This window comes from Physcomitrium patens, chromosome 9 (genome assembly GCF_059467195.1).
Source record: "Physcomitrium patens ecotype Gransden chromosome 9, ASM5946719v1, whole genome shotgun sequence".
NCBI classification, from domain to species: Eukaryota; Viridiplantae; Streptophyta; class Bryopsida; order Funariales; family Funariaceae; genus Physcomitrium; species Physcomitrium patens.
In genome coordinates, this window is record NC_143418.1 from 4,299,462 (window position 1) to 4,371,550 (window position 72,089).

Consider the following 72,089-nt stretch of genomic DNA (forward strand, 5'->3'; position numbering starts at 1 on the left):
GTGAGGCTGATTGGAGTCTAAATACTTGTTAAAAGCTTTGAAAGTTGAGTTAGGAGTGTTTAGAGTGAAGAAACACTGATTTATTTACAACAGGGCATTCTAAGATTTTATTAGTGTAAAATTTTTTTGGAGATTTTAAGCACATAGAGACTCCTTTTTTTAATATTTTTTGATAGACCTATACTTAGACATGGCTTCTACTCAAGGTGAAGGTTTGAAAGTGATTGAAAAGTTTAAAGGTAATAATTTCTACCATTGGAAGGTAAAAATAGAACTTTTGTTGGCATCTTTGGATCTTTAAGATATTGTACATGAAAGTGAAGCCTCCAAGTATGTATACTGATGCTAGGAAGAAGAAGGACTTTACAAGACATGAAAAGAAGGCTTTTGGCATGATTGCTACCAAAGTGGATGAAGCCAAATTTTCTCTCATCATCTCTTGCAAAGAACCAACAAAAGTATGAAAGACCCTTTGCAACATATATGAGAGCAAGAACTTATCCAATATCATCTTTACAATGAATAAATTCTTCACTTGTAAGAGGGAAGAAGGTGATGACTTCATGGCTCATGTCAATAAGGTAAAGGCCCTTCCTAATCAACTTGTAATTGTTGACAAGCCTTTAGAAGAGAGTGATATTATCAGGACCTTGCTTATGAGTCTTCTTGAGTCCTATAACTACCTCATTATAGCATTAGAATCCATCAAACTAAAAGAGCTCACAATGAATTGTATGACAATAAGACTTATTCATGAAGTAACCAAGAGGAAAGAAAAAGGAGATGATGTTGCAAAGGGCTTTAGACATGGCAACCTCTACTTCATCAAGTGTAAAAAGGTGAATGGAATTACAATGGTGGTATTTACTAAATTTCTTCAAGATTAAGATAAATTTGGTATTTGGCATCGATGCCTTGGTCATTTGAATGTGAAGAGTATGAAGGAGCTCCAATCTATAGTAAGTGGCTTAGATCTTGGTCATATAAGCCACAATGCTATGATACTTGCTTGTGAAGGTTGTATTCAAGGTAAACAATAAAGCACTACATTTTCAAGTGGAGTTGCAACACGTACAACGAAGTTGTTGGATATAGTCCATTCTAATATTTGTGGACCTATGAAGATGCCATTAATAGAAGATATAAGATACTTTATTATATTTATTAATGATTTTTCAAGGAAGGTGTGGATTTTCATCCTCAAAGCAAAGAGTGAGTATTTTATAAGGTTTAAGGAGTTTAAGGCACTTGTGGAGAAGCAATGTGAGTACAAAATGAAGATATTGCATATGGACAATGGATGTGAGTATATGTCAAAGCAATTCAATGATTTCTTAAAGATGCATGGTATTACAAGACAAACCTCCACTCTTTATACTCTACAATAAAATGGAGTTGCCAAAAGAGCAAATCGCACCATTATAGAGATGGCAACGAATTTGCTATATACACAAAATCGTGGGTTTGAGTATTGGGCAGAAGCCATAATAACAACAGTGTATACAAAGAATAGATGCCTTATAAATATGCTTACATCAAAAACTCTCGAAGAAGCTTGCAGTGGGAAGAAACCTTGTATTTCACACATGAGGACTTTTGGATGCATAGCATATGCAAAGATACAAGATTGTTTGAAATCAAAATTTGATGCAAAAGGTACAAAATGTATATTTGTTGGATATTATAAAGGTACAAAAGCTTATAAGCTCATGTGTTTGGAGACCAAAAAGATCATCAAAAGTCTTGATGTTGAATTTTTGGAGCCCAAGAGTACTTGTGAGTACTTAGAGATGTGTCCAAGTGGGAGTAATAGTGTATTTGTAGACACATCTTCAAATTCAGCAAAGAAGAAAGAAGATGAAGATAATGATGGTTGAAAAGGTGGAAATGAAGATAAAGAGGCAAAGAAGGTAGAAAATAAGGTCTTTAAAAATGCTAAGACCAGCAATGAAGAGCATGAAGATATTGATGATGATGGTCATGAGGATTATAAATCTTTGAATGAAAAAAGACTATCTACAAAAGAAAAGAAGGATGAAAGAGACCATAGAATATAACAAGTTTAGTCTTCTTCAAATGAAAGGAGATATCTTTTGAGAGATAGAAAATAATGTGGGGAATGGTAGAAGAATCACATCTTTCTTCAAGTAAGTGAAGAACATGCCAATGTTGCATTTCTTGTTGATTCATTGAATTTGTGTGATGCAATGAAGTCCACACATGCTTTGAAATGAGAGAAAGCCATAGAAGAAGAGTATCAATCATTGATGAACAATGGAACATGGGAATTGATTCAACTCCCACCAAATTGAGCTTCAATTGGTTGTAAGTGGGTGTTTAGAACAAAGAAGGATGCAATAGGCAATGTTTTGAGGTGTAAGGTAAGTTTAATTATCAAAGGCTACTCACAAGTTACTGGTGTTGATTTTAATGAGACATTTGATCCCGTGGCCAAATTCACTACCATTAAAATTATTATGGCAATTGGGGTAGTAATGGATTTGGAGATACATCAAATGAATGTGAAGATGACGTTCTTGAATGGACAGTTAGAAGAAGACATCTACATAGATCAACCTCAAAGATTTAATGAAGAAGGCAAGCAACACCTTATTTATAAGTTGAAAAAATCCTTGTATGGATTCAAACAATGACCAAGACATGATACCAATGCATCGACACATTCTTTGTAAATAAGAGATTTGTAAAAAGCGATGTTGATCATTCTATGTATGTGATGCAATCAAAAGTCTTCTTGCTGATTGTTATTGTGTATATTCATGATTTAATCATCTTGACCAACACCTTGAAAAAGATGGATTCGTTGAAAGTGAAACTAACAAAAGAATTTGAGATGAGTGATTTGGAAGAGCTCCACTATTACTTAGGAGTGGAGTTTGTGAGAGATCGAGCTAAGAAGTTCATTACATTGAGTCAAAAGAAGTATATTAAAGAAGTGTTGAAATAATTCAACATGGAGGAATGTAAGCCTATTCAAATACCATTGGAGGCTAATATAAAGTTGATGAACCTCACAGATGAGGAGTTTATTAAAGTTGAAGATGAAATAAAAGATGTTCCTTATAAGATAGCAATAGGTTCAATTATATATTTAATGGTTGGCACAAGGATGGAACTTACATATACAGTGAGTGTTGTAAGTCAACACATATCAAAGGCTATGCCAATCCATTGGACAACCATTAAGAGGATCATGAGGTACTTAAAAGGTAGTTTGAACTTTAAATTATACATTGGAGGTAGTAATATTGCATTGCATGGTTATTGGGAAGCGGATTGGACTGGAGATGTAAATGATAGAGGGTCAACAACGAGCTATGTGTTCTTTGTTGGAATAGGAGCAATTTCATGAAATTACAAGACAGAACCAACAATTGTAAGGTCAACAATGGAGGTAGAATACATGGCAATAAGTCATGGTACAATGGAGGCAATATGGCTAAGACAAGTTTTAAAAGACATTAGACTTGTGCAATTAGAAGCAACTCCAATGAAGTGTGACAATCAAAGATGCCTTGCCTTTGCAAAGAACCTAAAGCATCACTCAAGAACCAAACACATTGACATTCAACATCACTTCATAAGAGAGAAGATTGAAATGGGAGTTATTGACATGAAGTATTATACAACAAAAGATATGCTTGTAGATTTGCTCACTAAAGCACCAGTGAAGGATAGGCATCAAAGGTTAACAAAGGTACTAGGATTAATAGCCTTTGACCAATAACAAAGTTGAAGTATTAAAATAAGTAAGTATTACCTTACATAAGTTACTAATGGTTAAAACGTACTAAAAGAATGAAGGGAAGTAACTAAGGTAGCGGCTAGGATTTAGGTGGCAGCTAGGTTAAGAAAGAACCTAGGATTTAGTTAGATGAAGTAGAAATGGATGTAATATCAAAAAGATGGAAGTTGTCTCGTTGGTTAGCAACCACCACCTATAAGTAAAGAATGTTGGAAGTGAGAGGTATCTCATTTCACACTTCTCTTGTGTCTAACCTTGCTGATTTTTACTTACTTATGTCTTGCTTATTATGTTTATTCAATAGGCTTTTCATCAACGACATTTATCAAAACCAAAATGAAAGATAGCAAACCTTTATTATAAATAAAAATATAATTTAATAAAGATTACATTCTACCTTCTATCTTTATTTATAGTTTTTATATAATTGTAGTATCAACAAGATAGAAAACCAACAACAAGTGGACTCAATTCAAGAGCCATCATTTTTTGACCTATGAGACGAGACATTGTGATTATCATAGCCTTTAAGACAATATAATAAGAATAAAGACCTTCAAAAATAACATATTCTTCTTTGAATAGATGGCGAGATACAACATGTTTGATATCACGACCTAGAAAAAAACTCTCAATATTTGGTGATTTTGTTAGATATAGACATGACTCCTAATGGTGTTGTGAATGTTTTGTTTGAATGAAGTTACAAAGGTTTCAACACTAATCAAATCATAGAATAGTCTTTTTGCTTTGAAATGAGACATTATCAATGGCTGAGAGGACCTAACAACTATCTTCAAAGAGAACTAACATCAGGATATGTGGCAAATATAATTTGTTACAACTTAGACTTCTTCAACATATAATTACTACTTCTTGTAGAATTCATGTCCAAAAAGGGAAATAATATCACAAATATATATATCTACTATAATTATTACCTATGTAGATAGAAATATGTAAAAATAAATTAATTTCATAATATCTTTTAAAAAAACTTTTTAAAAGCTTTATAGATGCTATTTTGACTTTACATATGTTTGTTGTTGATTGGTAGGTTAGAAACTTGGTTAACAAGTTATCTATGTATCACATATATTGGTACCTTTTGGAACAAGGTAACTATGTAGGAGCCATATAGAAAACTTACCTTGCAAGTTAAGATACATGACATATAAAGTCAACACATTTTTGAAGGTCCTATAGAACGTCTGTACATAGATCTTAGGTAGATAGTATATATAGAGGCAAGAATGAAGCCTTCTTCACTCTTATTAATTCCTTTCTTGCTTCTAGTCTAGATTCAAGAATCTCTAGTTTTTTTTACTTTTGACAATAGTTATTCCAGTTTCTTTTAAATATACATATTATTTTAATTCTATTTTGTGACTTTTCTTTTGACACAGATTTTTCAAGTTTATGCATCTTCTTCCAATTCATGTTCTTGATACTACCGCAAAGTAGAATGAAAATGACATAAAATAGATATATAGAAATGATTAAAGTTGCTTCAATATTTGTATCAAATTATATCTCTTTTCTTATAATGGAACACCATTTAAGTGCTACGAAACCAAAAATTACCTTATTTAAGAAGTTTGATGGTACAAGAATAAAATTTTACGGATTCATCAATCAAGTATAATTAGCACTTGAACTTCAACTCCAAAGCTATTTAATTCTAAGATCATAAGTTAGATTTATTAGAACTATACTTTTTGATTTTGCATTATCATGGTTTTGATCTTTTTTTGAATGACAAGATCAAATATTAAATAATTTAAAAGTTTTTTTGGTAGAATTTTGATCTATTTATAGAAAATATGATACAATTTATATTGTAAAAAAAAATCATAATTTGTAACAAAAAAAAATTAAACTATAATATTGTATACTTTACAACTTAGACAACTTACAATTGATATTAAGTCAAATGATGCTGCACTCATTAATCAATTTTTTTATGGATTATAATATGAGGTAAAGAAATTGATGCTCAATTTATTTGATCTTTAAACATTGAGTCAACCAATTAATTTTTTTGTAAACTAAAATAATCAAATTTTTGAATTTTGATTTAAAAATCATATAAGTAGGCCTCAACGTTATTATAATTTAATGGCAATACCAACATCTTTATAATACATATCTTCAAAAGTAGAGGATATGTATATTGATGCAATATATTTCAAACTTCTTACTAAACAAGAAAAGACTTATTATTATCAAGAAATATTATATTTATATTATGGAAAATCAAAGCATATTGCTCAAAATTATCCAAAGAAGTAATACAATCATAAAATAAGAAGTACAACTATCAAAGAAGATAATATGTGAGAAAACAAGTGTGTCCAGCTACAATAGGGACCATGTCATTGAAAACTTACACAACACCTAATATAGATCATATTCTCTCTTCAAAATCCTCTTTTTATTTTACAATAGATGTTAATTTAGGACCTAAACATTACAAAGCCTCTGTCTTATTAGATTCAAGAATCTTAGCTTATTTTTTAGATGAAGAGTTTCTTAAAAGCCATAACATACTTTTAGTAAAGAAAACAAAATCCGTTTATATAGAAGTCATTGATGGTCATCCATTATCTTCCAAAGATATTATTCATAAAAAATTTCTTTTAGAAGTAGTAGTTAATAGTCATAGTAGCTTATTGGTATTTAATATCATTAAATTTCTTTTTAATCTAGTCATTTTAGATTTATTATCATTAAAAAAGTATGATTCTTGAATAAATTGGATTTCTCATTGTCTTGAATTTTTTAAAATTATAATTAAGAGTATACTGAATCAAATAAAAAGTCACAAGTCTAATATAATCAAACCTATATTTATAAATGTAAGAGCTTTCTTATATGCTGAAAAAATAGAATCATCTTATGTCATTTATATTATATTTATTTGTAATGGTAAAAAGTTATTAAATATTATTTTTAGCCAATATCAAGATTTTTAAGATATATTTGAAAAGAAGAATACAAATACTCGTTTAGAACATTGTTCTTATGATTGTTCAATTGACCTTCAAGAAAGAGCTCAACGGCCATTTGGGCTAATCTATAGTTTATCATGAAATAAGTTAGTTAAATTCAAAGAATATATTGAAGAAAATCTAACCAAGAATTTCATATGCCATTCCAAATCTCCAGTAAGAGCTTGTAAGCTCTCAATTATAAATTAAAATTAAAATTTAGTTTTTTTCTTATTTTATGGTAATTGAATAAATTAAATTATGATTTATATAAATAAAATATAATTTTGTAGAATTTTGAAGGTTGTCACCTTTAATAGTACAAATCTTAACCTAATTCTTTGAATTAGATTAATTAGGACCAAAGAAATAAGATCTAAAAAATTAAAATAGTAATTTAATTAATTTTAATAATTTATAGATTTTTAGTCATTGCTATAGGAGTTGATTAAGAGCCTATGAGTTCACCTACAATTATATCATATGATTTAGGAAGAATTTAAATTATAATTTTTTGAAAGTTTTAATTAAAGATTAGCAATGACACTTTTAAAGTTTTTCTCGAAATTCAATAAATTCAAGTGACAAAAGAGCTTTTCTAATTAATAGAAGCTTTTCAAATACAATAGTGGCATAGGATTCATTCTATGGAGTGGAAAAAATAAGATCACTATCCTTCCTACCAAAATACAAGTAGAGCCATGAAGATGTCATTTTTGAAGGAATTTTTAATAATTGCTAAAATCTTTGAAGATAAATATCTTTATAAAAATTACATATGACCATAGATAGGAGTATGTGAGTAGTTAATTTTAGCATAAAAAATTGTTTTGAACACAATAGTGAAGTTAGATTAATCAATAAGTGTTTTTTTGACCACTTATAATAATCATCAATCTTCATAACGAAATTAGCTCTTAAATGAATAAAGGCCATAGATCTAGATTAGAGATCTTGGAGATCAAAGGTGGAGATGTAGGCACATTTCATGAGCCTCCACTTACTTACATAAGAAGGCTTGGTTGTCCATGCTCTCTCTCTCTTTTTTTTGGTGAAGAGCAAATCTATTCCAAATTTTGGCCTCAAATCTTAATTTTAATCTCATTTGGATTTCAAATTTTATCATGCATCTTATAAATGTGTAGAGGTATTTATTTTGTGTATAGATGGTGTTTTTTTTGGTTTAGAAAGTAATCAATTGAATTAGTGGTTTCCAAATACGTCAATAGTTAAAAGGGTTTAAAGAGTGTCAGATTTTCCTCAATCAACCTATGGTTTTTATGATTTTGAAAGTAAATCTTCTTTGAGTGCATAATTCTTATTATCAAATTTCCAACAAGCTAAGGTTTGCTTTATTTGGAGTTAGAACAAATTTTTGGTGAATTATTAAATGCAAGGAGGTCAGCTACCATGGTACTTTGGATTATTCAATTTTGAAAAGGCAATTTTTAATGCCTTGTAATTGAATTATTCTAAAACTTTGAGAAGTTTTTTTTATAAGCTAAAATTTTAAAAGCACTAAGTTCATAGAAATTTAAGTCGATTTGAATTTTTGGTGAATTTATAAGTGAAGGTGGTAGGCTACAACAGTAGTTCTAATTACTCAATTTTGAAGGGGCATTTCTCATGGCTCAAGTATTGGATTACTATGAAGGTTTTTGAAGCATAAGCACCTTTAAGTTAGATTCCTAATCAAGTAAGAATCATCAGATTTAAATCTGATCCAAATTTTTAGAAAATTTTGGAATAGAAGGAGCTCTGTTGCCTTCAAGTGGAGCACAGTTGAGATTAGTTCTTTCCATCTTTACTTTGTTTTTTTTTCTTTTTACTCTTCACCTTCCAAATTTTGACTTTAAATTTATTTTAATTTGATCCTATTTTTACTTTTATCTTTATTTTTTATTTTTACTTCACTTTTACTTCTATTTTTATTTTATTTTTATTTTACTTCTACACTACTTATAATTTTATTTTTTAAATTTTTATATACATAATAAATTTTATATACTAAAATAAACAAATAAATTATTAATATCATAATTTTTATATATATATATTAAAACTAATTAATAAATAAATATTTTAATTTTAATTTAAAAAAAATATTTTTTTTATTTTTTAAAAAATAAATAAATAAGTATAATAAATAATAATAATAATAATCATAAAATATTAATTAATATTGGTAACCATTTCTTGAAACGAAATAAATTAAATTGAATTATAAATACTTATAATTCAATTAATTTAGTAATTGTACAATTGGAAGTTCTTCATTCTACATCTTGAGATTGTTGTATAGTACTAATTTCACAAAGTAGTGGAATTTGGGCTCAAAAAGCTCCAATTTTATTTATAAAGAAAAAAGATGGATCATTGCACATGTATATTAATTACTAAGGACTCAACAAGATCTCCATTAAGAACATGTGCATACTATCTTTTGTGTTTGGACTTCTTGATTAATTGAATCAAGTTAAGATCTATACAAAAATAGATCTATAAAGGACATATAATGTGATATGTATCAAAGGAGATAAATAAAAGACTATATTTTGAACCTTGTACAAAAATTATAAATATAATGTTATGCCTTTTTGACTTACAAATGTACCAACAGCTTTTCAATATTTAATGAATGATTCTTTTTGAAAAAATTTAAATGATTTTATTTTTTATTATCTAAAAAATATCTTAATCTATTCTAAGAATATAAAAACACATGAATTTCATGTTCATATTGTGTTACAAAAACTAAGAGATGCAAGATTCTATACCAAAATAAAAAAAAGTGTGTATTTTATAATATTTAAGTCAAACTTTTAGAATACATTATTTCAAATCATAGACTTATAATAGATCCTAAGAAAGTTCAAACTATTATGAATTGAAAGATTTTAAAAATCATAAGAAATGTCTAATATATTTTGGAATTTATTGATTACTATTAGATCTTCATTAAGAAATTTTCTTAAGTTGCACTCCACTTATACATTTGATTTATAAAGAAAAACTTCAATAAAATCAAGAAACAAAAGTAATATTTGAAGCTTTGAAAATGGCCTTTGTTTTTGTGCCAATTTTATATTGCATCAACTTTTTTAAGCCATTTTTTATGGAAACAAGCGTATCAAAATTTTCTTTAGATATTGTATTATTAAAAATAAAAATAAATAATAAACTTCACCTATTGGCTTTTCATTTCAAAAATATTTGAGCAATCAAAATCAACTACAAGATCTATAATAAAGAACTCCTTGAAATTATGGATTTTTTTTAAAAATATTACCATTATCTAGAAGGCACTTCTAATTGAACCATTGTATATATAAATCATAAGAACCTTGAATATTTTATGCCAGCATACATTTTGAATTATTGCCAAGGCTCTCAAAACACGTCCTTGTCTAGATTCAAATTCAAGATTATTCATTAACCAAAAAAAATAATAAGGTCTGTTAGAAAAACTTTCTAGATGATCTTTTCTTGTATCAAAGGAAGGAAATGCCACTTTTGATTAATAATAGATAATTCTTTTGAAGCCAAAGTATCTTTATTTTTAAGCAATAAAATCAATATTAATTGTTGATTCAACTTTCATTAAGCAAGTTCAATTAAGTATGTCTTTTGATTTTCTTATTTATAATATTAAGAAAAATCCTTCAAAGTTTCATGTTACTTTTAAGTTTAAATTTAAAAACAATTTTTTATATTTTAAGAAACGTTTGTATGTTTTAAAAGATAAAGCTCAATTATGTATTCTTTGAACTTATCACAACTTTTCAATAGCATGATATTTTTGATACAATAAGACTTTGAAATTAATATCTAAGAATTTTTGGTGGCTCCAAATATAGAAAAAAATTAAAGATTTTGTACAATCTAGTGATATTTGCTCAAAATCAAAAATTCCTTGTTATTGACCTTATAGACTTTTTCAACCATTACATATTCTAAAACAACCATAGTCTTCTGTTTCTATGGATTTTATCATGAATCTTCCAATCTCAAATTCTTATGACTCTATATTTGTGATAGTATATTGTTTCTTCAAGATGGTACATTTTATACCATGTAAAAAATCTATCAAACATGAAGAAAGAATTAAGCTTTTTTTTAACAACATTTATTGCTATCATAAATTACCTAAGGATATTATATTAGATATGAGAATTCAATTTGCATCAAGATGTTGGAGAGCACTTTTCAAGATTTTAATGGTAGACATAAAAATATCTTTGGCTTTCTATCTTCAAAGTAATAGACAAACAAAGTATGTAAATTAAGTTTTAAAGCAGTATTTGAAGTGTACCATCAACTACTAATAATATGATTGGACAATTCTTTTGCCATTGATAGAATTTACTTATAATAACATAATACATTCTTTTTTATAATAAATATCTTTTTTTACTAATTATAGTTATCATCTATGACTTGATACTTTTTAATTTTTAAAAATTGATAATCGTATGGCAAAAGATTTAACAAATTATTTATCTAAGCTATATACAACAATGAAGGTGCAATTAAAAGAGGCTCAAGAATAACAAAAGAACAACATGGATGCTTATTATAAGCAACAATTTCATTTTCACATTGATAATAAGATGTGCTTATTTTATCATAATATTAAAATTATTTGTCCTTATGATAAGTTGAATTAATATAGACTTAGATCATTTCTTATTTTTAAATAAGTCAATTTAGTCACTTATTCATTACATCTATCAGAGTCTATGAAAATCCATCTTGTATTTTATGTTGTCGTAATATAATACTACTACACAGTGAAATTATAATCAAAGTTAAATTTCTAATTAATATATAATTATCTTAGTTAAATTATAGTTTGAGGTATCTAAACATGGCTTTTCTAAAAGCCTCTTAGGTTATTTTCTTATCTTAATAGTTAGTAGGTTGAAGGTTAGTTAGTAATTTTATCTTTTAGATTGTAGAGACTCTTCTACTACCTTAAAAAGACCATAAATTGATAAAATTAGATTAAAAGAGGTAAATAATTAGTATATTTGGTACTAAGATTAAGTTGAGAGTAGGATTGGGCTAAAAAATCCTTAGGATAGGTTAGATTGATACTCGGGGGTTGACCATTTGTGAGACAGGGTCAAAATTAGACCTCTAGCCACTAAAACGATGGCTTAGAGCAAAATAGGGATTCATTCAAAGATCAAAGGATAGGATTTGAGAGCTAGCTTGAAGTCCTTTCTAGAGGCATAATTATTATTTTTTGAGGATTTTTGAGGACTTAGTAATTGTTGTTCAAAATCAAGATTTGTATTGGTGATTTGGATTTTATATAATATACTTAGGACTAGTAATTTTGGCTAGTTTGTACAATTGGTGTAGCATCTACAGTTCAAAATTTAATACTATTTGGATTATTAGGTGCGCTAAGTATATACAAAAAATTTTCATAATCTAATAGTATGGTTTAGCAATATGTGGTCTTTAGCAGAAGAGGGTTTTGGAAGTTGGCACTTTGGGGTTGGATAGGATTTCTATGATATCTAGAGTTCTACTAGTTGGATTAAGGTTAAATTTGGCATGGTATTGAAGGACTTAAAGATCAAGCTGCATACTAATTTTGAATTAAAGTTAATAATTGGAGAAGGAGAAATCACTACTTGGATTTTTGCTTTACTTTTCAAGTTGGTGGCCGAGTGACATCAATGTAATTTTTGGAGGTTTTATCACAATTTGTAAGTTGGATTCGGCTGAAAATTCTTGAGCATATAGAAGACTTACATTGAAAATTGCATGCAAAATTTTACATCAAGTGGATGGTCAGATTAAATGTTACAGCTTGTTAAAACTCAGTGATTAGGATTGGGGCTTATAAGAAAAATCTAAATTACTTAAATATGAAAGTAACAAGGTAATTGGGATTTATGTATGGTTAAGGCTACTAAGAAGAGTGTTTTTTAGCACTTTTGAATTGAAATTCAGATTATATTCTTCTCGTATGGATGAAACCTATTAGGATTCTTGGATACTTGTTAAATACTACTTCACCTTCCACAGCTAAGTGCTCGATGTATGCCTAAATAAGACAACACGTAATATGACAACATTTCTTTTTTAGAGCCATATAAGATAGTGAATATCTCATGAAGAAGACAAATACCACTACCTTCTTTTGAAATAGATAATAATTAAGAATTTGAAGTCAAAGAAGTCTTAGATTTAAAGACGTGTTGACTTAGGTTGAAATATTTTATTTATTGAAGCAGATATAATATTAACAAATGTACATGTGGACCAAAAAAAATCTTACAAATACAATAGAAAAGATCAAAACTTTTTATTATTAACATCTATCAAAATCAAAATAAAGGATAGTAAATCTTTGCTACAAAAATAATAATAATAATAATAATAATAATAATAATAATAATTTAGATAAGATTAAATTCTATCTTCTATCTTTATTTGTAATTTTTTTTATAATTTAGGTATTAAAAAAATGAATAATCAATAGTTCGTAGATTCAACTTAAGAGCCATCATTTGTTGATTTATTGGTTGAGACATTATGATTATCATAGCCTTCAAGACAATGTAATAGAGATGGAGACCGTCAAGAGTAACATATTCTTCTTTAAATAGATGGCAAGATACAACATATTTAATAATACAACTTGAAAAAAGAGTTTCAATATTTGGTGATTTTATTAAAATTAGGAACAATTCTTGATGGTATTAAAAATAATTTTGTTTGAAAGAAGTTTTAAAGGTCTCAATAATAATCAAATTAAAGGGTGGTATTCCTACCCTAAAATGGGACATTATCAATGTCTAAAAAGACCTATCAACTACCTTCAAAGGAAACAAAGATTAGAGTACATAGTAAATATAATTTGTCACATCTTAGATTTCTTCAACATGTAATCATTGCTCCTCATAGACCTTGTTTCTAAAACAAAAGATAATAGCATAAATATATATATATATATATATATATTTTAATTATTACCTAGATGATATGAATAAGTAGAAATAAATAAAAATAAATTAATTTCATGATAGCTTTTAGAAAATCTTTTTAAAAGCTTTATAGATGCTACTTTGATTTTACATGTATTTATAATTGATTGATAGGTTAGAAATTTGATCACCAAGTTAACCATGTGCCTTATATATTGGTAGCTTGTAAAACAAACTAATGATGTGGCATCTATATAGTAAACTTGTCTTGCAAGTTAAGATATATACTATGCAAAGTCAACAAGTTTTGGAGGTCTTATAAAATATTATTATATAGCTTCAAAGTAAATAGTATATATAGAAGCAACAGTAAAGCCTTTTTTATTCTTATTAATTTCTTTTTTGCTTTTTATTTAGTTTTAAGAAGTCTTTAATTTTCTTATCTTTTGGCAATAGCTATTTTAATTTCTTTTTAATATATATACTTTTTATTTCTATTTTGTCATATTTTTTTGAAAAAATCTCACTTCTTTATTTGCTTTCATTGAATTTTTGTCCATAACACACTTCTTCCATCTTCAATTCTTGATTATTATCTACTTCTATAAGAAAAGGTGGCATTTATCTTCTTCTCAAAATATTCAGTATCTTATATGGCTTAAGAAGAGATATGTAAAATATAAGATGGATCTTCATAGACTCTTGTGGATGTAATTGATAAGCAATAAGATTGATTTATTCACAAATAAAAAAAAATCAAAGCTAATAATAGTCCAACTTGTCACAAAGATTAGTAATCTTGACATTGTAATAAATAACTATATCTTATTGCTTACATTGAATTATGATTGTTCTTTGTAATAAGCAGCTGCATTGATTTTTTATTATTCTTGAGCTTCCTTTAATTATGTCTTTATTATTGCATGAAGCTTTGATAAATAATTTGTCAAATCTTTTACTACATGATTACTAATTTTTGAAAAGTCAAAAGTATGAAGTCATGGATGATAACTATAATTAATAAAGTAAGATATTTATTGAGTGAAAAAATATATCAAATTATTATACATAAATTTTGCCAAAAAAAAAGAATTGTTCAATCATCTTTATGATAGTTGATAGTACATCTCAAATATTACTTCAAAACTTAATTCATCTATTCTATTTGTCTATTAATTTGAAGTTGAAAGGCCAAAGATACTTCTATATCTATCTTTAATATCTTTAAAAGTATTTTTTTAAATCTTAATATAAATTATATCCTTCTATATAATATAATATCCTTTGTCAATCCATAATAGCAATAGATGTTGCTAAGAAAAAGCTTAACTATTTTTTATTTAAAATAAATTTTATATATAATATAAAATATATTATTTTGATAAAGCAATCTACAATTATAAATATAAATTTTCATAAACTTGAATTTAAAAGATCTATAATAAAATCTATAGAAATAAAATATTATATTTATTCCAATATGAGCAATAGTTGAAGAAGTCTATAAGATCAATGATGAGGAGTTTTTGATATTAAAAAAATATTATATGATTATATGAAGTCTTTCATAGTCTTTCATATTTATAGCCATCAAAAAAAATTAAATATAAGCTTTAAAGTCTTGTTGTATCCAAAATATTATGCTATTGAAAAGTCATGACATGCTTGAAAAGTAAATAGATATACTTTTTTTATTAAAATATATAAACAACCTTTAAAATAGAGTAGATTGTTCTTGAATTCAAACTTAGAAGTATCATAAGTTTTAGAAGAAATATTCTTGATATTATGAATAAGAAGATCAAAGAACATACTTGATTGAATTTATTTGACAAAGGTTGAATCAATACTCAATATTGATTTTATTTCTCAAAGATAAAATTGCTTAGGCTTTAAGACAACCATTCTTTATTAATCAAAAGTTGCATTTCTTTCTTTTGGTGCAAGATAAGAATATCTAGAAATTCTGTCTGATAAACCTTGTTATTTTTGAGGTTGATATGTGATCTTAAAATCAAATCTTAATAATAATATGTTCCAATAAGCCTAGCAATAATTCAACATGTGTATTGATATAAAATACTTAAGATTCTTTTGATCTATATATGCAATTATTGGATTAAATGTGCTATCTAAATAATAATACCATTCTTGAAAAAAAATCCATAATTATAAGAAATACTTAAGGTTCTTTTGATTTATATATATGATGACTAAATTAAAAGTATCTTTTAGATAATGATACCATTCTTGAAAAAAGTCCACAATTACAAAAAGAACTTTATTGTAGATTTTATAGTTGATCTTTACTCCTAAAAAATTCTTGAAATAAAAGACTATTGGATGGAATTTCTCATTTGCTCCCATAAGTGACAATATAATATTTAAGCCAAAGTTTGATGTATCTATTTCCATAAAAAATACCTTTGAGAAGTAGATGTAATATAAGATTGATACAAAATAAATTTTTTCTTCAAAGCATCAAACAATGTTTTGGCTTCTTTATTCTACTCAAGTTTGTCTTTACAAGTCAAATATATAAGTGAGACTGCAATTTTAAAAAATCTCTTAATGAAGATTTGATAATAATTGACAAAGTCCAAAATCATTGCATATCTTTTACTATTCTTAAAATCTTCCAATTTATAATAGTCTAGACCTTCTTTAAATCCATTATTAGTCCTTTATTAGAAATGATGTATCTTAAGAAGTCAACTTGAGTAGTATGGAATATACACTTTTCTATCTTAGGATATAATCTTGTTTCTCCAAGTTTTTGTAGAACATGACAAATATAAAATTCAAGTTTTTATATGCTCTTAAAGTAGATTAGAATTTTGTCTAAATAACAAACAATAAAATCATCAAAAATTAACAAAAAAATACTATTCATGATATATTTAAAAGCGGTTGGTGCATTTATGAGTCCAAAAGGCATAATATTATATTTGAAATGTCCATACTTAATTTGAATAGTAGTCTTCTATTCATTTTCTTCTTTCATATAGAACAAATTATATGCTCTTTATAGATCTATTTTTGTATAATATTTTTCTTGATTGAATTGGTTAAGAAATCTTTAAATCAAAGGCAAAAAATATGTATTCTTGACAGTGATCTTATTAAGTTCTCAATAGTCAATGCTTATTTGTAGAGATCCATCATTTTTCTTCATAAATAAGATAGGAGATCCTACTAGAGATTTTGAATGGCATATGAAGTTTTTAACTAAATTCTTATCAATATATTCCTTTAATGCAACCAATTCACTTTGCAATAAGCTATAGATAAGTCTAAATGGTAGTTGAGTTTCTTCTTGCATATCAATTAAACAATCATAGGATCGATGTTTTAGAAGAATATCTATATTTTTCTTTTAAAAAATATCTTAGAAATCTTAATATTAGTTAGAAATATCATTTGACAACTTTCTACTATTAAAATTAAATGTGGTATATATAGCAAAAGATGGTCATTTTTTTGTCACATCTATCAAAGCTCTTATACCTACAAGGATTTGGATATACTAGACTTATGTATTTCTACTTGATTTATAAAATTTTGGATTAAATTATAAAAAAAATTAAATTTATAAGAAATTCAATTTATATAAGAATTATATTTTTTAATTATGATAATCCTAAAATAATGGATTAAAGGATGATTTTATTATATTATATATTATTACGCTATTATAATCTTTAATTGCTACATTTAAAAGAACAATTTCATAGATAACATCTTCAAAAAATAATAAATTACCATCTATAACTTCTACATGTATAGATTTAGTTTTCTTGACTATTAATATCTCTTATTTTTTGACACAGACTTCATCTGTAAAACAAGTTGAAGCTCTTGAAACTAATAAAGTAAAGACTTTATAATTTTTGGATCCTAAACACACATCTATTGTAAAACAAGGTGAAGAATCTGAAAAAAGAATAGAACCTTTACTAGGTATTATACATGATTCCAATTGCACAGTCCTTACTATAATTGAAAAAAATTATTTTTTAAAAAATTATCTTTTTTGGCAATCATGCTTTCCATTTTATAATTGTGTTACTTCTTTGAATAATGTTGGACAGTGTACTTAACTTCTCCATTATATAAGCACAAACCTTCTTCATAATATTGAGACTTTTTTTGCTCAATCAGAAGTTTTAAATATATATTGTATCAATTTACATTAGCTTTAACTTTTAAGAATAGGTTTCTAAAAGCTTAGAAGCAACAATCATTACTTGACTTATTCTTCTTCAATCAAATCTTTATTCTTGATGCCTTTCAAACAGTTCATTATCACATACAATGGCTTGAGCAATAAATTATATCAAAGAATTTATTTTTGATATTGTTAATGACAAATCTTAGACATTATTCTTCAATCCATATCAAAATTAATTGATAAGGGCTTTGTCATTCCAATCCATGTTGCAAATAAGGTTTTGAAATTCAGCAACATATATGGTAGTTAACCATGATCTTTATTATAAAAATAAGAGTTTGGTCTCTACTATTTTTTTTTAATCATTTTTTCTAAATGTAGTTATAAATACTTCTAAAAATTAATTTATATCATAAAGGAGTTGAAAATCTTTTTCCATAAAAGATACAAATCAAGATAGCACACTTTTAGAAAAAAAGTATGCCTATGAACTTAACTTGAGTAAATCCATTGGAATATTGGAAAGAATACAACCTTATTTAAAGCTTAACTTATTGCAAAAATCCTCAATATTTTGATCTTGTTCCATCAAACTTCTTAGGCATATTAATCTTTATCTCTTTTGAGCTTATAAGAACAAGATTTCTTGAATTTGGTTGTAAAGCTAATCTTCTTGCTTCCCTTAACTGTACAACTTCTTAATATAGATTCTAGATTTATTTTATAAGTATAAAAATAGTACTTTTGTGGGTAGAATTAATAATACATGAAATTTTCACCTTAAGAATATTGACAACTTCATGAAGATTTACAATTGTTACAAAAAAATTCTCACTTTTACCAAGTATAGTATTAATTATTTTTTCTTCTATTTCAAAAAATTTAATTAATATACAAATAAAATTAGAGGAGGATAATTCTAAACATCTAATATCAAATAAAAATTTCTACAAAGAAGCATGTTGTGCGCTCTTTAAAAAAAATGAGTATTAAAAAATTAAACTATTTGTTTAAAGATGGATAGTTTGTAACCTTCAAAATATAATAATAGAAGTAAAATAATCTATTTATTTCTAAAATAAGATAAAAATAATGAGTTAGCATTCTTATTAAAGTATCAAGAACATAAATTTTAAAAAAAGATAATCTCAATACATTCTTATGTCACTCAAAAAGACTAAAATATTATTCAAAAATAGTAATATATTAAATTAGAATGGAAATTTCCAAAGACAAAAAGACTAGAAAGTCTTGAAAGAAGACTAAGGATTGAATAAGCATTGAAAAGAGTGAAGAAGGCTTCATTTTTGTCTCCATATATATTCTCTAACTCAGAGCTATGTAGAAATGTTCTATAAGACCTCTAATACATCTTGAATTTATTAAACAGATGTTTTATCTTGTAAAGCTAGTTATTTATATGTACATCATATAATTAGCTTGTTCCACAAACTACCAACACATGTGACATGTGGCTAATTTTTTAACCAAGTTTCTAATCTATCCATTAACCATAAATATGTGTAAAATCAAAGAAACATCTATAGAACTTCAAGAAAGCTTTTCTAAAAGATATTATGAAATTAATTTATTTTTATCTACTTTTACTTAATTATATAGATAATTATTAGAATAAATATTTATGTTTGTGATACAAAGTTTAAAAGTTTTTTCTAAGAAATACTAAAAAATTCTAAATATAATTTAAATAAAATTTAAAAAATCTTATAATTTTTATATCTTGGTAATTTTTTATAGTAATAAAATAAATTTAAATCATTTAAAAATATATGAATTTTTTATATTTTTTAAATACTAATTAATATTTATAGGTATATTTATAATTAATATATATGGATCAAAAATTAATATAAAAATTAATTTCAATTACTAACCATTAATACTTGAAAATAAATAAAAATATTAAACCAACTAAGATAATTGCCTCCAAGACTTACTAAGATTTTATTTATATAATTTTTATTTTTTCTTCAATAAATATTTTTAAATTCTAATGAATACTTAAAAGATCAAAATACTTTATAATCTTGATATTCTATATTTAAATAATTTAAAATTTTATTTTTAACAATTCTACCAATTAAGATTTATTGGTGGAACTTATGTATAGCAACCATCTGAGATTATTTGTAAAAATAGAGAGAACATTATTCTTATATTTGATCTAATCTATAAAAAAATAATAGAAAAAGTTACAAAAATTGATACTACAATCTATTCAAAAAAATAGATTATAAAAAAATAAAACTTAGACCTTGATCTAAAATAAAAAAAATAAAAAAAAATGTATTTAATCTAATATGTCTCATGTAAAAAAAAATTATATATTTATTAATTTAATATTAGATAGCATCTATAATTCTATTAAGATTTAAATTCGAGACTACGTGATTGTAAATCTATGACAACTTAATTTAATTCTATTAGCCACATAAGAGATAACCATAACTTAATGAAAAAAAGTACTTAATAATATGTGCCGCCTTTGCTTTGAAGTTAGTTTCACAATATATTATAAGTAATCTATAGATTTTATTTAGAATCAATATAAAAATGATAAAGTATATTGATGTTGGAGCCAATATTTATGTCTTATATTCATTACAATGGCTTCTACTAATTCATTTAGGAAAGTCTTTTTAATCTAATGTTTTGAATTAGACTAAATTATTATCAAAGATTTCTTTAATAATATATGGTCATGTCCAAAGTGTATCAAATTTGGCTAAAAATTCTAGTTTTTAAGTATCTTGAACCATCATTTATATTCCTAGAGTAAAAAGATGTTTCTTTATTTTTTTATCAAAGATCTCATTTCTTTTCTTTTGAGTAGTTTTTATATATTGAGCTACAAAACTTTGTGTCTCACTTAGTCTTTTTAAATATTCTAATTTTTTTTTCAAAGATTAAGAAGTATATAATCTTTTATCAATAGCAATGCATAAAGATGGAACTTCAAATTCTGTAGACAAAATGGCTTCTATTCTATATACTAAAGAAAAAGATATAGTTTTTGTAAAAGATTTGTAAATGAATATCTATGTAAATGAATAAGTCCAAAAAATTGAAGTAAGCTTAAGATCTCAATTATACTTAGAATTAATCATAATTTTTTTTAATATATAAATTAAATTTTGGTTGATTGTTTCTATAAGACCATTTGTTTAAAGATGATAGGCAATAGTTTTTTTTATGGTTGATGGTAAATAATGTGGTAATTCTTTTAATTATTAAATTTTAAAAAATAAATAGTATTTTTACTTATAAGAATTTTGGAACAACCAAAATAAGCTATGATGTTTTGATACAAAAAAAATAGCAATTAATTTGATATTCACCTTTTTACAAGTTTTTTTGTCTATTTACTCAAATATTCAATAGATACAATGATGTATTGCATTTGATATAAAGATATAAGATTAATAAGTCTAATATAGTCTATATCCTATTTTTCAAATAAAACAAGTAGGAATAAAGGATTTAAAGGCATTGCAAAAACTAAATGATTTTGTGCATATCTTTAGAAATTATTAAAAAAATTTGTAAACGACTTTGAATTAAAAAAATATTATAGGCCAAAACTAGCCTCTTTCGAGGGCTTTTTGAATTATTATCCAAGTAAAGAAATTTCCATCACAAGTACTTGACTAATAATCTTTTAATATAAGTGATACTTCTTCATAAATAAGACGTCTTAAAATCCCATAAATTCTCCAAAAATAATGCTTCTTAACTATAAGAACAAAATAGATACTATTTATTTTAATTTTTTATTATTTATTTTTTTATAAAGAATTAGATAGTTGTTGAGTACTTAAAAATTTAGAAATATTTTTATATTATGTATGTGCGATTATAAAATAGAATAAATGGCCATCAAAGAATTCATCATCTTTATTTTGAATACCTATTTTTTTTTATAATTATAAAAAGTGACTATCTTGTTTGTATTATTTTTTTAATTTTATTATATTATATAATAAAATTAGGCTAAAAATAACATCTATCTTCCTAATCTATCAATTAAATTTGGTTTATTCATAATATATCTAAAAGCCATGTAATTCACAAAGAAGATGACCTTGTTCATTAAAAAATAATGGCAGAATTTTTTGACGATAAAAACCATAGCTAAACATTATCATTTTGTAGTTGTATAATTGTGTTAAAAAATTGTCAATTATTTACTAAAAAAGGCAATAGGATGGATCACATCCTTATTATTTGGTTGACATGAGATACTACCTACTACCAATTTAAAGGCATTACAATAGATATAGAAAGATTAATTCCAATTTGGTGGTAGTAGACAAGGATATGATAGTAATTTGATTTTAATTCCATCAAAATAAACTTGATATTTAAGAATCCATTCAAATTTGGTGGTCTTCTTCAACAAATTAATCAATGGTGAGGAATGAATAGAATATATCTTAATCAAGTTGTAATACCAACTTATATATCCCAAAATATTTTGAATATCTTTTATTCCATTTGAGAATGGTAGGTTTGCAATAACCTCTATTTTTTTTAGGATCAGGTTCTTTTTTCTTTTTAGAAATGATATAATTCAAAAAAATTGTGACTATTAAATAAATCTTTTTTGGATTAAAAGAAATTTTTAATTTTTTTATAACATTGGAAGCATAATTGAAGGCTTTCAAAGTGATCATTATTTAATAGTTAATAATTAAAGTCATTAATAAAAATTGACATAGCTTTTCAAAGTATGTTTAAAAATGCATGATTTATATTTTTTTAAAAAGCTAATGGAGCATTGCATAAGCCAAAAGATATTACCACATAAACAAAAGTTCTCCAAGGTGATGTAAATGTAGTCTTATGCCAATCTTTAGGATCTATTGATACTTATTTGTAATTAGAGTAGTCATCCATAAAACTATATAGGTCATGACCTACTACATCATCTCTTATAGAAGTAATAAAAGGTAATAGAAAATAGTCTTTTTGAATATATCTATTCAAATCTCAATACACACACATCTTAAGCTTATTTCTTCCCTGTTTTTTTTTTTACCAAGACAATATTAGACAAGCAATCTATAATTTCTATAGGCTTTAGAAATCTTACTTGAAGTAATATTTTTAATCTTACTTTTATAGTGAATTGCATCTTAGGATTGAATCTTCTATGTTTTTATTTAAGAAGTATTATGTTTGAAAGAAGTAAGATAATGTATTGACAAATGCTAGAAAAAAAACCTTTTAAGTTTTTATAAGACCATGCAATTGTATTGTTGTCATGTTGTAATATAGCTATTAGATGAAAGATTAGAAGAAAAATTATATTATAGAAAAATTTAAATAAAAATAATATAGAAAATTATATTTTAAAATTAAATAATAGATAAAGAGGTAGTAAAAATTAATAATTATTAATATTGACTTTTATTAAAAAAAAAAAAAAAAAAAAAAAAAAAAAAAACTTCTACTTACTTTGTAAGGTCATAAATGAAGCAAAACAAAATGCATGAAAAAAATAATTGTTATAGACATCTTTAGAAAAGAATTAAAGAAAATTCTTTAATAAAAAATATTTTAAGGAATTAAAAATTGATATTCAAAGAGGATTAGTTATGAACTTGAAGCAAAATCTAACTCCAAGGATCAAAACCATGCACATATAGTAATTTTAGAATTTTTTGGTTGATTGAAGAATGGGATTTGAAATCAAACTTGTGAAAGATTCTTTAAGCATTGATTTTAAGTGATTTGAGTTTCCATTGACTTTATAAAGACTTTTCAAAGTTAAGGTTGTTTTAAAGGTGGCTTTGGATTTTAAAAAATAAAAATAATTTATATTTTAAAAAAATATGTGAAATTATTAGATGAACTAAATATAAATTTTTGTAATTATATGATTAATATTGTGCTAGAACTATATTATAAGTTTGAGCTTGATATAATGGTTTTTTTGAAAAGTTATTAGAATTTAAATATACTAAGATTTCAATTATATTTCAATTTTTTTGTATTTTTTGTTAACTTAGAAATTGAGAGATGTGCAAATTTTGAATTAAAATCAATGATTAGATCATTTTTTATAGATATTTCAATTTATTGTAGGATTAATTAAGAATTTTTTTAAGTTTTAAAATTTAATTAAGATTTATTTAGGTTTGATTTAGAATTTAGGATTTAATTAGAATTAATTTAGGATTTTATTAAAACTTAATAAGGATTTATTTTAATATTTTATTAGGATTTAGTATAAGATTTAGAATTTGGTATTTATTTAGGATTTAGTTTTAAATTTGGAATTTAAAACTAAATTTGGATTTTTTTAGAATTTGATTTAGGATTTAGAATTTAGGATTTGGTTAGAATTTGATTAGAATTTAATTTAGAATTTGATTAGGATTTAAATAAGATTTGTTTTAGAATTTGATTTAGAATGTAGAATTTATTTAGGATTTATTTAATGTTTTATTAGGTTTTATTTAAGATTACATTAAAATTTGATTAGAGCTCATTTTAAAAAATTATTTTGATATTTTTAAAAAAATATTTTGTATATTTTTAGAATTTATGTTTTTTATTTTTTTAGGATTCTTTCATTATATATATATATATATATATATATATATATATATATACGTATATATATTATTTTTTTGAAGATTAATTTATAACTTCTTTGTAATTCTTTTGTAATTTTTTTAAGACTTCTTTTGGATTTAATTAAAGTTTGATTAATATTATGAAGGTTTAACTGGAATTTATTTAAAATTCTATTAGAGTTGTTAGGATCTTATTTTTGCAATTTTTATTTTATCTTCCAGAGGCAAGTGCTTAGTACAATCTCAAGCAAAATTTAGAGAATATAACATTGCAATATTTATGAGGTGCATTTATCATAAACCTTAGAATTAAATGGTTGTATTTGTATTGAAGTTGAAAAGCTTATTTATGTTTCTTTAAATATCTACATCTTCTATATTATCATTACAAATGTAATAGCATGATTGAGACAATGATGCAATTTTTGCTTATGATTCATATAATATTTTTTGAGCTAAAAGAATAGTAGAAATAATAATGTTCCTTATACCATTATGATTTATTTTAAAATACTTTGCATTTCCTTATTAGTGTCAATTCTTTTTGTAAGCCCTACAATTATTTTTAGACTTATTGATCTTTGGTTTTTGCTTTTGCTACTTGATTACTTTTTTAAAGGTTATTTTTTACTTGGATATAATATTAAAGCAAAAACTTGAAAACTACTCTTTTCTTTCATACAAATCTTATTATCAAAGAATATCAATTACATGATGCTTTTGTAATATTTTTTTGTTTCTTCAATGTTGTTGACTAAATAAGTAGATGTCACAACTCTAATATTACAATAAGCAAAAAAAAAAACTTTACTTTGTTTGTCTATTTTACCACTAGACTTAATATACTAATCTCTAAGATTAAAGATTTTATCAACTAAACTCTCCATAAGTTTTTCATCAATGTAACAAAGGTTGTTATTAAAAAGATCATAGTAATAATGTTTGATGGCTTGTGGATCTTAACTAAAACATTCCAAATCTTCTTTACTAACTTATATTTGTATGTATGTGTCATTTGCAAAGGCTTATCTTCCATTTCAATTTCTTGTCCGTACTCATAGGACATTGCAATATACCATCTAGATACATGTAGAGTTTATGTATATTCATCAAGTGATTTATGATGGATGCTTGCATACTATAGTTTCTTTTATCCAACAAATCAATACAATGATGAATAGAGAATAATACCATCACTAAGACAACAAACCATAAGCAATAAGAACAACAAGGCATTGCAAGTGACAAGAAGATAACTCAACCAAAGTTAAATTAGAAATCTAATCATGAAAAATGCAACAACGCTCTAATATCACTTTGATGGATAGACTTAACCAAAAATGTATTTAAAAGAATTAAGCACTTAATTGTATATAAAGACAAGTTTCAACTTACAATGCTATAATTACATTTTTATTCAACAAAAAATTATATAAATAATATATACTATCTAGAAATTTCTCAAATCTAAGAAAAATATCAAAAAATTATAAAAAAAATAAATTTTTATTATGATATGCTTTCTTTAAAAAAAATACAAAGAACCACACCTACAAAAGATAAAAATAATCACCAATTTACAACTATAATAACATATTGAATGGATAGAAATTATGTAGTGTCAAAATTCTTAAGATGAGATTATTATAAAAGATTATATCACTTAAAATATTTGAATTATGATATTAATATGTAAAGTAATAAAATTTAAATAAATAATAAAATATTAAGAAGATTTTAATTATCAAGAGGAAATTTAGATTTTATTTAATAATAAGTCATTCAAGTTGGATGGGACATTTTTATATCTATTGTGATATTTTAATAGTCGTTGTTGCTTGTACTTTATGTAGTTTTTTACAAGATTTAATAAAAATTATTATTTAATTTAAGACAAGTATGACCATATCTTATATTAGAAAAGCCTCTTAATAACTATTATTTTTAATATATAACTTTTATATATTTATTCTAACTATTTTTTTTCTCTTAGTATTGATTCTTTTTCCAATTCAAATCAATAATTGGAAAAAACTAATTATTTAATTCAAATATCTTAACAAAATTATCCAAATTTCTAAACTTCTTAAATTTTTCATTCATTTATTCTTAAAGATACCAAATCTAATAATTATTATGAATTAGAAATAATAACTTTGGAAAAATGTAAAAAAAATAATAGTATTAATAATAAATAAATTAAGAATATTTTTAGTAATTATTGTAAAATATCTTTGTCTTGTAATCATACATTCTAACTATTGTATTAAAAATAAAAGAAGAAAAAAAATACTATTAATAAATCTTTTTAGAAAGTTTTATCTTTTGATGGAAATATAAAATATCAAATCTAATTCTATATCTCTTTTAAATAATATTAATAAAAATATAGTAAAATTTACTAAAAATAATTTCAAAACCTAAATAATAATAATAATAATAATATACATGGTTCTACTGTAAAACCTTATTTTTAATATTTTGGTTCACAAAGAAATCATTCTAAGAGACCAACATTACAAAACATGAAATTAAACTTAATCAAAAGCAAAGAACTCTCACAAAATGAAATCTTGTAGTGGGTGGATAGACAAGCTTCTGGGTTATGATGATAGCGGAGCTGTGGCGCTGTGGGTTTTGCATGGAGGAGCTCCAGAGCTGGGGATGGCGACGACGCGTGAGTTGTGTGAGAGGATCTATGACAGCGACGTCATCGGTCGCATGCTCTGAAGGGTCTTTCTAAGAGTGAGGAAGGGAACTTGTAGGTAAGCCAACCAGTGATCCGTGAGAGAAGATGGCGCCCTACGCAAGACCCAAATTTGTGCTCTTCGGAGCCTCTATGACGGAGTACTCCTTCTGCCATGGCGGCTGGGGTGCAGCTCTCGCTAATCTTTATTGCCGAAAGGTGTTACTATCTCACTTCTAGTTCTCCTCATTTGGGTTTGCGGGTGGGTTTTGCATTGCTCTGGAGTTTCTGCGTCTATAGCTAGGTGCTGCGTGTCCCAATAGCCGATTGGGTTGACTTGGGAGCTTCTCAAAGTGTTGAAGTAGTATTTACTAATAGTGGCATGGTTAAGTTGGATTTTTGTTTGGGTTTGAGGCATGTGTGCAGGTGTTTACTGTCTAGAAGTTGTTAGAAGCGTGTTAAATACAATTGCTCTTGATGTGGCATGTAGAGGTGGTTATGAGTATGTCGTCTTTGCAAATTTTCTAAGTTGCATCGAGAAAGAACTTGCTCATTCGCAAGGTAGCCCTCTATGTCACACAGAGCAATAGGTAGTTGGAGTGAGGACTTCTTGTGTTGGACGAACCCTCCACATCGTTTTATACTTAGCAGCAAGTTCGATCGTTCTTGTTGAATGACTGATTACTTGTATGCTCGGTGGACGAGTTGTTTGAGACCAAAAAATGGCTCTCTTTACAGGCAGATATTGTGCTTAGAGGTTATCGAGGCTGGAATACACGACGTGCTCTCGAAGTGTTGGACAATTTTTTCCCCAAGGTATGTAAGTCAGAGTACTCATAGACAGTGGACTGCAACATTTTCTAGTGTTCCCATCTCAGTGGCAACTTTATGAAAAGGTTTGAATAATACATGGATATTTCTACTCTCAATAGCTTGGTGTAAGAGTATGTCTACGAACAGGATGCAGAAAACCAACCAGAGCTTGTGGTGGTATTTTTTGGAGCTAATGATGGTGCTTTCCCTATGCCAAGCGGTCGAGGTCAACATGTTCCCCTTCCAGAGTTCGAAGACAATTTGTGTCGCATTTCAGCACATCTTCAGGTCTTTACAACTCTACCGTATTATTTTTGTGGTTGTTCACTGCGTGGTCTGTTTTTTCTTCCTGCTTGTCTTTGTTAAGGACAATGAGAGTTCCAACATTCGCGTTTTGAATAGGGGCTTTCGGATAAGACAAGGGTGATTCTGACAACGGCACCCCCTATATACGAACCTGCTCGCCTTGAAGCGGGCAGGTAGCTCTTTTCAACCACTTCAGAATACTCCACAGAGAAGATTTATTCCTATGCCCCAAAGTTGTACAGAATGTTTTTCTTGCTGTCCTTATCATTGTTGAATTCAGAGTATCGTCGAATGCAAGGTTAACAAATTAATACAGGCCAGCTTCGCATGTTATTTTGCGGCTAAGATCAAGCCTTGGGGAAAGAGAAAACTGTGCAAGGGTGGCTGAGTGATGCTCGTAATCAATGCAGGGCCAAACATGGAGAGAAGGGAGCAAAGTATCTGGACCGCACAAATGAGCGTGCATGTCAGTACGCTGCAGCATGCAGGCGTGCAGCTCACAGAATGGGAGCGGGAATTATCGACCTCTGGACTTCAATTCAACGACAGCCAGACTGGCAGACGTCCTGCCTCACGTGAGAAACTCGTAAAACATCATGCGTTGTTCAGAGGTTCTCGTAGCATTGTGCGAGTGAGCTGACAGCAACTGGCACAAGCCTTCTATGAGAGAAACATACTGGAAACAACAGAATCATTAGCCCTGCAGTCATTGCTTCTCCTATATGTTAACTTGTCACTTCTTGCCATCAAAAACCACCAAGAGCAGGAGCGATGACAGGATTAGTCACCCCTGTCTTCTCCCCTGTATCTTCAAAGTAAATATAGGGGCGACTTGAAGGATCTAAGGTTGAAGTAAGGCCCACCTTCAGCATTTTCTTCACATTTATGATCAAATAAAAGAGCATAATTGTGGTTAAATTATGTGTAAACGATTGCAGGGATGGGATGCACCTTAGTGCTCAAGGGAGCGGGGTGATGCTTGAGGAGCTATTAAAGGTGCTGAAAGATTCCCCCTGGCAACCAAGCTTGCATTATGATGCTATGCCTGAAGACCTCTTAGGGCCTCATATTTACAACTTTCTGCACCCCTGTGAAGAAGATGTTGAAGAAGCTAGAGTTTCATCGTAAGTTGGCTTTAATCTTATCTTGAGCCATTCTACTGAGTGCACTATTTGATCTAGAATTCACGAAGACTAGATGCTACAACAGAAAAAGTCTTATTGGAAGTAGTCTCGCTTTTTGTGTTTTACGATCTTTGCTAGAATTTCTCTCGTCTTTCATTAGAATATTTGAATGGAAAATCATCCTTGAAACTCACTTTTATTCAACAAATCTCTTGACTAAAAAGTCAAAAGCTGAGTTTACTTATCATCACAACTTTGGTATTTTAAATCCATTGTGTTGGCAGGCTTACATATTTCTTTTTTATGAATACAATGATAGTAATTGATTGTTTAACACTTGTGTAAAATGAGGTGAATGATGTATAATATTTAATAAGTGTCCAAATTATTGATCTTGTAGCACAATTCTTTTACTTATTTATCTTGATATAGTTTCTTTTAAATATATGAATGAAAAGTTGTACTTTTAGAATCATCAATCAATAAAGCATTAAATTTTTAAAATATATTTTATACTTTTAAACATCAAATTTAATATCTTATAATTAAGTCTTTATAATCTAGGTGTTTCGCCTTGTTTTTGGAATGTGTATTAGATCTTGATTTTAGTTGTGCATTGAAAATTAATAATATAAATATAAAAGGTTTAATAAAATAGTTGTTGGAACTTCTTTTTTTTAAAATCATATATTTTTGTAAGCCTTTAAATACTTTATTTTAACTTGAATTTAAATTTAAATTTGATAAAACAATAAATAAAAAAAAAAAAAAAAAAAAAAAAAATGCAAGATGTATGAATAAAATTAGTATATAGTAAATAATATTGCTTTTGTGACAAATTTAGCAAAGAATTGAAGCAATGGACAAAATAAAATAAAATAAATAAAAAAATAATACTAAACAAATTATCTAACAATTATCTAGTAAAATTTCTCAATTTTTTAACATATATTCTTGATTTTAAATAATTCAGAGGTCTAATTTTGAAACATCTTTTGTTGTCATTTTAAATCAATTGAGTCATTTGTTTTTCATTTAATTAAGCCTATTAAATACATTTTTATTTTTTAAAATTCTTTTTTAATTAATAGCAACAATGATTATTTAAATAATATTAAATCATTGATACATATGAATGTTAAAAAATACTTATTTTTATAAACCTAATTATAATAAATATGAAGTAATTATTAAGTTAACAAATCCATATCAATTTTTTGATGCATATATGTCTATAATGTGTTCTTCTTATCAAACAATTAATGCTACCACCAACATCAAATAGGTTCTAAATATTATTATTCTTATCAAAATTCACAAGAACATTGTTGTTACCTTTACATATATCATTATATTTAGACTCAAGCTACAAGTACACTTTAAGTTGCTACTCATATATATCATGTTGCTATATGCACATCCAAAAAATATAGAGGCTTGTGATTCATTGGATGTTTTAATGTAGACCTTGTTATCTGATATAAATGCAGGGAGGGTAGTAGCCTCTCTTCTAATGGTCCTTCTAATGAGTCAGTCAATAGGGTGAAGGGGTAGTTCCTCTTATGGCAGCCTTCAAGGATATTGCCACTAGAAGAAAAATTGAAAGTAATAAAAAAATGTATTAAAGTGTTTTTGCTAGCTTTCATCACACTACACATTTTATTGCTATTCTATAATATAGTACGGTGTCTTTCACCGCACCACATATTTTCTTTCTAAATCATCATCACAAGTCTTTTTGCACATAGACATTATAAGCCTCATCATGCACAAAAATAAAACCATTTAAAGTTGGTATAGTGGTTTTTCTTCAAAATCATCATTTTATTGAAGTGTTGATTAATTTGTTAATAGATCGACCTTATAATGTTTTTTATTTTTTTTGAGTCTTTTCTTGTTTCTCTTATTTAGTTCTTTGGCCAAATAGCTTCATCTTTGCATATACTTGAGCTTCCATAGTTTGCCAATTCTTAAGTTGTTTTTCTTTTGGCCAAAGCTTACCTAAACTTTTTCTTATAAGTGATTTTTTGAAGGTTGTACAAACTAATATTTTCTTTGTTTGATAACAAGCTACACAACAATCATCTTGTATTAACTGCAAAGAGATTATGTTCTAGTGAGAGGTGTCAATGATCAATTATCCTTGTAATTTTAGTCATCTTATAAATATTTCAATCTTTGATTTTATTGATCAATTAAGTTTTTTGAAACATTGTTGTTACATGTAAATTGATTTTTGATTGTTAATATAATCAATTTTCATTCAATATATTTGTCATGTATGTTGAAGTTCTGCACTTGAAATTAGCTCCAATTGAATGGAGTAGGTATGTCATATATTATAAGGTTGTTGGTATTTACTTTAGGTAGGAAAAGAGGGTAATATTGGCCTTTTGTATCCAACTCATGAATGATGCCTAGTCTAACAAAAAAAAAATAACTTTAGTGGTGTTGGCAATTATGAAACTTGATTCTTTTTTGTTCTTGAGAGCAACTTTTGTTGGAAATTTTGAAGTACAAGATTTGTATATGTTTTTTTTAATTCCATTTGGGATTTGAAAGCTATGAAATTCTTGATTAGCTCATCAATAAATTAAAATATTAGTTGATTATTCATAAAATATATTAGATTATGTTTTTGACAAATTTATTTTCAGGTGGGCTTAATACTATTTGAATTGGATATTGTTTTCTATACTAAGGTATTGTAACTATTGAGGTCTTGGATTACTAGATTTCTTAAGCATCCTTTAGTTGTAATACTACTAGCTAATCTTTTCAATGATATATGTAAGAAGTCAATATCTCATGTTTAAAACATATACAAATAATGAAATTATATTATCTGATATTGTAATGTGTCATTATTACAAGCAAGTTGAAGACAAAACGTCTTATCATATCTTTTAATAGCTTTGAGTTGGAATTAATAGAACTTTATAAGATAATATAATTTAATACATTGAGCCTTTTAATTATAATTGATTTCATTTCGATGAACTAAAAATATTTAATTATTTTTATAATAGATTGTGAATTGTAATCATCATAAATATTTTTTGATTTATAAATATTCTATTTAGAATAAAATTTCTACATCTAAAATTTATAAAAGAGTATTGATATTTGAGCCAAAGCAATGCTTTGTCTATTAACAATATGATAATGCATAGAAATCCTAACATTTGAAGATAAGTCTTAATTCTTATTGTATTTGGTGCCTATCCATTAAAAACTTGTTGCATTTCTTATTCATTTTGACTTGTTTGAAAAGGGCATTGAAATTTTGAAGGTTAGTAGTAAAAGACTGAAATAATAATAATAATTTGGCATAATTGTTAAAATATGATCTTTTATAGATGTATTAAAATTTTAGGGCATGAAACTTTTAAGAAAATTTGTATGGAATAAATAAATATTTTATTAATATTTAAATGACATACAAATGATAAAATAATAATATTATATATTAAAACTTGAATTTATAGGAATTTATTAATATTAACATGGAGTCTAGACTAAATCTCACATACAATAGTGGGTTATTTGTTTTATAGGTATTTTGTATAATAAGAAGTCAAACTATAGGACATGTCTTTTATGCAATGAATGCAAATACTATATTAGCTCATATTTCAAGTGAATTCTATTCTTGCTATAAAAATTCTTCTTTCACTCTTACATACACACACACACAATCTTTTTTTCAAATGATTATCTTATGTGATTTCATCTATATGAATTGTCTCTAAGTTTTGGTTGTTTTTCTTTATATTTGATAGTGCAAAGTTTTTGCTTAAGTAGCATATACAATCTCAAAATAAGCAATTAATAGTATATACATTACATTTTAATTTAAATTTTGTCTCAACTTCCTTCTATCTTTTCTTATTTTCTCTCATTCTTACTCTTGTTCTTTTCTTCTCTTTCACAATGAGTCTTCTTCCACCAGATTTAAAAAATATATATACAACTCACAAGAAAAGTTATTTAAAGACATTCAAATTCATATATTCGATTGCAGCTATGCCATTTTGATTAAATGCTCAAAAAAAATTGTTGTATGTAGTATTGTTGTGACTACAATAATGACAATAGAAGCACCATTTTTTAACTTTTTCAAAAGCAAGAGAAGTTAATTAAAAAATTAGTTGGTTTGACTTCTCTTACTTTTGAAAAAGTTTAAAATTACTTCACAATTCAAAAATTAGTTGGTTTGACTTCTCTTGCTTTTGAAAAAGTTTAAAATTACTTCACAATTCAAAAATTAGTTGGTTTGACTTCTCTTGCTTTTGAAAAAGTTTAAAATTACTTCACAATTCAAAAATTAGTTGGTTTGACTTCTCTTGCTTTTGAAAAAGTTTAAAATTACTTCACAATTCAAAAATTAGTTGATTTGACTTCTCTTGCTTTTGAAAAAGTTTAAAATTACTTCACAATTCAAAAATTAGTATGGTCATTCAAACTTGTTGCTTGGCTAGATAAAAAAGATAATTGTTGGAGCTTTAAGGTCATCAATCTTGAGCACAACTATAAACCATCATTTTCTCTTTTTAGACATATTGTATATAGAAAGATAAGAGTGGTTGAAAAAGCATATATTGAAAATTTATTATTTGTAAATATTTACCAACATGAGGTTTCAATAGCAATGCATCAACAAAATAAAATATTTGTTGTTGTAAAAAATAAAATCTATAATACATGTCAAAGATTTATTAAGATATTATTCAATGGATATATATCGCTTAAAGCCTTGCTTGATGACTTTACTTGCCAAAGCTCTCAAGTAGTATATATAACAAAAAATAATAGAATAGTAACTAATTTTTTTTTTATTATCTCATTTCAATCAACCTTGTTTGCTTGAATCAAAAAATATTGTTGATTGATGCTACTTATAAGACTAATAGGTATTAAATATTATTCTTCCATGTTATTAGATATATATCTTTTAATAGCTCTATTATGGTGAAGCTTATTTTCATGGTCTTAAAGAAGTTGGATCTTATTGGATGGTGCTTGAATGGGTAAAAAAACATTATTAAGATACTTTTGCCTAGCACTTTTATTGTAAATTGTGAAATAATTCTAATCAATGTAATTAAAAAAAACTTTCTATCTGCAACCATTTTTCTATGCTTCTTGCATATTAATAAGAATGTTCTAAAAAATTACAAGCAATACTCTACAAATAAGAGATGGTAAGAATTTTACAAAGTTAGCACTTAGTAACCTTTGTATATTTCAATGATAAGTTTAAAGTGCAATGGAGTGCATGTATAGAAATTTGGAATGTCAATTTTTCCAAAGCAATTATGTATATTAAGAATATATAGATTGATATGCACAAGGAGATGTTCTTTGTTACTTGGACAAATAAGATTTCTCACTTTGGCAATTCTATGACCTTTGTAGCAAAATGCATATATTACATGCTCAAGCAATATCTTAGATCAAATAAATTTTATTTATTTGGCATATGCCAACACATAGAGATTTTCATCAAGAACATATACAAGAAATATGTAATATATCTCTCTTGTGAAAAGATACATATTTTGATATTTGTTAATCTAACTTCTTAAAGTGAGATCTTTTAAGATGTCAATTCATTTATCTTTCATTATGCATTGAAGAAGGTCTGTATATAAGTTAAACTTACATATTTGTGTATTATAGATAATATCAAGTCTTACAAAGAAATTTCATTGTAAAGCTTAATCAACCATTTTCATATCTAATTCAAATTATACTACAAGAAAAATGATGCTTCAATCTTAATAGCTTTGACTGCTATTAGCACTTTTCAAAGCTAGCTATAGTTTCTTTTTTTATTAATAATGCATTCAATTCAATGCTTAATACATTAAAATATATTTCAAAAATTATCAATAGCCTTATACCACATCAATAAATGCTTGTGCTTGTAGAATTCCAAATTATGTCACAACAACAGCCACAATTTATTAATGAACAACAGATGGTACAAATAAAGAAGTGTTTGCTATAAAGAAATGACTTAAAAAGAAATCCATTTAGATTTAAGCACTTCCAATAATAAGCATCAACAATGTCTTGTGGTGCATGCAATGATATTTGACATCAACAAACAAACCACAAGTGCCCATAATATGAACAAGCAATAGCAAGATAAAGTTCAAATTTAAATTTTTTTTGTCAATTTTTTTTTTGTTACTAAATATATGCAATATGATATGATATTATATGAGTTATAATAGTTGATTCCACCATGAGTAATATTGTTGATAAACAAGTCCAAGCTATCTAAATAAGACTTAAAAATTTGCATGTATACTTAAATAAGTTAATTTTATCATTAATATTTAATGAAAAATATGATTTTATTAATTATATTTTATTGTAATATTTTAATTAGTTTTTGTCATATACTAACATATATAAAATAAGGTGCTAGATTTAATTCATGCTTAAAGTTGCAAAAAAAATCATAATTTGATCTTAGTGTAATTAATACTATGATTATTTTCTTATTTATTATTTATTTAAAGTTTTATTTTTTATTAATAGATTATTGGTTATCTTATTATAATTATATTCAGGTAAAAATAATCTTTTATTAATATTCTTTATTTCTAATTAGAATCCAAACACTCTTTTTAAGTATAATTACTTTATTTAGTTAAAAATATATAAAAATTACTAATTCTATATATACCATACTTTGATTTTTATTGAAAAAATATATAAAAATAAAAATTATTACTTTTTTAATATTTATTTATTTTAATGTTTTTTTTCTTATCTAAAATCATTACAAAAAAATTAAAACTTACTTTATTTATTTTAGAAGGTCAAATGGAATTATATTAGAATTTCTTTTAAAAAATTTAGAATTACATATATAAATAAATAAATAAATGATAAATTTTTCTAATCAATACTAAACTTACATACTAATTAATAATTTACTTGTTGTCTTTTGATAGGTTTAAAAAACCATGATTCTTCAATAATTTGATGTTCTTTTTAAGAATATGTCACATTAATGTTTATGGTTATTTCTACCTTTGGTAGATTATAATTTCTTACAATTTTATCTAAATTATGTCAAAAAAAAAATTCTATAAGAATTATATAAATACAATTTATTAAAAAAATTAAAAAAAAAAAAAAAACATAAAACATAAAATTACTTTATCAAAAGAATTATTTTTAGTACAAAAATTATATAATAAAATAAAGCATACATAGTGACCAAATGATAAAATAATAAAATGATTAATTATTCATAAGAATTATATAATTTTGATAATATTTTTTATGAAGTTTTTAATTTTTTATTTTTAATAAAAACTACTAATAAGTAATAGAGTATAAGGTTATATTATAATTTGAGCTAGAATTGTATGATTGATTATTGTAGAATAGTCAAATAAACTTTGTGGTAAGTTACTGGTTGGTTATTGATAATCTTGAGAATTAGACTGATACTTAGGCAGTTTAGTTGGTAACAGTAGGTTGTTAGTGGAATAAATGGTTAAGAATTCAAAGGGTCATAACCTTTGGAATTTGTTGGCTGACGGTCCATCTTTTTAGTAGGATAAAGAGGTTGAGGAAAGAGAGATCGGGGCCAGATTGTGATAGTCGTAAGTTGGGGCAAGCTTGGTGCTACCTCTTTTTTATTTCTTTGTTGTTGACGAGTAATGGATAGTTTCTAAATACTGAGAAGTTAGTCTGGAGTACCAGACTGTGAGAGTCGTAAGTCGAGATTTTGAATTTTGTGTGATGAATTGAGAAACTGAATACAATAAGTAAGCTGAAGATCAGTAATTGAATATATAACAATCAAAAGAGAGTAAGTGGGAGATGAACGGAAATGAATTTAGAAGTATTGTTGAATTGATAGTCGTAAAATGGATTATGGATTGAATTAAGACGGAAGTAGTAAGCCTTGATATTTTATAGTTTGATAATTGATTTCAAATAGCCAGAGTATAGTCAATTGTAACACTAACAGACCCAATTTATATAACCAGTCTTTCTCCGTGTTCGAACCCACCTCTATTAGTTCAACTACTTTGGTATATTAAAGCTTGAACACAATGAAAACAACATTTTGACACCGCTGCCAGGGGAAATGATAACAATATGAAATGTTAGAAATTGATTGTATGGGAGATGGAATTATATGTTGAATGAGAACGTGAGAAGAACCACTTTTAGGATTACAAATATGTGAGTTATAATTCAAGGCAGTATTGATTTTGTAAAGAAGAATGAAAGATTATAAGTGATAATCATGAAGGGGAAGATTATCAAAGAATTAATCAGCAAGCAAAAGAAAGACAAGAGCGATTACACATAAGAAATCTCCTATGGGAATGATAAAAAGGAATTCTAGAACCAAGTAAAACCAAAAGAAGAAAAATTTAAATTCAAATAGCAAAGAGACCAGAGATAATATTAATGGTCGCGGGAGTGCCAGAAGTACCAATTGCAGTACAAATGGGAGTAGTAGGAGACCGAACTATTACCTACTTTTAGTAGTTCGTCAGGCTCTGATCCCAATTACCATATATCTTAATTCTTGACAACTTGTGTGGCTAATAATAGTAGAACTAAAGACATTTGATTGAGATGGTTACAAGTAACTTTAAAAGATATAACTTTTGAATGGTATATTCGGCAACCAGTGGATAGATTTCTCAATTATGAGGCCTTGAGGAATGCCTTCCTAATCCATTTTAGACCAATTCGATTTGAAGATCGGCTTAGAGAAAGTTTTATGAATAGCAGGATGTTTGCGGGGGAATCAGTAGAGTCCTATTATGGCCGGGTCGCAGATATACTTCATAAATGGATAAATAATCAAATGCCAGATGCGTTTATATTGTCGATATTAATCAATGGTTTGCATCCACCAAAGTTGAAAATTTTTATAAAAGAGGCTCAACTAGCTACAGTAGAGGCATCATTGGCACGAGCAAAGGTATAGGAAGAATATCATTATGACCAATTGTTAACAGTGGGGGCCACGATGATTCCAAGTTGAGGAAGCCAACAAATACAATCGACAAATGTGTCGATGGATAATTATCCACAAATGGCTGCATTCAACATGAAGAATGTTATGTTGCAAAAATCAATTAATGCTACACCACTTCAAGCAATAGTGCCAATAACAATGATACCTTATTGTACATCGCCAACCTATCAACAACCAGAGTTGCTCACAAATGCAACTGTTAAAGATCCAAATGAAGCCTTGTTATTAAATCTAATAAAGAAGAAGGAAGAATTGGCCGTGAATTTGGCTAAAGACAAGGAGAAACGACATAAGCCTTCTAATACGAGACCTAATGTATGGTGTAATAATTGTAAGAGACAAGGTCATTTTGATATGAAATGTCCATCACCCAGACTAACGGGTATTTAATGTACATTTTGTGGAGGAAAGTACTCTACTCAAAACTGTTGGCATTTACAAAGGTAGCAACAGTTCAATAACCAGACGATACAACCAACTCAATGGGATATTAATCAAGTACATATTAGAAATATGGATGGTTGAAATAGTAATTGCTCAAATCGACCTAATCATGGCTTTGGAAATTTTTAAAATACTAATTATAATCCGGTTTATGGAACAAAGATAGAAAATAGTAGAAATAATCAAGGGGATAATCCCCAAACTATACCAATTCAGAAGTCCAATTATCGACCAATAGCAACTAGTCAGCCAAGATCATTTACTATGGCTACCTGGAATCGGCCTAATAGATATATTTCAGTGGAAACTCCAAGTGTACCTGATGGTATGGGTCGAAAACCACTACGTTGCTACCGATGCCAACAAATTAGTCATTATGCCAGTGAATGCCCTAATCCACGGTTAATAGACAAATATGCTCTAGTATGTGGAAATTACAAGCAATCGGGTCATTTTCATTATCAATGCAATGTTTCATTTAACCCTAATAATCATGATCAAAAGATACAATCGACTGTGCAAATGGTAGAGGAAAAAAATAACTGGACATAGGAATCACCAGTTCATCGAGTAGAAGTAGTCCAAGTTGTCCATACAAGAAGTCAGCAAAAGGAAAAAGGACCAATTCAACATTTGGGTGATCTTGAAGCAAAGGGCCAATTAGACCCAATTATAGGGCCATCCAATCCAAGTCCTGACATGGGCTACTTACTCAGTATAAGACCTTGTTATTCTCGTTGCATTCAAGCTTCAGTATACCAAAGTAATTGAACTAATAGAGGTGGGTTCAAATACGGAGAAAGACTAGTTATATGAATTGGGTCTGTTAGTGTCACAATTAATTGTATTCTGGCTATCTAAAATCAAGTATCAAACTATAAAACACTGAGGCTTACTACTTCCATCTTAATTCAATCCATAATCCATTCTATAATTATCAATTCAACAATACTTCTCTCAATCACAATTCTTCATAAGCAAATAATAAAAAAAATAAAGAGGTAGCACCAAGCTTACCCCAGCTTACGACTCTCACAGTCTGGCTCTCGGCTTATAACTCTCAGTCTGGCTCTCGGCTTACGACTCTCATAGTCTGGCTTCGATCTCTCTTTCTTCAACCTATTTATCCTACCAAAAAGATGATCCGTTGGCCAGCGGATTCCAAAGGTTATGATCCTTTGAATTCTTAACCATTTATTCCACTAACAACCTACTATTACCAACTAAATTGCCTAACCATCAGTCTAATTCTTAAGATTGTCAATAACCAACTAGTAACTTACCAAAAAGTTTATTTATTTATTCTAGAGACCTGAATCGGTTCTGCACCCCAATAAGGTACCAATTACGGAGGCTTCAATTCCATGTCAAGCTGTTCCATTCTCTACATAGTTTCAAAAAACGTCCTTTCTATTAAAAGATCCTCTAAGAGGCATGAATTCCAAAGAACCAATATCAACCTAATTGAAAGAAAAATCTTACCCATTGAAAGAACCAATTTTACAGGCTCCGTGAAATTTAGTTCCAATAGCTTTACCAATTTCCAATATAGAGAAAACCAATTTACCTATGTCGGTGTCTAGGACTGAGAAGAAAAAATAGACATTGAGAATTTCGACTAATACAAAACCATATGATATTCTAAAAGATTTGGACACCATACAGTCCACGATCTCTATGAAGCAACTATTGGCGGTAGCACCTGAGTGCTGAACTATCTTGAATTCTTCATTAATTTGTCGCTGATCTCGAAATAAAGAAATCAGAGAAGTAAGTTTGAATCCCAATCTGGGTGCACCAATGATTGATGTCTCAATTGATGGAGTGTTATTATCGGGAGTGCAAGTAGATGGAGGATCTAGTGTAAATCTTATGAATGCCGCTACAATGGAGGAGTTGGGTTTGGATCACTTATTACCTACTACAATACTTTTGAGAATGGCTGATTTCAGTCGAGTTAAACCTATGGATATTTTCCAAAGTATTGATATAGTAATTGCAAGAATTACCTACAAAATTGATTATATTGTTGTTCAATTTCAAAGCTCTATATTATCATACATAATTTTATTAGGACAACCATAGCTGTATCAAGCTAAAGCTTGAAATGACTGGGGCCATAATACATTGACAATTGAGAAAGGTAATGATAAAATTGTGCTTCAAATGTACCTTGTCCAATATCATAGAGAAACTTAAGTTGCTAGTTCAGAATTCATGTTGGATTGTGAAGATGAGTCTACAGAAGAAGAAATTGATGCACTTGACCCAATTTATGTTGATACAAGGCAAGTTGTTGAGTACACTAGAATGAAATATTAGTGCAAGGAACCAAGAGAGTACTTAGTTCTTCTGGATGTTATTAACGATTCTGATCATATGATTGCATATTTGATGAATAGACAAGATGTTAATCACATTAGTGCTATTGAACTGGAGTTGAAAAGTTTTAATTTGTCGAATTTTATGAAAGATTTTGAAATTGAGTAAAATATTATTCTAGATACTCTTGAAATTCTACGATATCAATCAATTAATTTAGGTACAAGGGAGGCTCCCCAAATCATTCAGATTTATGATGTTATAAAAGGCAAAGAGAAAGAAATTTGGATGGATTACTTTTTAATATATAAAACTACTTTCGTATGGTCGTATGTAGATTTAAAAGGAATTCCAGCTAAAATTTGTGAGCATCGAATTATATTGGAAGAGAATGCTACACCAGTACGCCAAAGATAACATCGATTTAATCCAAAATTCTCACTTATGGTAAAAGAAGAGTTGAATAAACTCTTGAAGGTTGGATTTATCTATCCAATTTCTTTCAATGAATGGATTTCACTAATTGTTATGGTACTGAAAAAGAATGGAAAAGTTTGCATCTGTGAAGATTTCCGTAAATTAAATGCTGCTATCAAGAAGGATTATTTTTTTTTTACCATTCACGGATAGTATATTGGATGCTGTAGCTAGACATGAATGTTATTCATTTCTTGATGGATTCTTCGATTATAATCAAGTTAAGATTACAAAAGAAGACCAATTAAAAACTACTTTTACTACGGATTGGGGGATCTTTGCCTATAAGGTTATGCCATTTGAGCTTTGTAATGCACTAGCTACATTTCAAAGGATAATGACGCAAGTGTTCCAAGATTATCTACGAATTTTAATGTAAATATTTCTAGATGTTTTTTGTACATTTAATACGAGAGCCAGGTATTTAGAATATCTAGATCAATGTTTGAATCAATGTGCCAAATATGGAATTTCTTTAAATTCAGAAAAATACCAATTTGGTGTGCCTTTTGATAAACTGTTGGATCATATAGTTTTGATGGCAGGCATTGCTACAGATCCGGATAAAATAAAGATTATAGTAGAATTAAAGCAACTAGATACTGTTACAAGTGTTCGAGCATTTATTGGCCATATCAATTATTATCACCGATTTATCTATCTATTTGCAGTTATATGCCTTCTCTTGACAAATCTCTTAAAGAAACCACCAACTGATAGGACCAGTCCATTTTGGACACAGGAATGTACAATTGCATTGAAAACATTGAAACAAAAATTGGTTTCAACACCAATATTGGTGGCACCTTGTTCGACAAAACCATTCCAAGTTTATGTGGATGCATCTAATATCACGATTGATTCTGTACTAAGCTAAAAAGATGATCGAGGTTTTTATCATCCTATTTATTATGTAAGTTGTCAATTGGTAGCAGCTGAAAGAAATTATACAACAATCAAAAGAGAAGCATTGGAGATGATTTATTCCGTACAAAAGTTTTGACATTATCTTCTTGGTTATAAATTTGTTTTCCATGTCGACCATGATGCTTCAAAATATATGATTAATAAGCCTCAATTGAGTGGTCGTATTGTACGATGGATTTTACTATTACAAGAATTTGACTTTACTATTCAGATAAGACCAGGAAAATCACATTCCAATGCAGACCATTTATCTCAGTTATCGAATATATTGGATAATGAACCCATTAACGATGCACTACCTGATGTAAAACTGTTTGCGGTAGATGTAATTACTCTGGAGTATAGTGAAATAATTCAATACTTGACATTTCAAACCTTTCCACCCAATTTTAATGAAAAGCTTAAACGATGCTTAATATTAAAATATACACCTTATACGATGATTCGTATAGCTTTATATAAACAAGGCAAGGATGGAGTTTTACGATGTTATATTTATCAGACTGAAGTGCATACTATATTAGAAGGTTGTCACTTAGACAGTTGTGGTGGACTTTTTGTGGGGGACAGCATGGCTTGTAAAGCTTTATAGGCTGATTATTGGTGGCCAACAATGTTTTCAGATGCCCACCAATTCGTCCATCATTGTGACCTATGTCAAAGAACGGGTCGACCTACTAAAACTTCAGCAATGCCATTGGTACCAATTTTGGCTCAAGTACCTTTTGAAAAATAGGGAATTGATTTTATGGGACCAATTATACCAGCTTCGAGAAATGGACAAAAATGGTATATATTGGTAGCAACGGATTATGTAACAAAATAGGCTGAAGCCGTAGCTACAAAAACCGATAGTGCAAGTACAATAGCAACTTTTTTGTATGAAAATATTATTATATGGTTCGGTTGTCCATGAAAATTGATTAGTGATCGAAGAACTCATTTTATAAATAGTACAATCGAAGCACTCACAGCTAAATACAAGATAAAATATCAAAAGACTACACCGTATCACCCTAGAGCCAATAGACAAATGGAAAAGACTAATAGAATTTTATGTAAAATCTTAACAAAAACAGTTTCAGGAGCGGGAACAGATTGGGATATTAAGTTGTTTACAACTTTATAGGCATACCATACTGCATATAAAATTACTACCAATGCTACCCCTTTCTAATTGATTTATGGCCAGGAAATAATATTACCTATTGAATTGGAAGTCCAAAGTTTACGAATTGCTATAGATTCTAGATTGGAAGATCAGGATTCATTTTGGCACCATTTAGAAGAATTAGAAAAATTTGATGAAACTAAAGCCAATGCATTAATGATCATGGAAACTATACAAAAATGAAAGAAGATTTATTATGATAGTAAGCTTAGACCAAAGGCTTTTATGCCAAATGATTTAGTACTTCTTTATGATAGTCGATTTAAAAAATTTCCAAGAAAATTTCAAGTTCAATGGCATGGGCCATATCGAGTTATTGACGGATTTCCAAATGGTTCTATGCAATTGGAAGATTTTATGGATACTAAATTTACAACACAGATTAATGGTAATCACCTTAAACTTTACCATACATAAATCCGAGATGAGTTTTCTGTTCCAAAAAAGGGAGGGGGGAGTAAATAATGATAATGATAGGATATTTCATCATGACAAATCGTGGTAAATAAGGGAGAGTCGATCCAATTGATTAGAACATAGTAAGAAGTAGGAGGGGGACTCTTGAGAAGCATCATATTTTCTTTTGTACTTAAGGAGAAGATGGCGAACATGGTGTCTGAGAAAGCAAGGTTGGAGACCAATTGGAAAGAACGGCAAGAACAGCTGCAGGTAGAAGTTGCGATGTTATAGTCTAAACTAGCCACATTAGCGAAGGAGGCCAATAATTTAGTGCAGATCAATACACCAATTTCAGCAATAACACCTTCGAAGATACCTTTAAAATTGACAGAAGAATGGCAGAAGATGTTGGAGGAGTGTGACAATCAATTTGCCCGACGTGGATTTCAAGTACGGAAATTGGATTTGTTGAATGAAGATCTGATGGCACATTTGGATGGAGAATCCTTGAACATTGAGGTTGATGATGAAGATGTAAAGAAGAGAAGGTCACCAATTCAAAGGGTGGTAAGCCATTGCCATTGATTGAAGAAGCCAATGCTGCTACGTCTTTATAAGTTGAGGCTAAATATTGTTTGCGAGAACGCTGGACAGATAGAAGTGGAGTTATGTAGAATAGGCAAATAAACTTTGTGGTAAGTTACTAGTTGGTTATTGATAACCTTGAGAATTAGACTGATGGTTATGCAGTTTAGTTGATAACATTAGGTTGTTAGTGGAATAAATGGTTAAGAATTCAAAGGGTCATAACCTTTGGAATCTGCTAGCCAACGGTCCACCTTTTTGGTAGGATAAAGAAGTTTAAGAAAGAGAGATCGGGGCCAAACTATGATAGTCGTAAACCGAGGCAAGCTTGGTGCTACCTCTTTTTTATTTCTTTGTTGTTGACAAGTAATGGATAGTTTCTAAATACTAAGAAGTTAGTCTGGAATATCAGACTATGAGAGTCGTAAGTTGAGATATTGAATTTTGTGTGATGAATTGAGAAACTGAATACAATAGGTAAATTGGAGATCAGTAATTGAATATATATATAAACCACAAAGAAAGTAAGTGGGAGATGAATGGATAAGAATATCGAAGTATTATTGAATTGATAGTCATAGAATGGATTATGGGTTGAATTAAGACGGAAGTAGTAAGCCTTTGTGTTTTGTAGTTTGATAATTGATTTCAGATAGCCAAAGTATAGTCAATTGTAACACTAATAGACCCAATTCATATAACCAGTCTTTCCTCGTGTTTGAACCCACCTTTATTAGTTCAATTACTTTAGTATATTGAAGCTTGAACACAACAAGAACAACAATTATTAGATATCTTTTAAATGGATCCATTATTAAGCAAAATTGTTAATTATTTATAAATGTGAACCATGTTGATTTGGCTAGATCAAGCACATCAAGGATACATAATAGAGATGCATTGTGGTTGAATAATCCAACAAAGAAGATTTGTTAATTTGTTTAAGTGAAGAAATTATTGTTAAAGAATTTCTAACAACTAAGAAGAGAGACTTCTAAAGGTAAGTAGATATGATGCAAATAAAGAATCTAAAGATATTGGAGCTAGATATATGGAGAAAATAAGAACATATAATTTCTTTGTTGTAGATATCAAATGATTGTTGTATAACTTACTGTCAAACAAAGAAAATATTAGTTTATACAACTTTCAAAAAAATACTTATAAGAAAATTTTTAAGTAAGCTTTGGCTAAAGAGAAATGATGTATGAGTTAGCAGACTATGAAGACTCAAGCACATGCAAAGATGAAGCTATTTGGCTAAAGAAATAAAGGAACTACGAGCTCTAGATATGAAAATCAAACAAGAGACAAAGCAAGCAATGCCATCTAAGTCTTCTATAGAAGCAGTCTAAATAAGAAAAAGAAGAAAAGGTCCAAAAGTATGAAGAATATCACAAGATTGATCTATCAACAAATTGGCCATTACTTTGACAAAATAATGATTTTCAAGAACAAATGCCACTACAACTTTACTTGGTTTGATTTTTGTATGCAATAAGGCCTATGATGTTTGTGCGCAACAAAAATTATGATGTTTGTACAAAATGAGGCTCATGATAAGAAACTAAAAAGAGAATGTATGGAGTAGTGAAAGTCACCACACCATACTACATAATAGCAATAGAACATGCAGTATGGTATAGTAAAAATCAGCAAAAAAAATACTAATACATTTTTTTGCTAATTTAAAAAAAAAAAAAAAAAAAAAAAAAAAAAAAATCCAAGAACAATAACCCTGAAGGCCCATGTAAGAGGCATTGCTCCTTGACCTTGTCTATTAACTAGTCGGTGAGATCACCAAAGGAAGGATTGCCACCCCTTCCATAATTGTATCAAGTAGCAACGTCCACATAAAAATACCAAGCTAATCACAAGCCTCTACATTTTTTGGATGTCCATATAACAACATGACGTATATGTGTAACAACTTAGTATATTGAATACCTAGATTTTTATACCCTAAGAATTATAAGATATCTCTTCTATGTTTCCATATAAGAGCTATCTTTGTATTTATATTAATCCTTAATGAAGATCATTCTTTATCTTCTAGAAGTTGTAACCTTGATTTAAGTCTATGGAATTGAAATTTATATCAAAGTTATGATCAAACAATTAAACACTAAATCTATCTTTTGCATCTTTGTTCTTCAATCTCTTTTTTATATTTATTTATATCTTGTCAATATTGTAGTCCATTGATTATGTCCACTTCAAAGTAGATCATAACTTTCACTTGATGAACCTTGTTTTGTCTTCTTCAATCTTTTGTGGACTTTGTCAATCTTGTCTTCAAGGCTTTTTCTTCCTTGTGTTGAGAATCCCAAAGATCTTCATAAACCTTAACTTGTGATATTTACAACTTGTAAATGGATCAAAAGTATATAATAAAATAACATTAGAGTATGTCATTTGTAATCTCTTTATTATGATTTTCTTATAATAATTACAACATAATTTTGTAGCTATTTATAAATTTTTATAATAAATTACTTTTAATACTATTTAAACATAATAAAATTACTTTATTTCTAACTATTATAACTATCAAAGATGGTTTTAACTACCTTGTCTTTTTAACACATAGGTAATTAATTCCTTTTTCTTTTTACACTTATATATCTTTTCTTAATCTCATTTACACTAGCTTTCTTATATTTTTTTTTACACCAAGTCTTCTCTTCTTTTATAATGACTTTTTTCCTTCTTCTTCTTTTTATATTTAAAGTTCCTCTACAATATATCTCCTAAAGAAATTAAGATCTTTATTTTATTAATTAAATAATAAGTACAATTTCTAAAATTAATAGATGTGCTTGTAGCTTGAGCCTTATATTTAATAATCTATATGTATTTTTGCAATCCTTGTAATCTACATGGTTGTTTGTTATTGCATTTGATGGAACCAAATACCAAACATTGTCTTATATAATTTATATATATGTTTGCTTCTCCTATATTCAATTTCTTTTTAACTTGCATGTTATGGTTGTTCAAATTTTTAACATTTATATAAACAAAAAAATGTACATACTTATTTTATATGTCTGTAAAGTGTTGACTTCAAATTGGATCAATAAGATTATTGATGTTTTGTTAAATCAAACTACCAACATGATTAATCTTCTCCCTAATATTTTTATGTATATTAGAAAAGAAATAGACTTGGATTTTTATTGAATTTAATACCTTCCACATTAAATCAATCTTACTATAAAATATAAATACAAACTTATGAATAAAGCAAGTATCTAAAAATTTAACTAAGGTAATTGATCACTCTTATTAGTTTATATAGTTCCATATGTTTCTTTTTAGCTTGCTTGTGGTAGCTTTTAATTAATAAGGTAACTAACTAATCAACAATAAAAGTTCCATTGTCTTGGTTAATAAGCTTTCCAATTTCCTTAGAAACCGTCTTAATATTAAAATATAAATAATAATAAATTCACTATCATTACATTTGCACTTTAATTATTATTCTATAAAGAGTTTAAATGTTTTGAAACATGTTAAAATATTCATGTCCCTTATTGAAGATTCAAAAAAATTATTTAAAGATCAAGTCTAATTATAAGACAACCTTATGTACAAATTTGTGTTTTTTTACACTAATTTGAGTTTAAATGTATTATAATTGTAATATGTTGTACAATTATCTTTTACATTAAAGATACATTTATTCAATTTTGAATGTAATATTTATAGAAATGTATCTTAAATTGATTTTATGATTTCTTATTCTTAAATTTTGAAAGTATTTATAATATTAGAAAAAGAATTTTCACAAAGTTAATGATTTTTTTGTTATTAAACTTAAGTATTTTACATATTTTGGTATCTTATACATTTAATATTTACATAATTTAAACAATTAACCTGTTACGTATCTTTGTTTCATTTTTAAACTGTAACATGTTGAAATTTTTTATTAATGTGTTTTTTTTACATACGTCCCATATTTAGCTTTTAGCCTGCACAAGTAATCAGGATTATATTGAACTGCAAAAGTTATTTGAAACATCTCTTTTGTTGTTCGTCTCTCATGTAAACATCTTTACGTTTCATTACGTTTGCAAAAACTTGTCTGATTGAGCACAGAAATGGTATTCATAAACTCCAATTTCCTACAAGTAATTTACTTTGAAGTCTATTAATATTTCTTGGAATGGAATAGTATATTTCCATTTGCTCAAAAGAAGCATACAAGCCAGTTGTGACCAATGAGAGGACTGATGTACGTACTCTTAGCTGGAATTCATCTACACAAATTCCAGTAACATACAGATTAGGTCTGTACAGTGTCTCCAAACTTGAACGAGACACAACCGCTGCTACACCCCTCGCGTTCATTCCGACTGTTTTGAGGTTGTGAAGGATAACCGGATGAGGTTGTGGTTTTCCTAGCCAAACCAGCAGCAAAAAGCGCATTTCATTGATCACGTTTATATTAAATGCTTTGGCTTATCAGGAGGGGGATTGTAAAACTCACGTCTCATTCCCACACGTGGCCTTAAAAAGGGCAGCAAGATTTTAGTCAACATAAGAGACTCCAGCGCAAAGAGTAGACTGCTTATTGCACTTCACAGAAGAGCCCAAGCTCAGTGTCAGCTTGACCCCTTGCTTCATCTTCAGCTCTCATCTCTTCTCTCAAACAGGAGAATATTACAATGTTTCAATGACTAGCATCGAATTGAAACCATGTGTTATAAAAGAGAAACCGGTGTACTCAAGTCTATCATTGTCGTGACTCTGTACACTACGCTGGATGGAAGAAAATGCCGATATGTGCTTTTCTCTCTTTTCTTTGTGGGGCATAGGCCAAGAGGCACGTAGGTAGTCCGCAAAGCATTTTCTGCTCTAAGTTCCATGTTCTCATAGAATTTGTACAAGGAGCACAGGCAATAGAAACTCAAAAATGGGAACTCATGCTTGGCTTCGTTATCCAGCGGAGTTAAACAGGAAATATGGAAAGAGTTGGTATAGCCGAAAAGACATACTCAGTCATTGGTAAAGGTGGGAAGCGCCTGAAGGATGAACTTTCTGGCGTTTCTAGAAACAGGCGAAGAGGCCAGAGAGTTACTGCCACAACCACCATTAGATGAATTACTCGGCTCCCTGTTCCCACTATAACGAGGTGGAGTCACACGTTTCTGCTTTGGAGAGCTCGACTTCGTCACGGTACTTCGGCTTGGGGAACTGTCGCGAGTTTCATCTGCGTACTTTGTAAACTCCGGGGTGCCATCATCGTCAGCGACGTTAACCTTCGCCAACTCTAGTTCACTTTGGAGGTTTTTCCCTGAAAGTAGCTGGTAAGACTGCATAGCGGGCGTAAGCGGTGTTGGATGACCCTGGTCAGTGCATGATAGCTGGGATTGACGAGGCGTATCGAAGGGTGATCGCGGAGCAGGCTGCCTGAACCTTGGAGAGTGCGGTGACCAATGTCTGGAAAAAGATAATAATCTCATGTAAGCATCAGGTAATATTAAACCTCACTGATGTTCTTAATGATATGAGGCTGAAGTACTCCGTAGTCTTAAAATCAGGAGTTGAAGGATTGTCAACTTTCTCTTTGGAATGAGGTCATCCCGCTACCTCTCTTTCCACATACACACACAAGAATTGGTTTGACGAGTCAAGCAGAAAAAAATGAACTTAGAATACGAATTGCTTCAACTAACCCAACAGGCAATTAGACTTGAAGGATTTCCCCTAGTGGAGGAATCGGAAAAATAGTAACAAAGCCCTGTAGCTTCATATCTAGTGCAAGGAAATCCGTTGGAAGTGGTATAATAGTTACCTTGACGACGCGTGCCGTTGGTGCACATTCGTAGAAGCGGCGGCCTGGTAAGGGGATTCTGTCAGGTGACTGCTAAATGCAGGAGAAGCACCAGGCCGCTCTACTGTTATACAGGACGAGCCAGGTGTTGGTCGCAACGGAGCCAGAGTCTGCATCGGAGTGAGAGTGCAGAGGTCACCGAGACCATCCCAGCGAGGGGAGAGATGACCCATTCGCGCAAACGTAGGGGTTGTCATGGGGGAGTCTCCAGCTCCGCTCATAGAAAAATCTGCGTCACTATGACCCTGATAAGATGGCACTAGATGGAAAGCATCTAGTGCATGAGCGAACCTCGTCGGAGACTTGGAAGGTCGTGACACAGGCTGAGCAAGGGGTGAGTGACAAAGTTCATCCGAGGGATCGATTCGCTTGCGCAGTGAAGTTCTCAGACTGTGCATGGGTCGTCCATGCCTGCAAGAGCGACATGGCATCATATTAGCATCACTAAACTCTGTAGACATAGAATTACTATATATGACGAACGTGAGATGGAACATACTAATGGGCATATGGGAGAAGGAACTATCAAAAGCTATTCCTTTGTAATAAATCCAAGCAAAGATTTAACACGATACAATTTACTAGCACAGAATCACGTACAGGTCATATTCGAAGGTCGGAGTGTTTGGAGACAGATTTGGCTTTGTAGAATTATCACGTAATCTGTCGGTTTTCCCACTCATCCTATTGAGCAACTCGATGGGATCTTCAGACTGGGAATCCTCTCGAACGAAATTGGCCTGCTCACCGTCTTTCTCATCTCCCTCCGGCCCTACATTGCAACCGACATGAAACGAAGAACATGTCATTCCACTGCTATCCACGAGAAAAATACCTTTATGAACATTGACTCAATTGCAACTCCTGCAATCGACATAATTCCACCAAATGAGTCAACCAACAGCGGCGATAACAGAAGATTTTTCAGTGTAGAAATCAAACCTTCCTTCCTGCCATACTTATTCATGCAACCTTCACACCGACATCCTTCTGAACACCCAACGCCAGCCTGTCCAGCACAGCAACAATTCATTGAGTCTTCGAGAAGACATAGATGAGTTACACCACAACCAAGCAAGGAATACAAACCCGCACAAAGACCAATAACACCGTGTATACCTGGTAACATTCGCAGTACTTTTTGAGACAGAGGGACTTTTTGCAGTTACAACCACGCTTGTGTCTAGCCGAGGCAGGAGTATCAAGAACCTCGTCCTGTGCAAACGATTCCACATCAAGGTAAGAAAAAACACAACATGATTATTAATACTGACAATGATTGGTACGCTAAAAGTAGATGGTAGACCAGCTTCTGGTTCGAACTTACCCCAGGCACGGGGGAGGACTCTGCACCTTGAACAATCTTGGGGGCAAAAGCTAAAGGATTGCGAGATTCAATTTGTTGTCTTGTGTTAATGACTGTCTCTATGTACTCAGGCTTATTGAAGCAATCGCGGCACGCACATGAACCTACGCAATATAGACCCGCGGCAAAGCATTCACAGTACCTGCCAAGCAGCACAGAAGACCGAAGATTATTGCATCAGCAGGCAATAACAAAAAATAAAAAGAATAATAATCAGTAAAAATGAAAAAATAAATCACTGTGAGACAGGTCACTGGGAGCACAGCCGGAATTAGTATGTCAAGACTGTGACTGAAAGATCAACTGGAAATAGCAACAAAAAAAGCTAATGCAGACAGTTAAAAATTGATAAACTCACAATTTGAGGCATTTAGATTTCTTGCAGTTACACCGCTTACAGCCATCCCCTGATCTTTCGCTCTGAGAAGACACAGTAGATTTCCGCCTAGACAGCCTGGAACACAATGTCAGGTGAATCCCTTCACTACTCACCTGTTCAATCGCAGTACATGCATAGAGGACAGCACACAATATCGAACCCCTAGAGCAGAAGGAAACAACATCCAGTTTGTGAAGCTCACCGTCTTCTTTTCGCGCTCTGCGGGCTGTCCAGAAGTTCATCCACAGCTTCACCCTCCGGTTGTTGCATCAACTCTTGGTGATGAGGCTGAGGTCGTTTCTGACCCCTAGGGCTAACAAGCCTTGGTAAATGAGCTGCTGGGGTCAGTGAGAACGGCTCTTCCAATGGTGATAAATTTTCAATGTTAAGGGAAGTGAAGTCGGGAGCTGGAATATTAACTCTCTTGATGCTACTGGCAGGTAACGTAGTTTCAGCACCATTTAACTCCATCAGAGTCCTTGAATCCACTTGAGAATGATAATCAAGTTTTTTCGTCAATCCATTGTTTGAATTATCTAAGGCTTGTCTGTCAACTCCTGAATTAAAGTTTTGATTCAGATTTGCAGAATACCCTGTGCTGCCAAGCCCTTCACTAAGCGAATCTTCCGTGAGATCCGTCCGGGCCACAGGTTGTAATCCTAAAACTGTTGCCAACACTCCCTTGGAGCTTTCTCCCCTAACAGACGAATAATCCCGCTTGAAGGACATTGAGCTAGTCAAAGAATTCAAGTGAAGTCCAATACCAGTCGGTCGATTGCGAGGACTACGTCTCACACCTTCCGGTGGAGTACCTGCAGGTGATGCTCCTGAATTTTGCACCTTCCGAGAATGTGCTTCCCCTGTCTTAGCATTCAATACGTCCATGTTCTTCTGATGTGAGCAGCTTGTGAGTGGCAACTTCGCCGTGGTTCCAAAAGTGTCCGCACATACTGGGGACCCTGCCTCTGACATAATTACGAAACAGTAGTTAGCTCAGAACCCAGGTCGCCAGATAGAAATGAATCGTTGGACGGTTCAACTAATTGAGGCAAGATACAGCGATAATCATTCTCAACTAGTTGAAGTCGGTCCTACATTCAAAACTCACCCCTGGTATGTAGGCCGGAGTCTGAGTCTACTCTGGAAGTGTCGTTGGAATTAGAAAAATCATTTGGAGGTGCTCGCACTCGGGTTGTTGTTGCATCTGAAGATGCGGGAGCAACATCGCCGAAACCAGATACGTTACTGTCATCCGCAACGCTGATTCCACTGCAATCTTTTAGCCTACTACCTAGGGATTTTCTCCCGCTCATGCTGCCAAGACTTTTTCTTCTAGCTACAGAAGCATCGAAGTCAAGACACCGTCGTCTAAAGCCCCGCTGGCCAGCATTATCCACCTGCAGATGTTGCACTACCAAGTCAGATAATAGCTTAAGTTGACAACAAGCAGAGTAGTTTGGATTGAGATGTGTAAGATCGAAGTAACAGATACAGATGGCTTTGACATGGACATGACAGACACTGGCCAACTCAACTCGCAGTCACATTACATGACAGACCCAAGGGTCGAAGAAGCGGAGGTAGTTACTGCTAATCGAGAGGTCGTAATCCAAGCATCAAAGATGTGAAAACATCCAAGATCCACCGTACCCTTTGAGAGAGAACAGACTGTTGATGGTTAACATTTTCAGTTGCTAAGATTGTGTCTGTGTCGTGTCCATCCTCAGTTGAAGGAACAAGTCCGGACTTAGGAGTGATAGCATCAACCATACGCTTTTCTTGTTTCACGACTCTTTCATTAATCATGTCAGACGGTTTCACAGAATATCCTGGTGTAGGTCGTAATGGCAATCTAGGGACAACCACCTCACTTGAATCCTCTGACCACTCTTCGCCGGTGTCCTGTCCTAGATCTTGATTTCCAGCAAGAAAATATGCCATAGCAGTAGTCTCACGGTCAAGTTCTGGACTCCCTTTAGCAACGGTACTGAAGCTCAATCCATGGTCTTCAATGTGAGAACTGGATGTAACAGATACGCGTCTATGGTCACTCTGCTCATGACATTTTGACTCTTGGCTAGGAAGCACACAGTCAATAGGATGTGATATTAAACTAGAAGTGGATTGTCTTCTTTCAGTGGCGTAATTGTGCTCAGTCCTTGTTACTTCCAACATTTCATCTTTTCCATCAATGCAGCTAACCACTTCTGAGGGCATCGCTGCAGAGACAGCCGGATCCAACTGATGATAATCTGTAAACTGAGTTTGAAATCTGGCATTGACAACCGCTGTTCTGTCCATTTCACAGGATGCGGGTTCCGGTTTCAGATGTATGGAGCTCCCGAATTTCCCTTGGCCACCAGGATCTTCAGCCACGTACACGTCATCACGAGATACTTCGACCTTCGCGCCATCAGATTGTGACGAAGCCAGTGCCTCTGTTTGCCGTCTTGAACAAGGAGTTACTTGATGATCACCAGAACTCCGCTTCAGTGGCGACGATGAAGGTGCACCATCGGAAAGAGTACTTCGGGAGAATGTGGGAGTTTGATGCCATCCAAGACTCTCTCGACCTTCAGCTTGGGCTTGAGCTGAAAATCGTTCCGCAGCCACAAACCTGTTCAGAGATCCCGTTTAGATTGGCCGTGTTGTAGACTGAGCTGAAGTCAGATTCGCAACAAGAAACTTGGACAACCCAGCAGACTCATCGGGCATAGGAGTAGGAAAAATGGCAAAGGCGCATGACAATTTTATAGTGTAAGCTGCATCGCCCGTACCTCTTCAGTGAACTTGATGAGGACCTTCTAGCACTGCGCGGAGAGGCAAAGATTCTGTGCTCTTGAGGAAACGTCATTTCGTTGTATGTCTGAGCATGATGAACCGACTTTGCTGGTTGGATTGGCGACAGTTCGCACAAATACTTAAACAGAGGAGAATCCTGCACACTCAACTACACTAGGCTAAGAAAGTGGGTTTGGTTATCACCGCAGCAGAATAAATGCATTGACCGGTTTTCAGGCCCGATGTGAGTAGCATTTTTCGATTGTGCAGACGCGCACCCTCTCTGGTGATACTTTGCAACATTGACATCAGCACGTCAGGGGCCGCACAATCAGCGAAGGTACAATGCACCCACGAAAATGGGGATCGTGTAGCCGCTTACACCAGGCTCGACAAAAGCGAAATTCATTTCGCGCCACCATGTTCAGGCGGTTAATGATACCAGAGGCTTACAGTCGACAAGAAGGTTCAGTAAGAAGAGCCTTCGCCTTGGGGTGTGACCTGTGTATCACATTTCCGGCGAGGCCATGAAGGAAAAGCACTGATGTAATGATGTGTACATTTTTCATGAGAGTTGCAGGGTGAATCGCACACACACCTGCATATCAGAGACAGGCGGAATGGGCTCTCGTCGAGCAGGTGACCCCATGTCGGGACCACTCTCTAATTCCCTATCAACCTTCTCGGGCGCCGCTTTAATGCCTCGTGTCATCATTTCAACTTGCTTGAAACAGAGGTTAAAATGTCGGGAAACGAGAAAATATTGTGTCAAGATTATGAAGTTATCCTGAGCTGTTCCAGTGCCTCCTCCACAGGCCTTCCTCTATTTCTCACATCGGAGCTACACCTTCCTCTACTGAGTCGCATCGTGCTCCCTAGACTACCAGGTACCATAAACAACAAAGGCCGGCATGTTTTCATTGCCAAGAACCAGCACGAAGGTGCTCATGTCAGATCATATACATGTCACAGGCGAACTAAGAGCCCGGCCACATGATTCTTCATACCACTTTATCCCACGCTCCATTCAGTTTCAAAACCCCCACCACCCACACTCCAGCCAAAACTTATTTCTAAATCCCGAAGTACAACACTCCACAAAATACTGATCCTTGATACACCTCTAATCGGCTTATTACACTCTTCCACATACACTACCAATACACTCGCATCAAAACAAAAACACAGCACGGGGAGGGGGGGGGGAGAGAGAGAGAGAGAGAGAGAGTTCAAATCGGACTCTCCAGTAACTCCGAAAAAATCCTTCACAACAATGTGCACAACCCACTACTCCCTCAACAGATCCGTCGCTTCTAAGGAGCAAACTCTAGAGCCACAGGGAGCGGGAAAGACGACCCCATCTCACCATCACGGCAGACTTTCTAGGGCGGGAGGGCCATCTCGCTCAGAGACGTCAACACATCAACAAGTAATGAAGCCGCAGAAGAGGAGGGACAGAGCGCAGGCAACGAGGACAACTCCCAGCCTGGCTCAGGCAAAGGCGTATGAGTGGGACAGGGGGAGGTTAAGCAACCAAGGCACTCCCTCCCCCAGCCTCCTGCTTGCCATGATCCACCACCACCAGCAATCGACAACACCATCACCCAGTTGAAAGAATGTCCCTCCTCCTCCCCCTCCTCTCCTCTTCCACTTCCACTTCCTCTTCCCTCATCCACTTCCCTCTTCCACTCCCCTCTTCGCCTCCCACAACCTCGACTTCTCACACCACCTCACACCATGATCATCCAGTTTATTGTCAATTCACTGCCCGGCTGAGTGATGAAGATCGCTGCAGGACAGAGACGCGGAGGAGGATTGTTGGATGGAAAACGAAAAAAATATTGTACGTGCTCTTGGGATGCATGTCAGAGGGACTTCACATTCTCCCCTTTCCAAAGGGTGGGGGGTGGGGTGGGGGGTGGGGCGGTTTCACGACGCCCGCACTTTGGATTTTCCCCGCGCGGGAACTTTCTTTCGTCGTGGGCTGCCCTGTCTGTCTGCCCGCGTCGCTTTCCACCGGTCTGCCCGCTGCCCGCTGCCCGCCTCCCTCTTCTGCCCCTGCTGCCCCCTGCTCGATTTCGGGTCGCCTTTCCTTTTCTGCGGAGCTTGTACCGACTGGCTTGGCTTGGCTTGGGAGCTCGGTAACGAGGGTGGGAATCGTGTTCCCCGCGGGGAGTAGGAAGCCACCTGCAAGAGTTCGCTGGGAGGGACTGGACTTTTCTTTTTGTCTCCGATTTAGTTATTGCTCCTTATGACCACTTAGCAGAGAAGATTTCGCATTAACATTCAAGATTACACTCTCAACAATTTTCTTGTTCTTTGCAACAGGAGGGGAACTACTTTTCATTGACGCTGCGCCTTTCATTTCCATGCAGGGTAGTTTGTCCAATCAAGCACGGTCTTAACCAACAAACAAACAAACCATGTTTTGTCCCGTGTCTATTGGTTGCTCGTTTGTGTGTCTTGGTCCTAAACCCTAAACCTATCTCACTTGTCCAAGCACAATACTTTGTGATTAAATTTTTTCAGCATCCTTGGGCTTGGCCAATGGCGATGAAATCTTTCTCAGCCTGACAGTCTTGAGATGCCTAGCAAACCTCTAGAATCAAAAGTTGACAACATTGAAAACAATGGACTGGAGAAAATAGCTTAACTTTCTTCTGAAGCTTGGATGACAAAGTAAAGGCAGTGGCGCATTGATTAACAGCTTTGCACTGAATTTGAGTGTGTATGAAGCTGGACAGTTGTCAACAGTAAAGGACAATCGGTTTAGGGTTTAGCACAGGATTAAGAGGCCAAATGAGTAAATTAGACCACACCAAACAAGTTTAAGGCTGCAGCACTTTTATGGTCAACTTTCAAGAGTGCACACTCTTTGGGTGGGTATGCAAAGTTCAACCCTAATTAGTGTTCCATCATGAGAATATGCACAGCTTTATCTACATACTCCGATTCTCATGAGCTAAAAGCTAGACAGAGACCCCATATTCTTTCCTTTCACACCCACACAAAACTGGGGTGGGGCAGCTGATGATGAAATTTTGGAGGGCTGCTGCTGCCCCTCTAAAACTGGGGGAGAGGGGAAAAGGCTTGTTGATATTGGTAGAGGCGGTGGCATTGCTGGCAAGGGCCCAGTTAAAGGACTGGCTCCAAAATTAGGGCAACTTCTGGAGGCATTGGAGATGGCTCTTCTAGTGGACCTGGGGTAAGAATGACGCCAACCACTGTCATTCTAGCTGCCCATTGGAACAGGGTTGCCTTTGTCTGCCACACTTTTATCTCTTTCTCACCATGCATGGTTTTGCCCCTTGTTGATGAGCTACAAGGTAACCAAGGGTTGTTCCAGTATCCCCTGTTCTAAGGGGAACATGTTCCTTATGTTGTTCCCCTCAAATGGTTTGCAACACTGCTGCCACCACTGGAAGAATTTCTCCAAAAGAAGTCACTTCTTGTTAGAAGTCATCCCCTGGAATTTTCCATGTGCCATCACCTCATATCCTATTACATTTAACAGTTAACAGTGTATGAAGCTATTGAAGCTGATGTGCAGGGTTTTATGTTTGTATTGAAGAATGTACATACTCTCAACCATGAGAAAATTTTCATTCTTTTTCAGCACTGTGCTGCAGGTGAGCTTTATATATCAGTATTTATTTCAGGGTTTTTTCTGTTTCTACAAATAAGAGAGAGAAAGAGAGAGATAGGGGGGACACTCCCAAATGCACATGGATTGTCCTTTTGCTGGAGAATTTTGAATTTGTAAATTAGAAATGCAGCAATCCTTGTTTCTGACAAGCCTCCCTCAAGTTGAAGGATGCACATTGTCAGGGGGAGTGTTCAAATATTTGAAATGACATGGCAACCATTTGGGTTGTCCTCTTCCAATTGGCCTTGGATGGGGAGCTCCCCCTGCCATCCACAGATCCACTTCAACCAACTCTTCTTCAGATGCTACATTATTTTATTCTTATTTTTAATTTTGTCTGATTTATTTGTTTGTCTGGATCTGTGAACCAGAAGTGTGTTGTGAGTTGGTATCTGCCAATTGCTCTTGCTTCAGAGCACACCTCCACATGTGGAATGATATTATAACAAAACACTATCTTTCATTATTAGTGTTTATATGAATGCTTGCCTATCAGTTTCTCTGCCTGGGATTATACTCTGTTTTGTGACACAAGGATCTACACATGTATAAATAAATGAAATCCTGCACTGCAGTCATTTAGGGTAACTTTACCAGAAGAGGTGGCAATGTATCAAACATATTGTCCAGTCAATTATAATTCCCATAAAGAAGTCAATGGGGTCAAACTACCACACAAAAAATGAATTTGCACTCACAATATGGATTTAACACACACACATATATGAACATATCAAAAACTTTTCAGATGAATACCATTCACTTCTGCAAATTTGGCTTCAAGCTTTTCTGCACAGTGTTATTAATTATTTGCCTTGGGTAAGCCTGCCCTTGTTCCTGAGCTTTGCCAATGTTGTTCAAACCCAACTCATACCTTGCATGTTTTGTAAACCATGCATCCAAAGGAAGTGGAGATTCTTTGGTGGATGCTTCTGTTTCTGCCAAGCCCACCATTGAATGGGGCTCAGCACCCCTATTTCCGCCGAAAGCTTCAGTTGACAGATTGGGACAAGGAGTTGCTGCCTGGATAGTGGTGGATGGATATTCGAGGGAATGGATGACCAAATCCACCACTCCTTTTTTGACTCGTGAAGCTCAACTGTGACAGGAAACGGGTCTTGTGAAGCCAGGATGCTGGACATGATAGTAATAATCCAATTACAAAAAGGAGAGGAAAAGAAAACAGCATATTCATAGCATGCAGCAAATCTGCTCCACAAACAACCTCACAATTCAAAGCGAGAAGCATTCTTCTGGGAGGTAAGATTTAAAGGATGAGATACATGCAAGATGGATCCACTCGACGAATTCCGTAATCATGGGAAAAGCAAGGAGGGAAAGAACCTGTCTTCCATCGCTTAGGGCTGCAACCACTTCTTCACTAACTTTGGAAGCGGTGGCGCTGAATTGGCTGCCAAGGGGCTCTGCGGTAATGAAGGGCCACCAGCAATACAACCCAATACCGCGGCCGTCCCATTTAGCTAGACTCCAACTGGCAGCGCGAGGCTTTGTAATTTAAGCTTCAAGTAATCTGTAAAAAAGGGAGCTTGATGGGCCACCATATCCATGAAGCGCACATTCCAACGTCTCTTTCTTCAAGCGAGGATAAACCTCTTATTTATAATTCTGAAGGCATTCTACTTTATGGGTCTTTCACCGTCCGGGTTCCGTCCAACAGGGGACCTAAGCGTGATTCACTTTGTCTCTTACGAGAGAGCTAATTAGTAAATAGGCCGATTTGGGTTAATTACTTGGACTTTCTTTGGAAAACATAACGAATTTGGGGAGGTAAAGGGAAACCATAGAGCAGTTACACGATGTTCCCGACGTTCCCTCCTGGACAGTGCCCCATTCATGATTATAACTCTTACCTGGAGATCTTCTTCACAAACCAACTTTAAAGTGGGCTTTTAAAGTCCAGCTACAGATTACGTCATCAAAGCTAATAATCACGCTCAGTTTGGAGGCAAACTCCGTTTCTTCATTGGGGTTTGGGCGAAGTTCATGGAGCCCAGGCAGACATTATTAAACTATAACCAGATCCGGGTATCTAAATACCGGTTATACAGATGAAAAATGGATTGAGGACCGCTTTGAAGGGCCTTGGATTGAGCCAGGGCTTCGGCCTGAGGCTTAATTCTGTCAAATTACGAGTGGAAAAAGGTAGGTTAACATTACCTAAGACTGACGTAATTCAGGAGGTAATAGCTGATGGGAAGCAGGCTTACAGTTCACAGTGGGACAAATTTAGGGCACAGATGGCAACCATCTCGCCCATCTGTCTGTTCTAGAATGTGGGGTCTTTCTAGTTCCTTGGTTTCTTCTTTGGTGATCTCAGTTCTATTTTTTGATTTATTGTCACTTTTTCATACTCACAACTAATACCCTTTCTCAAACATGCGAGGCTTTTAAAAGGCTTACTTTTTGACCATGACCATTGATAGCAAACTATACATACAAATTCTTGGTTGCATTGTTCTTCATGTCCAGAAAAAGAATTGTGTTTATATATACTATTTACTTTACAGTATGAGATTTACCGAAGTGCTGTTTTGTTATATCCAAGGTTTTGATTACACGAATATGATTTACTTGTCCATAGATTTGTTGCTGATATTTGAAATTTTCTTGTAATTAAAGGACGTCCAAAAGCAAAGTATTTGCACATTCAAAAAACATGAGCACCACTTCTTGAAATATATATGTGTAGACACACACACACACACACACACTAGACTTTTCTTTTTCTTTTCTTTTCTTTTTTAAATTCAAGTTGCAAAACATGCTCATGGACATTAGTATGTATGTGATTTTTCAAGTTGAATATGAACAAAATACAACATATTATTACTTATTTTAAGCTTTTACGTGTAATGCAGACTTGTTGAAAGCAAATGGAAGTAATTCAACAAGAAATAGCTATACACAAGGGAGAGAAATACATAAAATATTAAAAACGACATATGCATTTATAATGTATCCTTCTACAATGCAACCGGATAATATTTTATAAACTTCATGATTTTTTTTTTTGTAATTTGTGACGACCCTTGTATAATAAAGACTCCAAACTCGCCCCGGATTCACCTATTACAGATATATTTCCTGCTTATTCTCAAATACCTGTGCATGCTGATTATAAGTATCTACATATTTGTTCATACACAAAACCTACTTTTGAGCAGATGAGTTTCATAGCTCACGGAAAGTTAAGGGACTTGGTGTGCTATCATCAATTTACACGGAGCTCTAGCAGCGTCGCCAAACATGGCGGCTGCTGGGGGTGAGCAGAGACGATTGATCAGAAGAACAGCAAGTTGGCTGCGATTTTGCCTAGCGTGGGATGCCGAGGTCAGCACATTCTCCTTCTGGAACTTGAGAGTTGGCCTTCATGTTTTGTTTTACTTCTTTTTACTCATCTGCTTGTGTCCACCTTCGACTGAACTCCACACTGGAAGCTCGATGGAAAAAAGACGACAGGGGCGGGTCTAAAACAGAAATTCTCCAAGCCCACCAGAGCACAGATCTCACTCAAATACTCCATTCAATTCAATGGCAACGAACCGTAGGATATTAGAGAAGGGTTTTGATATTACTATTAATATTGTTCTGGTGCAAATATTATATAAACACGCTTATTTCCTAAGTCTGTTTTATTGTGGGTTTGGTATCTGAAATGTTGAGTATTGGGTGTGACTATTTCCATGTGTTATTAGAGGAGAGTGGGTGTTTGTCTACTCTAAAGCATGATTGCAACTGGGTCGTATTAAGTTTCTCATGTTTTAAGTACCCAGAAAACAATACTTTGGAATTCACCGTATAGACAAGGTAAACTTTGGTCAAAACATATTTACAAGTACATTCAAAATATCACATGACTCATTTTTTATGCAGAATGCATTCATTTGAGTATTTATTGTTACAATTACTTCAGATATTAGGCTATACTGATTTTTATGGATATTAAACTGATTCTATAACAAGTTAGTTTTGAAAAAAACATTTATAAACAAAGTAGGAGAATGCGATTTAGACGAACTGATGAGAGTTAAACATCACACAGGACAACAAAAATGCCTCGTTGTGATAACGCATGATCATTTGACACTTGACAGCATTAGCTTACTGTTTTTCGTTACGAAAAGCTCATTCAATGAAGAAAGTCACTAATGTTCATACAAACAACATTCACTTAATGGGTTTATATTGGCACATGCCTTCCAATCAAATAACAGTATTCGTGATAAATTTTTTCCCCCCTTCTATCCCCAGACGAAAACAAAAATCATTACACATAGACCTATCGACCTAAGATACTTTATGATCAAAGAGCTTTTTCAGCTGCATTTCTTACTTTAAAGTTTGCCTCATGTTTCGTCTTTTTTTTTGATTGGGCTGCGTTCTGACCATGGTGCCCCAGGTGGATGGATAAAATTGGGGGCTGGACATAGAGGGAGAGAGAACATGAGTGTTGTCGAAAGCAGAGACGTCATTTCAGGGGGGTCTGCCCTTCCCCTCTGCCAGCCCAATCCAATTCAATCTCTTGTATTGCAATGCAATGCCACGAGAGACTCTAAAAAAGAAAAACAGACACGGAAAGAAATAGAATTAAAAGGGAGAGGGCCATGTCAGAGACCTGTCTGCCCCTCCTCTGCCCTGCCTGCCCAACTGTGTAGACTCTCTGGATCTCTATGGGCGGCATCTGACAGGGCAGTCATTAAAATTTCACAATCGTGCCCGTGTGGAGGAGCGACGACTGAAACTTGTCCCTGATCGGTGAATTCATCCAACAAAGTTACGTTCATCCATGTTTGGATGAATGATGTGTTCAGCCATGTGACCTTTCATTCTGTTCGTTTGTCTCTCTGTCTATCTGCATAACATTGTGCCTTCTGTTTTTCTTTCTTTCTTTCTTTCTACATTTTAAGGCTTTTGAAGAAGTAATGTGCGTGTGTGTTTTTTTTTTCTTCTTCTTGTCACTGGGAATTGAATTGAATTAAATGGAGCCGAATTGAATCACAAGGGAGGGCTCCAATGAGGGCATTCAATCAATCATTCATTCACACCCTGGTTGATGAGTTATAACAGTTGAATGAATTTCAGGAGTCAGGTTGGTTCTGCTCTCTGCTTGACTTTGACGGCCAACTGGATCCTGAACCCCTCTGACCTGCCTGCTTGCTTGTTCCCCTCAAATCATAAGTTAGTTGTTGCTATTCATGTATGTATATATATATATATATATATATATTGTATGTACAAAGTTTTATTTATTTGTTGGAACATAGTATCACATTATGGTCATAGTAATGAAAGTGGGTTATAAAACCAACATATGGATTGTGGTTTGTTTGATGTTTTATGGACTGATGGAGGCTTATAAATGAAGTTTGAAAAAAAAAAAGTATAACTTGAACTATCGCATTAGAGATGTTTTGTAAAGATAAAGGTGAGAGGAAGATAAATATTTTATGCATGGTTGAAGGATTGAATTGTGCCATCAAGCTATTAAATTTTACCATATTGTTATTAGGATTATCATGTTTTTAGAAAGTATGAATACACAATGTTAACTTCCACATTAATTAATGTTACTAATTAAATGATATAAAGTTCAAAAGATTATTTTAAGATAACTTATTGAAAAGATGTGCAATGGTAGAGCAAAATTGTGTATTTTATCACAACAAGATGGAGTTGTTTAAACATGTCCTACGTGACTTGCTGGAATAGTTCATTGTTTAATTGTTCTTTAACTTACTCTAACAACTTTGTATGAGGATGATTGAATCAAAAATGAAACTTTTAAATGTACTGTTATTGAGAGACAGATTTTTTTTTCCAGTTGCATATTATGCAAGACAAACCTTTCATTGAAAAGTGTACATGCTTCAGTTCATAATCCATGCCACACACAAAGTGATAATAATTCATGCAACATTGACCAAGAATGTCCACTATTATGCTAATTATTCATTATAATGTATAATTTCATTAATACTATCAATTTCATTAGCTTACCAAAACGAGTATGTTGTTGATATTTGAATGCAACAACAAAGTCATCCAAATGATTAAACTCTATCAAGCTAAAGTACCCACATTTTTACGTGAACTTCTTCTACTTTCTTTACCAGTCACACAAACATTTCTGCATATATATATATATATATATATATATATGTATGTGTGTGTGTGTGTGTGTGTTCAAATATTGTTGATGAATTAAATATCTTTTAAACCAAGACACTTGAAAAAATATATATAACTAATGCATACTGTGCAGGCATTTCTTCCTTAACTTTTTTTTATGCTATCTTTAAATATTGTTTTGGTTTTTAATTTTTAATTTTTTTAATAAATATCTTTTTCTAATAATAAAAAGTGAGTTTGCTAAAAGTGAGATTGCTAATCTTGTTATCACAGTATTTCATCAAATCTTCTTTATTTGTGTATACACATATCAAAATTAACATAAATTCTTTGAGTCTTTCAGACTAGTTAGCATAAATGGTCAGATTTATTTTCATAACAAAGAAACAACTATAAAATTATTTTGTGTTTTAAAATATAATTATGTATAGTAAATTGAATTAAAGATTGAGCTTTGAAGAACTTTGGCATGATTTTATATCATATATAAAAAATTATAGCTTATATTTTGATTTATGATTAGTTCATAATATTTTGTTAAGTGAAAATTATGAATCCAAAACTTGTTATACAAAAATACATTGTTGAAGTTTGTAGCATAGAATTTGAAATAATAAAATGTATCAATGTTACTACTAAAACATGATGTAATTTTGAAACATTAAAAAATGATTATAATATATTATGGAAATTTGAATGATTTCTATTATTATGAAATAATAATAATAATAAACTTAAAAACTCATTTTTTTAAAGAATACTTAAGTCACTCTTATGTCTGCAGTGTCAGAAGTTATAAAAAAAACAATCTCAAGAAGAAATATTTCTATAGAATATAATAATTACGTAGTTCAAACTATATATAAAAATATTGAATATATATACTTACTATTTTTTAAAAAATAATTTAAAATTTTAAAATAAAAAAATATAAAAAAATTATAAATATTCTCAAATCTGCTTTACTTGTCTATTAAGTAGACAATTGTTAATACATAACATTAGACAATATAAAGAAACAGTTCTAAATGATATCTATTGCATATATATATATATATATATATATATATTTATAAATGGATATGTTGTAATAAATATTAAATTTTATTTTTTAATTGTTTTTGATGATCTTTTAGATTATTTTAAATTTGTCTAAAGGCTTTTATAGATCCTCTTAAGAATTACGATATTAAATTAAAGTACCAGATATTTTCAAAGGTAGTTTTTAAGGTATTTTGTTTAATATATATATATATATATATATATAAATCACATATTCTAAAATATTTTAATAAAATATATTGATATCTTGCATGAAAAACCATTAAAAGATTTAACAACCAATTTCTTATTTTGTTAATAGTCAAGGGTTTAAGATTTAGAAGAAATGTGGATAAATATGTAGTTACATGAAAATTTTGAATACAAATAAAATGTGTGATTTTGAATATATTATTTTTATAAAAATAAAAATACATGATTTTTTATTTATTTAAATAAAAATTATTGGTTTAAAAAATTAAATCGCAATTCATGATGTACTTAAGAAATTTTAGATCTTAAATTATTATATGCATAAATAATAATGAATAGAATCTTCGTCTTTAAAATTTAATAAATGAATTATAATATTTAATAAAGTATATTTAAAATATTTAAAATATCATTAAACATGATATCAAATAAGTAATTATTGTAGTAGAATCTTAAATTCCCGCTCATTGACTTTGAGCTTGATTCACATAAAAATTTATAACTTTATACTTAATTAATCTTTATTGAATCAAGTATTTCCCTAATGATCCTTGAAATCCTCTTTAAATTAAAGAAAATAGGTTTAAATATCATCCCTCAAATAACATTGGATATATTTGGTGTTTTCTACACTATTATTTTTTTTGATTAATATATATATCAAATTAAGGATGTGTCTAAATCTCAAGAATAAATAGGTTTATAAGCCTTAAAAATCAACATACTACCTATTATGGTCTTCTAACTCCCTATCATATATTGTAGAATCAAAAAAGTGAAACGGTTTACTCTCTTACAACTTGTTAAACTTAATTTTTTTTAATATAGGTGCTAATGTTAAAATTCTTTAATTTGAAGAAAATTTCTCGACACATTTTGAAGCTCAAGTCATTAAAGACATAGAGAATTTGATAGTTAGGTTTTTGAAAGTAGGTAAGGTAACTCTAAAAAAAGTCAAAGAATAAAAGATTTAATTGGCATAAATTTGTTTTGTGGTCCAATAAGAAATCTCACCTTTGATTTTAAATTCTAGTATTAGATATTGAGTGAAGTTTTAATGATGTATTTTACTAAGCTAAGGAGACAAATCTTTCAAAAAAACTCTCTTACTACTAGTTGAATGGTACAAAAAATAAAATATCTTATTAGACTATAAATAAATTTTAGTTTAAGTAGAATAATATTAAATCACAACTCTATTCCTAAAAAGAAGTAATGTTTATTTGGCTCATTGGCGCAAATAAGTAACAACCAATTCATAAAGAAAGAAATTTAGTCTATACATTCACATACATTGTGTTGTTTTCTTGCTTCACAAGTTAAAATTTATATATATATATAAATATATATATAAACTAGAAATATCTGCAAGCTTGTAAAACATAGAATCAGTCTATTTTATTTTTATTTTTATTTTAAAATAAATTCAAACTCTTTAAAATAGAAGCAATGTAATTTACTTTTTATAAAAATAAGCCATATTTATATAAAATATTCTTTAAAGGTTTGGATGTTTTTGTAAACTTTGGACCATATTACATAGGCTTTGCTTATGGACTATATAGATTCAAAGAAATAAATATGTCTCTGAACAAGAAGTGTGGAGTGACCTCTATAGTAAATTTCTCATTTGGCAAAATTTTATAGAGTATAGGCAATTTAGTTGGAAATCCTTAAAGGAAAAACTAAAAAAATGTTCTACATATGAAGTACTTATTTTGAAAATATTGAACAAATTATGGATGAAAAAACACATAGTAGACTCTAGAATACACAAGATAATCAAATAAAACTTTAGATGACAATAATATAGTTTGTTAATATATGCAAGTGTACTAATTCAAGAAGTATCAACATTTATTCATGGTAATATTCTTAACCTTGCACAATTATGTATTAAGAATTCAGATATATTCTAGAACACCTTCACATATCAATGCACTAAGTATATTCCATTTTTTATTTATAAAAATTTAAAACTAAGAATAGATAAATAAATAAATTTATGATGTTTTAAAGAATTAAACTTTAATTACAAAGTACGTAGATTTTGATAGTAGTGACATGCCTCAAAGTATTTTTATAAAAATAATGTATTTAGAAGATTTTAAAATTGACAAATTCCTAAATAAAAATTACATATAATAAGTTTGATGCAATTTCTTAATAATTTATTTTGAAGCTACGTTTATAAGTTTATCTTTGATGATAATAAAAAAATATAAAAAATCTGTAATTAATATATTTAGATTTTTTATATATTTTTAGTTCATAATTATAATAAATATTGATTTATTTGTATTTTGTAGCATGTTATCATTATATTTTATAATTTTAATACTTGGATATTAAAAATAATAAATTTAAATGAAGACATTACAACATAACTTCAACATGTGAAAATGTCAATTTACAATAATATTTTATTATTATAAATTTAAAGTATATTATATACTAATTGATGATATGTATAACTTCTTAGTAGTTTTGTTGCACACATAGTTATGCTACTATGGTTCTTAACATATTTAAGTAAATTAAAGACTTACAATCTTTTAAATCTCTTTGTTTTCTTTCATACTATATATATATATATATATACATATACATACATACAACTAATAGTTGCAGTGTCCAATATAATTTATACTATGAAATGAGAATATAAACATTATTTTACAAAATTTGGTTGTGTAACAAAAATTCAATCTAATCATTAAGCCATATTGTATTTTTAGGTTTGATTTAGAAAGTCACGTGTGTGTTGACTTTCATTGGTTTAATTTAGATCACAACTTTGAATTTACATGCTAAATTTAGTTTCTCAGTGGAAGAAATATTTCTAATTAATCTCTATTTATATTTAAAGATTTAATTTAAAAATTTATTTGTGTGTTGAATTTCATTCATTTATATTAGGTCAAAAATTAGAGCTTACATGCATAAATATCCTGGTATAATTCAAATCATTTATTTCATGATGTAATTTTCCTTTTATGTATTTAATTTATAATTTTTTATTGGAATTATATAAATAGGTCTAGCAAAGTGGGCCATTTGGGGAAATGGCTTTGTAGGCCAGATTTTTGGAAAGTGTCTTGGAAGTCTTTCCAAGTCAATGGAGTGAGGCGCACATCACCCGCTCCCCTTTGACCCGGCCAACCCGGTGACGCTTGATTAGTCACCCCCGCCAGCATTCCCGCCCGACCCGTCCTCGCACCCAATCTTTTAAGCCCAGCATGTCCGGCCCCGTGCGGGCAGCTGATAAAAAACGTTTGCCTTGCTGCCCGGGATTATTCACATGCCTCGTAACCAGCAGACCCAATTTGAATCGCCACCTTTACGTGGTTATTACTCTCTGGCCGTCGAAGCCTGAATTAAATTCCACTTTGATCTAGTACTCTCCGTCATGCTCCTCGCTGCCTCTCTTTCACCCGAGCGCGCGCAGGCAGGATCCCATCCCGCTCACCGGACTTCGCTTTTTGTGTAAGCATTGCACTCCCACATTTCCAGTACAATTATCACCGGATTACGATGTTGACTTTCTCCCATCTTTCTTTCTCTGAGGATGCCACCACGATGCGCCACTTCAACACTCTAAGGTCCTTATCCCTCGTTTTCATCTGTAATCGAACATTCCGCACATTCTTTTGTAAACCCGCGAGATTCCTTTTCCTGGACATCCAAACTCTTAAACAACAAATACAATAAACTACTTCACAGCTCCAATGGAGCTGTGGATATGGTGGAAACTGTGAAAGGAACCTGCCACCACTGTCTCCGACTTCATACTCTGCGCGCGGGCACGTTTGAAAGAATTCGATACCTCGAAGCTCTGACTCTGTCCATGGATTTTCAACCGGGGCTGCAGAGGTTGGTCAAAATGTCGGTGGCGAGCAGCCATTCTAGAGGCTGCAACCCAAGTTCATTAGTAAGTTTTTAGCCCTTTTTGGGTGGTAAAGCCTTGAGGAGGATCCAACCTCATTTTATTTAATGGAACCTGGCTGTTAAGTGGGTCTTGGTGGCTTAGTAGTGGGAGCATGAAGTCTTGAGCTCTGCCCACTATTTATCTTTTGAGAGCGAATTTGCAGACTAACGATGTGCGCTTGTCAGATACTTGCCAGCTAGGCGTCCCAGAAGTAGCGTCTCTGTCCACGTCGATGCTGACGTGGCCCACATTGCTTTGACTTGGTGACTGAACATGACTTCCTGCAGAGCGGCATTCCGATTGGCGCATCTGGGCACGGCACATGCCTCCTGGACGTCGAGGGGTTCATTGAGCTCCACGTCATACCCACGTGGAATATCCTCAAATATCTGACTGCGAGGTGGTGTGGGCAGCGAGGTTGGACACCTTTAAGTGGTGACTAGGTGCTTTTCGCGGTTATGGGATCCAAAATCTGGGCCTCGGGTGAAAGAAAGGCAATCCTCTCTGGACATGTTGGAGTTTATGACAATTAAAAAGTAAAGGAAAACAAATGGAAACAAGGACTGTCTGTGTAATAAATCACAATTATCTGAATAAATACATTTTTTAAAGAGGAAGGAATGAATGGACAGCATTAATGATGCTAAGTTTCCTCTTCATCTCTAATGTTGGAATGTACACCAAGGGCCTTGTTGTGTCCTGTGTATCAGCTCAAAATCCTTCATTATCTGTCACTTGTAATTAGGTAATTAGTACCATTCACACCTTGGTTTGTATACATGTATCTGTATATTAGTTGAATTTTTCAAGTTAATTATATTGAATACAATTACATAAGGAAATCCAGTTGTGTCCTGAAATTGTGTTCTGCAATTGACAATCCTAATGACAGAATATTTTATGTACAGATTTATTTGAAAACTTGGAAATGTAATATGTTTGAATCTATATATGTTTTTTCATTTCACCTCAGGTCCATGTCTTCATGGTATTAATGGATCCCAACATAGTCATCTGAGAAGGGCATCAAGGAGGCACCACATCAGTAGCTTATAAGTTTGATCAGAACAAAAGCAAAGGTAAAGAATGCTTGCAAATGGCTTTTCCCTATGATGTGGAGCTGATCCAAATTCAAATTTGAGCAGCTCTTTTGGGTATTGGTTTCCAAATCCAGGTGGGACACCATGTGGACAATCTCTCTTTTGGCTTGCTTGGATTCCATGATCAACAACCAACCATCCTTGAAAAAAACAATGAGGATCATATGCTTTGCCATTGAATTTTATAGAATGATATTTCTGGTGTTTCTTGAATATCTTTGGACAATGAGAGTGAGAACAAAATGGATTTGAATATGCAATCAAACCCAAGACATATTTTTTTAAACAATATTTTATTAATGCAATTTGTTCTTTCAACAATCACATACAAGTTTTGCTATAAAACACAGGTTAGTATAACAAATTCTGCAATTATTACATCAAAGATCTCTTCATATTTACTTAGCATGGAACAGTATTTCATTGTAAAGATGTTGACATTTTCTCACGACAAAAATACACAACACCAAATTTAGTTTACTCAGATCGAAAGCATGAATGTGCATGTATTTTTTCTTTCGGCATGTATTTTGGTGATGTTTTGCAAAGAAATAGGTGATGGAATAATACACGCACGAATAAACGAGTGTGCAATTTCAAGTCATTCGAAGTGCTGCATGTTCTCTGCCCACATTTGCAGGAGCACGAACTGCCCTGTGGATTATAGGTGGCAGTTTGACGCACAAATTCTGCGCGGTATTATCACGAAATCCTAAACCCACGTGGACAGTAACGCGGTGATGCGGTGGACGTGAGCTCGCCGACCTCCTCGGCAAAGCTAATCAGATCTCCGCTTTCACGAGCGACGAGCCAAATGTTGCTTCGGTCGTTGCCATAATGCCGCAAATCGGCATTGGTGTTACCAGAATTAGCTTGCAGCACGCG

General features: G+C 31.1%; 3 protein-coding genes and 1 long non-coding RNA gene across 8 annotated transcripts in view; 1 reads left to right on the forward strand and 3 right to left on the reverse strand.

Annotated features, from left to right (window-relative positions):
* Positions 1-27,119: 27,119 nt before the first annotated feature.
* On the forward strand, positions 27,120-29,655 carry LOC112286211 (GDSL esterase/lipase CPRD49). 4 transcript variants are annotated; one of them, XM_024527882.3, is made up of 6 exons: positions 27,120-27,378; positions 27,898-27,975; positions 28,120-28,260; positions 28,375-28,451; positions 28,689-28,853; positions 29,217-29,655. In XM_024527882.3, the coding sequence occupies exons 1-6, from the start codon at positions 27,268-27,270 to the stop codon at positions 29,404-29,406; spliced, it is 762 nt and encodes a 253-aa protein (XP_024383650.1). In that variant the 5' UTR covers positions 27,120-27,267; the 3' UTR covers positions 29,407-29,655. The 4 variants fall into 4 exon arrangements, with proteins under 4 accessions (XP_024383650.1, XP_024383653.1, XP_024383652.1 ...); XM_024527885.3 differs by having other exon boundaries at positions 28,375-28,447; XM_024527884.3 differs by lacking the exon at positions 28,375-28,451 and having other exon boundaries at positions 27,167-27,378.
* Positions 29,656-49,292: 19,637 nt separating this feature from the next.
* On the reverse strand, positions 49,293-55,859 carry LOC112286675 (uncharacterized). 2 transcript variants are annotated; one of them, XM_024528798.3, is made up of 12 exons: positions 55,725-55,859; positions 55,123-55,283; positions 53,996-54,962; positions 53,454-53,742; positions 52,548-53,310; positions 52,325-52,411; positions 51,928-52,108; positions 51,720-51,815; positions 51,543-51,609; positions 51,201-51,372; positions 50,562-51,011; positions 49,293-50,206 (listed from the first exon to the last, which is right to left on the reverse strand). In XM_024528798.3, the coding sequence occupies exons 1-12, from the start codon at positions 55,839-55,841 to the stop codon at positions 49,762-49,764; spliced, it is 3,795 nt and encodes a 1,264-aa protein (XP_024384566.1). In that variant the 5' UTR covers positions 55,842-55,859; the 3' UTR covers positions 49,293-49,761. The 2 variants fall into 2 exon arrangements, with proteins under 2 accessions (XP_024384566.1, XP_024384565.1); XM_024528797.3 differs by having other exon boundaries at positions 52,325-52,420.
* Positions 55,860-69,125: 13,266 nt separating this feature from the next.
* On the reverse strand, positions 69,126-71,338 carry LOC149988344 (uncharacterized). Its single transcript, XR_016504694.1, has 2 exons — positions 71,073-71,338; positions 69,126-70,832 (listed from the first exon to the last, which is right to left on the reverse strand). It is a non-coding gene; the product is annotated as an uncharacterized LOC149988344 (long non-coding RNA).
* A 284-nt stretch (positions 71,339-71,622) lies between these two features.
* LOC141045753 (uncharacterized) overlaps positions 71,623-72,089 on the reverse strand; it is a 3,471-nt gene continuing 3,004 nt past the window's right edge. Inside the window, exon 2 of the mRNA XM_073536110.2 lies at positions 71,623-72,089. This exon is cut by the window's right edge and continues 1,499 nt beyond it. Within this exon, the coding sequence (XP_073392211.2) occupies positions 71,907-72,089 (183 nt within the window). The 3' untranslated portion in view covers positions 71,623-71,906.

Bases quoted from the DNA above. Each gene is read 5' to 3' on its own strand.
- LOC112286675 (XM_024528797.3), bottom strand. From the start codon at position 55,841: ATGATGACACGAGGCATTAAAGCGGCGCCCGAGAAGGTTGATAGGGAA. The intron at 51,816-51,927 runs GTAAGTTCGAAC...TCGTTTGCACAG, and splicing joins AGTCCTCCCCCGTGCCTGGG to GACGAGGTTCTTGATACTCC. The intron at 51,373-51,542 runs GTTTGATTTCTA...GTTGCAATGTAG, and splicing joins TAAGTATGGCAGGAAGGAAG to GGCCGGAGGGAGATGAGAAA.
- LOC112286211 (XM_024527882.3), top strand. From the start codon at position 27,268: ATGGCGCCCTACGCAAGACCCAAATTTGTGCTCTTCGGAGCCTCTATG. The intron at 27,379-27,897 runs GTGTTACTATCT...CTCTCTTTACAG, and splicing joins CTAATCTTTATTGCCGAAAG to GCAGATATTGTGCTTAGAGG. The intron at 28,261-28,374 runs GTCTTTACAACT...CGTTTTGAATAG, and splicing joins GCATTTCAGCACATCTTCAG to GGGCTTTCGGATAAGACAAG.